The following is a 72,089-nucleotide window of genomic DNA, read 5'->3' as shown; positions in this document are numbered from 1 at the left end:
GCTATTGTGTTCGGAGAAGAAACCAACCATCTTTCTTGTTCATTTATTCAAAATGAAGAGAATGAGAGCAGAAGTAGAATGATTAATGTAACGGGGAGGGAACCTCATAAAAAATAGAAAATATAAGATTTCGTAGGATTAGTTTTCCATTTTGAGCGTGCACATTGCAATATATACATTGCAAATGGAATAAAGTTTCTAATTGTATTAGTTTGGGGATATTTTATGAACAGAAGATTATTGTGACAAAAAACCCATTAATCCTCCCACATTTGCCAACAAATGACATAACAACAAGTAGTGTTAAGGGCACACCTATATTTGACCAATTTAGAATTAATTAAAATGAAAAAATATAATATAAATTTCATTTTTTACATAGTGGAAATTTATATTTAATGTATAAATTTATAGTAATTTGATAATTACAGTATTTAGTGCAGTTATGAGTAATTATGCTAGTGTCAAGTTATTAGGTGATTATGGTAAAAATTAATTTTATAAGGATTTTTGTAGTTCAAAAATGATAAAAAAAAAGTTTTTACACCAACTGCCATTATTTTGACCTTATATATCGCATTAAAAATAATAAAAAAGACAAATAAAATGAGCAAATTTTGTGTAAAGTATTTTTTTATTAATCTCATATCTAGGAAATTTTATTTAGGTTGAAAAATTATCATACCATATATAGAGAAAAGTGTAAAACTTTTACAAAGTTAAAAAAATAAATGATGTAAAATAGATTAATCACTCAGCTGGCCCTCAAACTATTGCCTTTGTATATTATTGGCCCCTCATCTATTTTATATAATAATTAAGCCCTTGAACAAATTGGTGTACATGAATTTAACTGTTCTGTTCAAGAAAACCAATTGACCTGATGGCATGAGGAACAATTTTGTCCCTTCACAAAAAACAAACCAAGGGGTGGACAGTAAACGACCTAATTAACTCTCAAACTATTGATTTTGTATGTTTTTAGCCCCTCATCTATTTTGTATAATATTTAAACCCCTAAACAATTTAGTGCATATGAATTTGGCCCTTTCATCCAAAAAAGCCATTTTAGTAAAACTTGATTCTTTTTCTTTTTTTTTTATTTTCTTTTCTTTTTCTCTCTCTTCTACTTCCTCATTTTCTTCCAGAAGCTAACTGCCAGCTATGGGTTTCTAGCAGCATTGCCGCTACCAGGTTGCGGTCAGTCACAGTGGATGGCTGCTGGTAACCATATATTCCAACCACTATTTACCTCAAAATGCATCCTCCCACTCAGTTTTTCATGTAGTTTCACTTTCACTATTAATTTTGGTAGAAAATGATTGAAAAATGGTGAAAATAGTTATTTATATCTAGGTTCATCTCTCTTAAACTACTTCAAATCATGCTCAACAATCACCAAAAAATGCACCAACATATTCCTTATAAGATGTAGAACTCAAAACAACTAATCGATCCCAAAAAAAAAAGTCATGAAATCATAAGTTCACATCCACATGTAAAAAATTTCTATGAAAATCCAGTTGACCATTAAGGGCCCTCCCATTGCTTCTTCCTCAGCCTTTTCCTTTCTTTTTCTTATGTGCTAAAAGTTGTGTGCTAAAAATAGCTTTTTTGGACGAAGGGACCAATTCATATACACCAACTTGTTCAAGGGTTTAAATATTAAATAAAATAGATGAGGGGACAAAAAACGTACAAAAGTAATAGTTTGAGTGTTGGTTGGGCAATTTACTTGGCATAAAAAACAAAGCAATATCGAGGCATTTGACTAAGAGAAAAAGAGTTAAAAAAATGAGATTTATTGGGTATTTGGGTGGTATCAAAATGGGTCTAACCCATTTTAGCCTGACCCATATTGGTTCCAAGATCAATATGCAATAGTTGGGGTATCGCCCAAATTCTGCTATCCTCCTCTTTTGCCATCTTTACCTACTGAATTCAATTGTATTCCCCAATCCACATTCAAAAACCAAGAGAATTTTGTACAAGCAAGTTTTAGAGTCACTTGGTCCTAATCATCCTAGACTTAAAATTAATGATATAAAACAAAGGAAGTTCTTAATCAATGTTGCAAAGAAATCAGTCCTGATATAAAAAATGTTCAAAAGTTCATTCTAAGAATTCATGTCCTGCCTGGATCGTCATTCCTCACGACATATTGAAGAAAAGCAATCAGATGCTGACTGAAAGGGAAAACCATGCATGGCAACAGATGACGAATCTGCGACTAACACAAAAACTATTGTGCAGAGTTCAACGTGTGCTATGTAGTTAAACTTGTGAAAACATGGCAACAGGTGACCGATGATGACTAACACAAAAACACTGCATATAAAAAAAAAAATTCAAATTTTGATCTGTTTTTATTAGTTCAACTCTTGCAATGTCTTAGATTAAAGTGTCAAAGTGATCACCGAAATGGTCATTCATAACGGAACCTATAAAAATGTTGAAATTATTTTATTTAAAAATTAAAATGGCTAAAATGTCTAAAATATATAAACATAATATACATGAGACACAGTAACCTCGTATGATTTTATGTTTTACTATATAACTCCTTTATGGTTTAATATGTTACCATATAACCCCCTTATAGTTTTCAAAATATACACATAACCCTCCTATAGTTAATAAATAATTTTCAACTTTATATAGGGATATTTTTGACATTTTAGGTGACTTTGTTATGAATTAAAAATTTTATCACTTTGACACTTTACTTTAAATTATGAGGGGTTATGTATAACTTTTGAAACCATATGAGGTTATGTACAAAAAAAACTAAACTGCAGCTCTAAATTATTTGATTTTTCCTTGCTGGTGAGTAAGACACGGTCATCCTTGATGGTGCCATCACAACTATGGCGAATGAAAATATATATTAAGTAAACATAGGCATATATTGGTAGACATGCATATACTTAGCCGTCATTAAAGGGAGAATTCAGATTTCTGCAAGTTGACATCCCAAAAATCGTTATCTCATTCTAACATATCATTTCAAAAGTGATAATAAACAGATTTACAGAATTCATGTTGAGAAAGTCCAAACTGTTCTCTTGTGGACTGTCCTACCAGATCCTTGTATATGGACTGGCGCCCTTTTATCAGCCCCAAAGCTTCCGTTTTGCCAGTTTTGTTTTCCTTGATACTGCATTCTTTCCTTGTGAACTCGTTTCACTCTCAAGTTCCAGCAAGAGATTTCGTTTGTGCTGATTAGCACTGCTTTTCCCTTTTTTGGGGTTGTCATCATCCATAGTCTTTCCATTAACTGCTTTCAACAAAAATGACAGATTCAAGATCATTAATGAAAGTTCCATCATAGAATCAATCAAGTTAAAAGAAAAATTCATGAAGTACCAAGACATGACAAAATGAGAGATCCTGTCAAACGACAGATTCAAGACATAACATCACATGATGCTGTTCAAAGTTTTCTCCATATCAACGTAAGAGACCACAGCAAATTGTAGCAATATAAAACTCAATGCTTATTGCCTTGTTCTAGCTCTCCTAACGTATCATGAGCAAGACTATAATCATTCTCTTACCATCAATAACATGTCCATTTCAGAATTTGTCAAGACAATAACAAGATGCAAGTATTCACAATATTTATTCCATGATTCAGGCATAAAATTTTTTATAATAAGTAGATCCCAGTCCCTAAATATTGATTGTTTATTGTTTTTTTTTTTTTTTGTTTAACAATAACAAGTCTGTTCCTCCTATCTATCAGGACAACATTAGATCAAGTGACAGACACTATTGCCAAAAAAGATGACTAATGCTAAATACTGAGAATTGAGTCCATGGAAAGGGGTAAAGATTTCCTGTTCCTTAGCTAAAAAGTTATGTGGCTATAAAAGAGGAAGTGGATGGATTGAGTGGGTGACAGAGTTCGTGGAAGTACTTCCTTTACTTTCAGAAATATCATATCAGACAAAAAAAATGGTCTGCCAAACTTTTTTTGGCAGAATGCACAAGTATTACTGAATCAGATGCATACTCATAATAAGCCTATCAATTCATGTGTAAAATTCATTCTTCATATAAAGGGAAGAAATTGTAAAAGAAGTATTGAAAGAAAGACAGAAACTAGAGAGATATCCTACCCCTAATTGTAGAATAACCTTGTTGTGCCAAAGGCGTTGCCGCACTGTCATCAATGAAGCTATCATTCAAGTCATAGCTGTTTTCTTCATTGCTGCCATCAGTAAAGCTATCGGTGTCTCCAATATCCTCTTCACTTGCAATCATAAATTTTCCTTTGTACTTGGCATTGTATCTGCTATAAAAGCCACTAACAAAAATAAAATAGTAAAGGAAGTTCAGAAAACTTTATAAGAGACTGAGTTCCTTCTTCCCAATAATGCAGCTGGCAACAAGAAGTCCTACTGTACTTCATTGTTATTGGTCCATCACAATGAAACTCACCTCTCCTTGTCTAGTTAGGCCAAAATCAAGAATGTACTTCATTACCTGACTTACACAATTTCATGGTTGACTACATTAGCTAGATGATAATTAAGACTATAAAAAAAAATCAGAAAATAGTTCAATTAAGCATAAGGATACTTCTTAAAGTCGTCTAGTCCAGTAGAAGCACTTCTCGTGACAACGACTGGACTTGGAGCAAGATAATAACCAGAAAGATGAATTCCTCTTGGACCAGAAACAGAGAAAATAACATCTTCAGATTCCTTAAATTCAAGATCCAATTGACGACAATGCATCTCTTTCATGGACAATGAGCATATCGAAATAGGAGGCTGATTTCTCACAACACACTGAAGAATAGACCTCGGTACTGGATCTTCACATTGATCGCACAATGTGGCCTGTTAGAGTAGATTCCCAAAGTGTATGCAACCATTAGCAAATACAAAAATAATATCACTTCACATTTCATCAAAAGCTTCCATCTACTCACTCGAATGCTTTTGGATTTCTAAAAATCCCTTGCCGTTAAATAGAAGTCCAAACATTTTATTTTTTCCCACTCATTATATGATCCAAGAAAAAGATAAAAAAAGCATTACTATCAATTTCTGAGGAAAGAGGTATTAGCAGTTGTATATTCACACTCAAAAGATGTACACTTGGATGGCGTACATCTTAGTCAACAAACCTCAATGATAAATTGTTTTTCTTTTAAGAAAAAAATAACCTGCCTGAAGTCTAAATAATCCCAACTTGGCTGCCATTTTAGTATTCAGTCTCTCATTTTCCTTTATTCGTTTAAATTTTCTTCTTAACAAGGATCAAGACTTCATCAATGCCACTGGCTTAAAACGCAAAAATAAAACATCTGAGATCAAATAAAATGCCAAATAGAGCATTTTTAATAGCATCAAGTAAAAGATATGCAGAAAAAAGAGAAGAAAATTAAAGTAAAGGACATCAAACCTGTGAAATATGAAGTCGCCCTCCTCCAGGCTTTAATACGTAAGGTTCTTCAGGTCTAACATATATCCCTATCAATGAAAACAAATAAACCGTCAAATGCTATGATGAAAATATAACAAAATTTTAGCAAAGAAATCGAAATGGTGATTGATAAATGGAGTGACAAGTTTAAAGAGATGGAAGGAGGGAAAACGAATCACCCCAGAATGACATTTTTCTTGAGGGTTAGACTTTAAGAAAAAGAAGAATGGAGCTGGCATATATGCACAGAGTGGTTTGCGTGAGTTAAATGGGAGACAAGAAGTCATTTTGCATTTGACCGGGAAATTGGCTTTAAGAAGGCATGGGAATCAAGGGAGCTAAGAATGAAAGTTAATGTGAAACCGTCCACTATTGGGAAATGAAACGGTGGAGGACTTGGAGGTCAAGGTTTCAAAACAACTTTCTTGGTGGCATGGGATAATTACAAAAATAATTGCCGATTAATATACAATTTGTAAATTATTATCAATTGGTAGTTAATTTAAATTGACAAAACAAAATGTTTTTGATGTAGCCAACCATTTAATAAAATATTCATAAAATGTGTAAAAAAAGAAAGGTAATTCAAATATAAAAATAAGATAGAAAGAAGTATCTTGATTTTTCTATATGTGTGTGTATAACAGTAATAATTGTTTTACTAATCATTCATCCAAACTTTTAACAAAAAAGTTAAATGTGAAAAAAGTTTAAAAATCACTTTTTTCTTTTTAATTCATTTCTTCATATTCATATCTATTACCGCATACAATCTACACTAATTGCTATTGTTTCTTTATAAATAACATCCAATATGTCAAAATAGAATTAAGTCAACATAAAAGAGCCATTTTATCATAATGAAATGTCATGTCATTTATTTCATATTATACATTTATATGTAATAAGACCATAGCACGTGTACACACACATTTGCACACATATATTACGTTATAATAGATTATATGTAAGTGGTAGAATACGGGATAGGGAGGGGATGACACACCTGCTCCCATCCATTGCTCTCTTAGCTTGTGGGGCAAGTGAATCTAGGCACATTTCTATTATCATCCCTATTTGAACCATATATAACTAAAATTTTTGAGGGTATAAAATAGGTTTTTCAAATTCCAAGGGGGTGGAAGGGAAGGGGAGAGCTGCTTACCCTAAAACACCTGTAACTTCACCCGTGTTCGAGAGAATATCTTTCTACCATTAATTTGTATTGAGCCGTATTTCTAGAAGAAAAAGAAAAAAATGACAAAGTAAGTTATTCAGCCACAGGTTTCATGTATATATATGTACATACATGTGTGTGTCTCTATGTATACCTGCATGTATAGATTGCATGTTAAAAACACAAAAAGTGATTTAGCTTCGCCCATGGTGCTTCTCCCAAGATTAAAGAAATGACAGAATTTGTTGTTACGAAATTTTTTGAGACAAAGTATCCAGTAAGAGTGATGATCACAAAAGAATTTAGTAAAAATGTATGTATGATAAACATCCTGAATCTACAAAATTAACCATGCTTGCAATCAATAATTTGAAACTAAATCCCTATCTAACTGTCATTGGAAATGTAAATATGCTGATTCCAATCCCAATTTTACATTCCAAGGTAACTGCACTCTCAACTCATTTCTCATGCTCTTCAAAATACAAATGGCCAATAAGTATTAACTCGTCATACAACTATAATTGTTCTATTTTCTTTTTCCTTTGTCTATTTTCTTTTTCCTTTCTTGTGCGTGTTGTTATCATTATCTTTTTATGCTTGTTATTATTTTCATTGGAAATGAAACAAAGAATAGTGCTTCTAGAGCTTGATGATCATTGAAGTTCTCATGTTTTTCTAGGCTAATATTTGTTGGTGGTCTAATAGAATACTTCCTAGGCAGTTGTTTAGAATCTCCCTCGAACATAGTTCCAAGGTTATATACTTTTTGCTTCTATTAGAAGAGTACCTTAAGGAAGTCTATTTTGACGGTCATCATCTTCTCTGCATAAACTACTCCATTCATAAAAATTTACGCTTCAATGTTTTTCTGATGGCAGGTAAGCCTGATGTATCCACTGTACTTTAGTTAGCTCTTGCAATTTGCAAGCATTCACTGGCTCTAGAAAGAATACGAATCATCTGAGGCAGATAGGACATCTGAAAGGCCTTCCGTTGGTCCAGGTCTAGATATCTGGATACCAGCTGAGAATGTTTCAGCAGCGTCCCCCCAGGTGATCCTTTGAGTTCTTTTGTTCCATCTCTTTTGGGTCAATAAGACCGTAGAGTTGTTTTTTAGTTAAGAAATTCTGGTGATTTCTCGAGCAGCATTACTTTTCTTCGCTTGGTTTGATAGCCAACAAATGTGCCTGTATCTGCTGTTTTTGTCTGTTTATTCAACTATACAGTTTGTTTATCCTTTTCTCCCAGTTTACCAGACATTTTGAGTATTTCAAATTGATTGCCTAGAGCATCAAATGCTTAACCGGGTCGCACAAGGTACTCAAGTGTTTCACCAGATTTATGCTTGTGAAACTGAAAGCTGATTTGAGAAATTTAACAAAGGAACAAGCAATTGAATACGATTGGTTCACTTGCAAGAACCTTCCAGTTAGTCTAATTAATCTCTTAATTAAACTGAACTTTCCAATCATTATATAGCATGCGTTCCGATATCCTAAGGACTGAACAGGATTGTTGGTACTGCTCCTTTGCACCACTTCGTTGGCAGCATTCTGACTATAATGACAAGGATTGACAGGGACATTGTAAAAGATGCCCTTAGGTAGATGGTTTCAGTTATACGAAACAGAAAGTTGTAAGTTTCATGTCAACTTGATGGCAGGAGATTGTGTAGACAGAAGAAATCTGAAATATGGTAGTTAGATAGTTGAAAGAGCAAAATTACCTTTAAGAAGGTAGAGAAGCATCAATTACATAATTCCATACAAATCAAGGTGAAGCATATGATTTTACCTTTTTTTTTGAGATCAACTTATAAATCTAGTTCGTCTTGCTTAACCAGGTTTCGTTCTCTTCTTGTCTGATTTCCAGCTGTTAACTTTATATTTGTGGAACTTTTCTGTTTTTCCTCCTCTCATACTCTTCCATTTGTTTATTTTCTATAGTAAAAATCCTGAAAAAATGACAAAGAAGACCACTCTCTGTAGCAAGTTGTACATGCCACTCAAAGACTATCCAACTTTCAACTTAGAAAAAGCTGTTTGCAACCATGGCTTTTTTATGATGGCTCCCAATGTTTGGGATCCATCCACTAAACAATTTACACGTCCATTGAGGCTTGCTGATTCCGTAAATTCTGTCAAAGTTACCATTTCACAACCACACGACTGCAGTTTGCTCCTTATCGAAGTCCATGGCATGGAATGCATCTCCGATCTAGACAAAGAAGCTATTCGCGTAATGTTTTCCTTTTCTATTTCCATTCCACTTGATCATGGCAGTAATATTATTTGCTATTGGATGAAAAATCATGCTGTAACAATGTCCAAATTACAGGCTCAGGTTGCAAGGATGATGAGGCTGTCACCAAAGGATGAAAAGGATCTGCAAGAATTTCAAAATATTCATCCAAAATTCAAGAACATGGGTTTTGGTAGGATTTTTTGTGCCCCGTCATTTTTTGAAGATGTTGTGAAGTCTATGCTTCTTTGCTTTTGCAGGTATGTTCTTAGAAAGCATATCAAATAACTCTGCTATGACAGGAAGAACCCTTTACGCTTGTTGAGTAATGAATCAGCAATCCTCCATTTTTGTATTATCTTCAAGAAAACTTTTAAATATTCTGATGCATATTATAAAATGAAGAAGAAACTATCAAAGCCTATATTTACGGAAGATACATGCGTGAATATCAATTTAGCACTAAGCTGGAATAACTGTTATGTTTACTGGATTACCAGATCCTAAAATAGTTTTTACACTGTGAAGTTACAAAATTTTTGTTGTTCAATGATTTTTCTTAGTTAGTTGAGTTAATAAATTGGTCTTTTGTGACTTATTTCCAGTTTCTGTTTTCTTAATTAGTTGGCAGAATTCACTGACAATGGCTAAAATGCTTTGTGACCTTCAATCTGAGCTGTCTAATGGTCTTGAAGACAACAATTCTTGCACTCAAGGGAAAGGATTGAAGAGGAAGCGCAATGTTCCTGAATATTTTCCTGAATCTACAGCGAAAATACAGTCTGTAAGAAACTTTCCAAGTGCAAAGGAACTAGCCGGTATAGATGTTGAAATTTTAAAAGATCATTGCAAGTTGGGATTAAGAGCCAAGCACATTCATGAATTTGCAAAAGATTATCATAGAGGAAGATACCGGCTGCGCAACTTTGAAAAATGTGCATCACACGAGGAATTGTACCAGAAATTGATGAAAATAAAAGGATGTGGTGCATATGTTTCTAACAATGTTTTGATGTGCTTGGGATTCTACGAAAATGTTCCTATTGATACTGAAACTGTGAGACACCTACAGGAGGTATGCATGCAAGCTTCTCCCTTATATTTTTTCTGCTTTATTGTTTTTTTCGCCAACTCTGAAAAGCAATTTGTTTAGAAATATGGGGATTTTATCTTTTATAGCCACTTAGTGAAAGAAATTATTTGAAATTTCGAAGGCTAATTTTTTAGGTTCATGGAAGGAAAGAATGCACTTTGAGAAACGCCAAAGCAATCACAAAACAGATTTATGGGAGTTTTGCACCCTTCCAGTGCTTGGCTTTCTGGTAAATTTTAGCTCCAAAGTGTTACATTATCTTGCATTTCGAGTATGGAAAATTTCTGAGCTCGCAGCAGTGTTTTCGTTGTCAATTGTGAAGCTGCAACTCTGGCCAAATTTTGACTTGAGCTTTCTGAATAACTTAGTTAACAAGTTAGAGTTAGCACAATATTAGGTGATAGTGCCAGTGCTCAATCTCATGTGATAGTTTTATTGATCAAATTTATGTCCAAAGCACGAAAAAAAAAAGTCAATTAGAGCCCAAATGTTTAGGGGGACAAAATAATACTGGGGCTAAATGCTGCTATAGGTTATAGAATGGAATTTGCTGTCTACTTAACTCCACATATGTTTCTTTCATTTTTTTTTAATTCTTTTGTAATCTTTCCTTTTGAAACCACATAATCTGTATCAATTTCATATCCTTTTTTGCTTCATCTGTTAATTTCGAACTCTGATGCACCTTTGGTAACAGGTTTGAGCTTACCAGATTTTATGAGACCAAATTTGGGAGATTAAGTCTGTTACCAAGTTCGAGATATGGCATTGTAACTGGAAGTCAGTGTGGAAGGAAAAACTCAGAAGAAAATGAATGAAACAGTTTATCAGCAGAAAAGCAATCATGTCTATTGACAGAATTGCAATTTCTACTTTTCTTCCTTTTGTTTCATCGTTCGTGTTCCTGCCCTCTTCTCTGTAAGTTGGTATTTTTATGGTACAACAAAATTTTTGCCTTTCTGAAGAAGAAAAACCAGGATGTAATAGTTCCTAGGATTTGCTTTTGTCATTGCACTACCTTTTTTCTTTGTAGGGCATTCTTCTCTTTTGGCGAGTCCTCCTTATTGACATTGCAAATTTATACTTGTGTCAGACTAGAAATTGTGAAACAAAGTAAGTTTTGTCTTGAATTGCCCTAGTGGTTTGTTTTGAATTCTCCTACACATGTACAACTCAAAAGAAAAAAACACTTCATTTCCTAGATGGAAATAAAAAGAACAAAGAAAAGAACAGGCACCACACATCAATCTTAGTGCTAGTTTAATAAGGAAAAATCATAAATGAAAGACTTCAAAGTCAAAAGTTGGGACTAAAGCTAAGATTGAATGCATAACATATTTTTGTTTTGAATTGCCCTCGGGTTTTATTTTTTTAAGTTGTTTCCAATTAAACTCCTAGGTCTCATTAGGATTGCAAGTTTTTGGAGTTCTACAGAAAAATATACAACAGCGATGTAATATATGTGAAATAAAAAAAAAAATTGGATAGAAAAAGTGTCAATGAAACAATCTAAAAATTTTCCTATAAAAACTTTCAATCCAAATGCCTTCTTATAGTTTTACAAAGCACTAGTATATTATGTTAGTTGTTTCTAGTTAATTTCTTATCTCATATTCTTGTCAACTTTTTTGAGGTTGAAATTCATTTTTTCACTCTTTTTTTTAAAAGTTTGGTGGTTTACGAGCCTATCCCAAGTAGAGCTCATATTCTTTTTACAAGTAACATTGTACAGAAATTTTAGTTTAGATCAGGCCACTTACTAAAGCTAAGCCAGTCGACATACATCCGTACCAAATAGCGGTTGATTTTAGAGTAAAATTTAAGATTTCTAAAGTGTAAATTTTGAAGTTTAGTTTTAGAGCCATGGTGAGAAACTGGTGAATGGTCAATTCGTTCCCCTTGCATGAGGGCCAAGTTGGCTTATCACATATTTTTTGCGTACAATTGAGGATTAAAATGGAAAGACATAATCAAATTTGGCAACTAATTAAGAGTTTATTGGTCCATAGAAACACAAGTGGAGATCTATTTTGTCTTTGTCAATTAAAGTTACAAGATTAATATAGAAAAACGAATGTTAATACCGAGTTTGTTTGGATTGAAGGGTATTTGCAAAAAAAATTAAAAAATTAAAAAAATCCTATAAGACCTTTTGTAATCTGACATATGTGTAACCAAAGTTGTTTGAATATAGAAATAAAATAATTAAAAAATATATTTATGAGACAAGAAAAATGATTTTCCTAAATAACTTCCTATCCAAAGATGCCTAGTTTCGCCAAGAATTTTGAAGGGTGCTCATAGAATGTCAAATCATAATAATAAAAAAAAATCTAAACACGTGAATTTTTGAGTCATATACAATCCTTTTTGTTTGAAGATGTAACCGTTTTTAACCCCAAAAGTGGAGGGGATAAAGTGTTATTAATTGTATAGGAAGAGTTGGTATTTTTATTTATATTTCACCCCATTTGGGGTAAAGTGCCACTAAAAGTACGATAAATTTCATTTCAGTCATGATTAAAATCTTGGCTTGCTTAATGGTTGATTTAGGATCGGTGAGAGAGCTCCATCACTGGTTCTAAATTTTCTGAATGGTGGAACTTAGCTAGCCCTTATAGGGATGATTACGGTTATAGTTTTTGAATCTCGGTTTCGATTCTCATTTTATTCCAATTATGGTTTTGATTTTTTTAGGTTACGGTTGTAGTTCTTTCATTTATGTTTGAAGACTTGTTATTATAAAATTTATTCTAAGAAAACATGACAATGAATATGTAAAAAAAAGAACTTTATTGTTTTATCATGTGTAAGAAAAAAGAAAAATGATAAAAATGTTTTGAAAAAGTATCTCATTGTTGATTAGATTAATTAGACTTTAGATTTAGATTAATTATGGGATACAGACCTACTGATGGAAAGAAAAATTTAGGGCGTCAAATGTAAGCTCCTAGACAACCACTAGGTATGGCAAGTGTCGTGACCTCCATAAAATTTTGGGTTCATAATTACAATTTGCCCCTTTGTACTTTGACCCTTTAGAACCCATTGTCTCCATCTAGGGAGGTAAAATGTGAATGACCCAAAATTAGGGTGTAAACTGTCAGTTCCTAGACAAAATCACATAGCAACTTTCCAATCTTGTTTAGTAAGACAATTTTGTAGAATTTAAGTTTTTGATTCTAGGGATTAATAAATCGTAGAAGGATTTTCATAAGTTATTTCATCTAAATCTTGGAGACAAAACGTTCGTTATAGTGTTCAGATGTGCTGTCATCGATTTTGGAAATCAATGAAAAGACTAGCGGTTTTGGAGTTGGATGATCATTGATGTTTTTCTCAGTTCCAAGACGAATTTATTGGTGGTCAAATAAGTATATGAACAGTCCGATCCCTACATTAATTTTACAGCTCATTTTTGCTATCAATTTTGATAGTTCTCGTTTATTATAGTGTGTTAAACGAGGCTTGGGAATTGTTATAGGTTATAATTGGAAGATACCCATAGCAAAGGTGATAATTGGAAATTGTTATGGGTGATAATTGAAAATTGTTTTTCATTCATGATAGTGTGTTAAATGAGGCTTGGAAGCTGTTGTAGGTGATAACTTGATGTAATTCAGAGCACAACCACAGATATAGAATATTGGATTAGTTCATTGACAGAAAATTCCATTTGTCAAAGAAGTCTTGAATATGGGTGATGCATCAATTAAAATTATTTCATTATGACATTTTGAAGAGCTTGGCTGTGTCAATAATGCTATGGATTGGTTTTCCAATTTATAGCTAGACTGCAATAAAAGTACGATTTCACTTCGATAATACCTTCACCATATATTTTAATAACGATTGTGCTTCTAAATTGAACCCCATTTTTAATATAGGATAATTTCACAAACCTCCATTAAGGTTTCTAAGAGTTTCACTTAGCTTTCTTAAAGTTTTAAAAATATTATTTACGTCCCATATTTTCAGATTTTTGTAACATTCTTAACCCAATTCAAATTATATGATTAAATTATTTATTTTAGGAAAGAGAAATTTTTTTTTTTTTTAAAAATTGTAAGTATGATAAACAAATGTCAAAAATAAGGACAAAAAGTATGAAGATGTACTTTTTTAAAGGGACAAAATATAGTAACTGCAACCATAAGCAATATGCTTTTTAAAGTACAAATAAATAATAAAATTATATTTAACATGTTTTCAAATTACAGAAGAATTTTTTCCTTTAGGTTCTGTCTATTTGGAAAACTTTAAGGTCATATAATTAGAAATGAACCCAATATTATTGTTATTATTTTTTTTTTTATACAAATGTAGATTTCTTCCACAAAAGTGTTGCAAATCAGGGAGCTAGCTATGATTTTAAAACTCCAATATTGGGCCCATCTTCATTTGCCATATCCTTATTGTGCGCCTTTAGATAACCAAATGGAAAAAAATCTTTCTTTTTATATAAAATGTTTTGAGAAAATTTAATAAATTGTTTAGAATCTTTAATTTTTATTTATCTCAATAGATGACTTGAAAATTTAGAAAAGAAAAAAAATTTAAAATATACATTTAAAACTTATTTGAGATGTTTAGAAGGTGAAAATTGTTATTTTCTTCTTCTTTACAATATTTTAAATAGATTTTATATGCATTGTTGATTATGTGTAACTTGTCAATTTTAAATTTTGTCTCCAAATTATAGACAAGATTGTTAAAGGATTTTTCAACACCAAACTTATAATTTTTCATTAAAAAACACATCCATCAAGTTTTTAAGTGTTAAAGGATTTTAAATTGATTTGCCATTATAACTAAGGAGCCTCAACAAATGGACAACATTGAAAGGAAATAATATTCTCTCTCCTAAACATACTATTTTAATCATATAATTAAATTAGTTTGAGAATGTTACAATAATTTGAAAATAGGGAAGGCTAGTAATATTTTTAAAACTTCAAGGGTATCAAGTGAAATTGCTGAAAACCTCAAGGGAGGTTTATGAAATTATCCCTTTTAATATATTTGAGACTAATTACATAGTATGAACATTGAGTTTCTAGTTTACAAATATATATTTCATTGAATTACACTTCTTTTAATTTTCTAGATTAATGAAATATTCAAATCAAAAGAAAATTATTTGACTATCGAAATTTATATGGCACTACTTTAGAAAACTAAATGAAGAATGGGAAAAGAAATCTCTTGTTCATCATGATTAAAGGATTTTCTTTTTTGGTGGATCTTTCAAAAAAGAATCCCATAGTCAAGTATAGGAATCTACTAGTGAAATTTTTGGAAAATATTGAAGAAAGGAAAAAATCTTAATTCCTGGATAAAACCTTATTTTCTTGAGAAACTTAATAATGTGCGCTTATACTATCAAAAGTCAATACTTTTTATTTTCTCTTTATAAATCTTTAAGTGTAGACTGGCAATTATTTTGCAATATTGCATGTAAGCATGTCAGTGATTTGGGCATTACTCAAAACTAACCCATATCCTATCTTGTTTTTCTTGAGTTAGGATTTTGAATTTTCAAAGTAGACCCTAGGGGTGGCAATCAGCACTACAACAAAAATGACCTTTAACGGCATTTAAAGGTGTCAGTATACACAATCTAACCTGACACTTTACCTTTCCTCACACCTCGGACGAGTGTCGTCCCTTCCAATGTAGGGATAGGTATGTAGTATTCAAATGTGACTATGCTGTTATAACATCTCATCTGCCAACGAAAATTTCTTTTCTTGATAATCGAAAGTATCAAGATAGCTATAGTTAGTAATAAGTAGGAGTTTTTTTAACGGAGCTATGCTGACACTTTTAACTGCCAGGAGTTTTTTTTTTTTTTTTTTTGATATAGAAGCAATCTGCGGGTAGTGCTCCCTGCTATACATTCCGTCAATCAAAAAATCCAAAGGACTTGTAAAATTATCCCAAAGAACAGAATGCATATAGTAATCTAAAAGCAAAAGTCAATGCTCAAATATAATTTGTTAAACTAAAAGTCAGTAACAAGTACAAACTTGAAAGATTCCCTAACAAGTATAATTTGTTGAACTAAAAGTCAGGTAACGTAATTGTACAACATTAGCAATGATTCGCGAGAGGTACAGTATATATATATAGTATATTGTTTGGGCGCCTATAAAGCAGGATATTAAAACCGAGCAACCCATACCGTCAGCGAACTAATCAAAGTGAAGTCAGCTCCATGAATTTCTGCCTAATGTGATAATTGTCTGCACCAGTAAAGTACTTTACGGGCATTTTCTTTGAACATTAGAAGCTCCATGCTCCTCAAACCTGTTAATTGAGAGATAAAACAGACTGAAAATGGGGAGAAAAAAAGGAGAAAAGTTGAATATTGAAAGGTAGAGTGGATGTAAAAGCTTACTCAGATTTTGAAAACCACATTTGCTGAAAGGAACCAATTGACGCCAATATACTCCCACCTATCCAAACAGTGAATGCGACAAGTTAGTCAACGCGCAGCATACTGAGATGCATCTAAAGCAATGTAGCTTCTAAATGCAAAGAAATGTCCACTTCAATCATAAAGCAGAAGCAAATTGGTCTAAACATGCAACTTTGGAGGAAGCACCGAGGCATATCTAGACTATATCGTAAGTAAACATATCAAATACTGTAAATTTTTGTATTTGGAGAAATCCAGCAATTTGCTGACTATAACAAAGTTAATTCTCCTAAAACATCATTTAAATGTTACACGCAAAATTATTGCATAAATTTGCCCTGTAAATTGTATTCTTCCCCATTCAAATTCTCTTACCTTTCATTTTTAAACATCCCCAAATAAAAATTCAGAAAAAATCAAAGCATATAGTTTTGAGAGGGCTTTCGACTTTCTGAGAAACTGATGGACCATTTCTGAAGTTGGAGAAGAAAAGCTCATGAAGAATATATATGCAATTAGCACAAAGAAATTAGTCCGAAATGAAGATCATAACTAGGTGAATGTAAAGAGATGTAGAGTGACAACTAGATACCATTTTCAAATAGAAACTCAACTTTTTCAGGAGAACCACGTAATCTCCTTGCAGTAATTTGCAAAAGAGCACCATCTATAAGCATGTGTTGTACCACTCTTGCAATATTTTTGGTATCATCAATTCCAAGATGGTGACTTCCTAGCAGCGGAATTTGGAGTTCCCTCATCATTGAAACCATTCCTGGAGCCTGGCAATCAAAAAGTTTATCACTACAATCTGAGAAGTTTAACACAACTTGGTCTAATCGACAGCAGCTGCAAATGAGCATTGGGCTGAGATGAAACACTCTATAAAATGCATAAACTCACAGACCAATCTCACACTAATGCAACATACTCTGAAAGTAGATTGTACAGTAACATGGCGGTCACACAACTAAATCATGCCAACCTATGGTTCACAGTGTGTAATCAACTCAGCTGAATCCAAAGGGAATCATTTCGGAATCAGAAATGTGTAAGTACAGCAAACACACCCTTCACTTGCCAAAGAGAGATCAAATTAAAGAAAAAGGCTAACATTCAATAGTCAGTCATTAAATACGTATTGTATAAACAATATCTCACCCTTAGTTCCACATGGGAAAGATAAGGCCTCCTCTCTGTGTCATGAGAAAATCGAACTTTTCCCTTTTTCTCTCCTGACTTCATCCATTCCTTATTAACATTGAGATGAATCCACATATCTTCCATGTCTTCTTTCGAAGTTCTGGAGTCCCAAGTTGTATTCAATGGACCTGCTGCCTCATGTATAAACACACAAAATTTATCTTTCAGCACAAAGTATTACCATAGTTACAGAAAATGTACACCAATTAAGTGACAATGAAGTTTTTACATTTCAATACGGTTTCTTAAGCAATGTACTGAGTAACATAATTACTTGGGTATATGATGACAAGCAAGCAGAGCATACTGCCCCTACGTAGATGTTATTTTTTTCTACTGCAAGATTTAGAGGAAATAAAGTCTGCTATTAAACTGAAAGACTACTTGATTGTGTTTGGATAAAAATATTTCGTAGTTAAGTTAGATAGGAGCTTACAACATCACAATAATAATTTCTTTAGCACGAGTAATGAGTTGCTTGCTTAGTAAAAGGGAAAAATACAAGTGATAAATTTCTCAATAGAAAAAATCTGAACAAAAAAAAAAAAAATTCCCTCGAAAAAGTTGAAGGTAGCACGGCATTATCAAATTGTCATCCATGATCCATCCACCATAATAAGCAAAAAGGGTATTTGGAGGCATATGAAAGTGATGGGCTCATTGCTTCTGAACCTTTACGATTGGGTACTATTTACGTATAATTGATGCATACCTTTCCCTCATAATTGGGCATTGGTTCCAGGGAATTTGATTCGTGTCCCTGTTTTCTTCAAGAAGAATTATGCTCTTTTCTTGTCTCTACTTTCTCATCCCTCTATTCGCTTCCTTGCAAATTTTCTTCCTTTTTCATTCAAACCTTCCGACAAATAGGTAGTGAGCATGAAAAGTTTTGAAATTTCTTTTTCATCAATTCATTATACGGCCTGAGCTTGAATTTTAAATCTAAAGCTCTACTCAAACCTATGATCAATTCCAGCCACTTAAAATCGATTAACAAGATGAAAGTTGATAAGAATATATTTTACGTATTTTTTAGTGTGTTTTATTAGTTAATTTTGGTTTGATTATTTAGTTTTATAACTAAAATAACTAAGGTTTTGGTAAAAAACTACATTTTATGTTAAAGTGGCTAAACATTGCATTTTATGGATTTTTATGGTAAAAACTTCATATTTTGTAGGTAATGATTCAATCATCAAATGAAGTGCATTGAGAAGATATTTGGATGATTGAAGATGGATTAAAGTGGTGAAAATAAAATATGAAGTGTAAAAGGAAAAATGCAATTTGAATCAAGAAAAGTCAGGTTTGACAACTCTGACACGTTTTGGTATTTTGACTATATCTGGAGCTACACTGATCGGATTGAGGTGATCTTTACACCAATTTAAAGCTAAGAAAGAGATCTACATTTGGTATGCAGACATCAAAGTCCAATTCAGCCGTTTTCATAGTCCAAAAGTTGAAATACCGAAATTCAACTCAGCTGTCCAAAGTGGAAAACAGAGTTCTGACCAGTCTTTAGTATTTTGGTCATATCTCAGGCTACAAAGCTCCGATCTGGATGATGTTTAGAGCATTGGAAACCTAACTCAAAGGGCTAAAACTTTGGTGTTTTGCACAAAAGCCAGTTCAGCCTTTATGATAGAGAAAATCACAGTTGAAGTAAGGACAAAGTGAATACGCGAGTACACAAAACGTGACTTGTAACCGCGTTTTGTGTAGGCACGTTTTCTGGCCGCAATTCTGCAATTTGCTCAGTCAATTCTCTTATGTTCAAACTACTTTCCAGCTACAATCTGCAAGAGAATTCGGTGCACATGCCTCAGAAGACAAGAGGGCAATAAAGATGGCTTATTTTCAAGTCAAAAACATTTGTTATTGACTATCTTAACAATTTCAGATTTGAGAATCCTTAGAGCAGCAAATTTGGACTAGAGAGGAGCTTTTCATCAGCTTATATGCAGAGACATTTGGGAGATCTGAGGACATTGGGAATCATACGGGAGAAGCTTGAAGAGTGCAGAAATGTAGTTCTTCCATTTCCTTAGTGTAGGATAGTGTAGTAAGTGTAGTTCATCCATTCTTGTATAATGGCTAGATTAGGATGAAAATGGAGATGAAGAAAGAGAAGTTGAAGCTCAAGTGATATGGGTTATCTCTTCTCCAACTCTTTATCTTTTGTATTGGATTCTTAAATATAGCTAATATACAAGTTCTGGATTTTATATTTAATATGTGTTTTTAAAGTTTATACCTTGGGTTTGGTTGAACTTCCTATGATTGTTAGTGTTTATTATTCGGCTATTTGATTGCTAGTATTTGAGCAAGTTATTTAGCACTTTGGCTCTTGAAATCATGATTAATCTGGTACCATTAATTGTGATTATCTAAGGTGTTGTTTCTGCAATGAAAATTGAGATTTAACACTAGTTCAAGAAGTGCTAAACATAGGGAGTACACTCACGAAAGTAGAGGTGCACCTATGTGGTTTTTAGTGATTCATTTCATGTAATTTCACTGAAGAAATGAACTTGTAGCTAATTTCATAACCATGAGAATAGATATGGATTAGTTATAAGTATAATTGTGATAGGTTGCAATTTTATCATTTATTTTATTATTAATTCCCTCTATTACCTGACTTGATGTGGATTAATTATTAGATTCTACTCACTTTTCGTAATTTACATTTATTTCAGGGAGTAGAACAAAAATATCACAATCAAGGCCAATTTGGCAGTTATCAAGAAAGAGTTCAAGTAGCAGGCATCTAGGGACATTTTTGGAATATCAAACCGCACCCCTCCTCGGTAATTGGCCCGAAGACTGCATTAAAAAGGGGGGCCGAAGTCTTCTTTCTCCGAGAGGGGGCTGGGCGGCGGAGGCCGCACAGTAGCAATTAGAATAGGAATTAAGATTGCAGGAGGAGAGCACTATCCTCTGGTCTTCTTTAGTTTTTCGTCTTGTAGCGTAGCATAGAGCTTTTGACTTTTCTTTCTCTTTAGCTTTTAGTAGTTCCTTGTCTTCCTTCGTACGTCAGCCAAGAGTACAAGCAATCAATCAACTCCTGTAGCTTACTTTTCTTATTGATTTGAGCGAATTGAATTTGCCCAATTCATGGATACGAAGGGCGCAACTATTGCCGCAATTTTGCGTGGATTTTGTTCATCAAATATGAACTAATCCTCTCACCCTAGTCAAGGGACAATGGATGCTTTGGGTCGCCTAAAATTGTGAGATCGATTTAATTTTATCTTTTTCTTTTATTTATTGGTATCCGCATATTTCTTGATTGCTATGCTTATGGTTATTTAATTAATTGATTGTCGTGGATCCAGATAATTAGTTGATTGGGTAATCTATTGTCAATTAGGGCATTAAATCCGTAATTGTTTAATTGCTTTAAAATAGTGACAACTGGCATGATTAGGTTTGTGTTAGGGAAATACGCGGGCTAATCTAAAATAACCCTGGTAGTGCGTTATTTGGTTAGAATAGGGCTCCTCTAATACTTAAGGCAATTGGGAAATTAAATCTTACGGGCGTACCTAGGATTATTTCTTAATTAGAGCAGTGATTAACAGGCGTACCTTGATCACCGACACAGTAAGGAGGGGTTGACTGTCATCGCTTGTTTGGCAGTTATAACCTATTTATTGATAAATAATTGGAATTGCCTTTGTTTCAATGATCAATTAGGTGAACCATTGCTGAAGTTATTTCTTGGCTAGATCCTTTGATTTTAGTAAATTGTTATTTAATTTCTAGTTGGCTATTTTATTTTTATTATTTTACTTTTAGTTAGATTGCTTAAATTGTCACCTCTGATATAAAAACACCCCCTTGTCACTGTGAATTTGAAAAGAAACAATTACTCCCAATCCCTGTGGATTCGACCCTGCTTACCACTATCTACAGAAATTTAACTTTAGCTGAGCAGGTTTTTATTATTGCACAGGCTGACAACCTGTCAATTTTTGGCGCCGTTGCCGGGGACTGGTGTCAGATTAATTTGTTTCTTTTTGAGTTCACCTTGTTCTCATTTTTAATTTATTTTCTCTTATTTTTTTTTTTATAGTTTATGGCTGCTAACATTCCGTATTTTGATGATAGGCTGGACTTTGTTCCAGAATGGGGTTATGAGACTCATGTTTTTCCTAATGATCAATGGGCTGTTGCAAATTGTCGGACTTATTTTGACTCAGGTTATTCAACTGACACATGCCCCGTATTTCAAGATAATCTAAGTTCTCCACTTGATACTTTTGGAGATTTTTCACCCCAATATCAAACGCAGTATGACCCTTATTCAAACGGGTATGATCAAGAATGGTGGGATAATTCCAATTTTGATTATGCAACCGGGCCAATGGATTTTCAACAGCAAGAGTCTCAGCAATCATCCTCCGTGTCAGGTATGTCTCTTGAAGAAATGATGGAATTACTAATTGCTAATTCAAATCGATTTCATCAGGAGACACAAGCGAGCCTAGATCGATTTCATCAGAAGACACAAGCAAGCCTTCGTGACCTGGCGGGTCAACTATGTCTATTGACATCCAGAATAAATCGATTGGCTCCTCAAATGGAAGAATTGCCCGCACAAACCAATATCAATCTTGAGGAAGATGAGAGTGCAATTGTCCGGCCAAATGACATGGAACTGCAAGAGTTTCAAGAAAACGGATTTAAAGATGCAGTTGAAAAGGAAGCTGAAGTGCAAGAAATGAGACTCCAAGATCAACTCGTTCAAGTGAATGAATCCAGTGAACAATCTCCAAATGCGGTGACATCTTCTCCACTCCTTAATCAATATTTTCCTGACTCGTATTCTTCAACTCCTGTTACTGAAATTGATTTTATTATACCAGAAAATTTAAAATTTCACGACAGGAATAAGTGAAGAGTGGAGATAGCAAAATATCTTGAACCAATGAATGCGTGTGATGGAGGAGTGAGTGGAGAATGCAGATCATTGTTGACTTGTTTAGCGCCATTTACTAGTCCATGGAAGACCGTAGCTAGTGTGTTCAAAGATTACTCCACCTATGAGGGTTACCAGGATCACATTGAAGATGAAGTATTGAAACGAGCCTCGAGATTCTATCCTCCCTGAGCAAATATAACATGTCTAGCCAAAGACATTAAAGAAAGGCGCTCATTGGGAGGCAACCCAATTATTTCTTTTAATTGTTTGTTTTGATTTCGTGTGATAGTTTAAATATGTTTTCCTTGAATTCGTCTGATTTCGGGTTTCAATTTTCGTTTTTGCTGATTTATAGGTGCCCTTCAGTCATGACGCGCCCGCGTGGTGACGTGCATGAAGCTCACGATCAGAAACTTCTGGGAGCTCTCTTGCCCTCATGACGCGCCCGCGTGGTGATGTGCAGGAAGTTCACGACCAGAAACTTCTGGGAGCTCTCTTGCTCTCTTGACGTGCCCGCGTCACATTCGCGGGAAAGGTAAGTATTCAAAGAAACTCAAGAACGATTATTGATTTCCTGTTAATCACTACTTTTGAATTTCAAAAATAAATTTTGTCAATAAAAAAAAAAAGAGATGATATATGAAAAAATTTTCCACCAAAAAAAAAAAAAAGGGGAGTCTTTCCCTGAAAAAAAAAAATCTAAAATGAAAAAAATGAAAAAGCAAAAAAAAAAAAAAAAAAAACACACAGAAAATCTTTCTTTATCCCCGTAGCTTTAGTTTCCAAAATTCAAAAAAAAAAAAGGGGAAACAAACCAAAAAAAAAGGGGAGATATTTTTCACCGTAGCTTTGGTTCCCAAATTTCAAAAAGGAAAAAAAAAAAGAAAAAAGAAAAAAACAATTCCTTTCTTTCTCTTTCTTCTTTTTTTTCTTTTCTTTCTTTCTTTCTTCTTCTTTCTTTTTCTTTCTTTCTTTCTTCTCCCCTGTTTCTTCTTCTCTTTCGGCCGAGCACACCTCTTGGCCGCCGCCATCTCCTTCGGCCACGGAGACGCCGCTGCCCGACGCCATTGACGTGTGCCTCCTTTCCCCCCTGGCGTCCTCCACAGCTCCTCGGTCCGCCTCCAACCTCGCCGCTCCACCCAGCTCATCCGCCTCCAGCAGCACCAGAGACAGCACCCACCTCACGCCTCCACCAGCGACGACCAACTCGTGCGCCGCAGCTGCTCACCAACCACGCGCAGTCCACCTCGCAGCTCTCCCTACAGCTGCGACCACTTCGCATGCCGCCGCGCCTCTTCCCAGCAGCCGCCGTAGCTTCCCTCATCTCCACCACCGCCGCCGCCTTTCTCATCACAGTCGCGCGCCCCTTCCACCATCTCTCTCTCTCGTTCAGGCGAGCAACCCAAGCACGCGTTTATCGCGAGGCAGCCACGGACGCACGCCACTGCCCTGCCCATTGCCGCACATCCACACTCTCTACTAGCCCGTCACGGTGGAGGTAATCTAGTTTTTGGACTCTAGTGTCGCTATTTGCATCTACATCGTTGCATTTGGGGTTTGCTCCTGCTGTTTCATCACTAAGTAGGCTGCCGTATATTAGTTAATTGACTTGCTCATCGTTGGATGGAATATTTGGTATCACTGGTACTGGTTGGACTATTTTCGTTTGAAATTGCTGCTTCTCTTCGGTTGGATGGGTGGTTGCCTGCTAATGGCTTGGGATTGTTGTCCTTAAATTTCTGAATTACTCGTGGGTTTTGGGGTATTGTTCAACTTTTGGATGGAATTGTTGAAACTTTGGGTGAGCTGAATTGCTGTGATTGTTTGTTAACTTTGGAGGAGACTCTGAACCTCACGTTACTTGTGGAAATTGGTTGACTCGTTGTGAATTGCAGGGCACTATTCTGCTTGAATTGCTGGAGAACTCGCTGAGGTTTCTTTTGGGATTGTGATTGAGTTATTTCTGAAAATTACTTGTTGAATTAGAAAACCTGGCCACTTGAATTACTTGTTGAGATTGTGCTGCCTGGTTTCCCTGTTGAGGTTGGTAGAATTTCGTTTAATTGTTGGGGACATCCTGGTGATTGGTTAATATTGTTATTTTGTGACCATTGTCTGTGACCTCAGTGGCCGGGGTTCCTACCTGGTGGATTAGTACATACTTGGGGCTATTGCTTTACAACTGCTTTGATCTGCTATAGCATTTGTTGAAATTTCTGGGGACATTTGTTGAAATTTTAGTTGGACCGAGTTTACTTTTGACTGTGAGTTGGAGTTCTCATTACTTTGGGTCAGCCGTTGGAATTGTTTCATCAACTCTGTGGGTATTTTGACTCCACTAGATTAATTCTACTCTACTTGAATACTGCTGGGAAGCTGGGGGTTTGAGATTCAGTTGTTAATGTCAGAGTTTTCCACTACTATTGCTTGACTTGTTCACTTCTTGAGGCTCACTGCTGGGGGCATTTGTTGAGTCTTTAGGTGCTATTATTGGAATATTTTATCTGGAACTTGTTAACTCTAGTTTGTTGGGTATTTGATTAACTACCAAGACCGTGTGACTGTGTTGCTATTGCTAATTTTCTACACTTCTATTGCTGAATTTAGCATATAATCGGGGGCAATTGTTATGGTTTGACTGGTGGGGGTATTCGTTAAAATTTTAGAGTGCATTTGTTGAGATTATGAATGGCCAAGTTTGCTTGTTGACTGACTGAATTAGGTAGTCCCTATGCTTATGGACGTGACTTTGCTAGTTTTCAGTTGTTGATAATAGTTTCTGGTTGTTGATTTTGGAGTGCAATTGTTGCTTTGCTGACCATATTTGGGCTGGGGTGGCCCGTGTTTGCTTTTGCATTTGACTATTGAGTTGGAGAACACCAGTGACTATGAATTTGCATTTGTTGGTTGCTATCTTTGTTGGATATTCTGTCTTTTGTTGTTTGGGGTGATAATTGGCGTCAATGGTGAGTGGCGCCACTTACAAGCACAAGTTCACAACGTAGATGAGCGAATGACGAACATCACCCGCCAAGTGGAAAGGATGTCTCAGAACTCGGCTTCCCTCCACTGTTCCCTCCTATCCCTTAGCTGTTCAACAGGGAAGTTTCATTGTTCTCTTCGCTTTCATTACTTTATTACCTCCATTGAGGACAATGTAGGATTTAGGTGTGGGGGGAACAGTTATGGTGCTAGTGTCTTTCGTTCTTTTTCTTTTTCTTCTTTTTAGTGATTGGCTCGTAAGTGCGTGCCAAGGTTTGATGTTGGATTATTGCCTCTATTTCTACTTTTGCCAAGTTTTAATAATAAAAGGGTGTCAAGTTAATGTGGTTGAATCCAAGAACATCTTTTTGGTGAATATCGATGATTGTTTTACTCTTATAATTTTTTGGTTAACTCTCCTAGGCATAGGGAATGACTGTTGGCATTTTCATGTGAATTGGTCCGGTTATTAACCTTAGTTCTCCATATTTAAAAAATGAGACTAGCAGCTGCAAAGTTCCTTTTGATTTTTGTGTTATTTTGAATTTTTGGTATTAATTGGCTGTGAATAAGAGTTGACTGTACTCCGCTAGTATTTACTACCGAGTAACTGGGGATCTTCACCAAAAGTGTCGATTCTCGCGTCAAAAAGTAGTAATTGCTATGAGTACGTGGTCACGTGGCGATAGAAGCTGAGTAACCGGGCTCCTTCATCTGGCCAATGTTAGAGTTCGCGTCAAAAGGCTCAAATGGCTAGCGACTAAGTCTTTTGTTACTATTAAAATAAAAAAAAAGAATCAAAAAAAAAAGAGAGAGAAAAGTAGAACAAAAAAATGTGAAAAAAAAGTGAAGGTTGTGTTAGTGTGTAATAAAAGTCAGCTTGCCGAATTATGGATTTAATGTTGAGATTTTGGTTAATCGTTGGACCATTTGTTGATAAATGTTGTGTGTCATTCCTTTTTCTTAGATTAGTTAACCTGAAATTAGAGGAGTTTGTGGTTTAGAAGCTAACCAAAGTGATATTTCTTGGATCTTAATCACTGATGCTTGATTATTGTTTTTCTTGGTATCTTGGCAATTTGTGAGATAGAGCAATAGTCACTATCAAATATTGGTACTTGTTTGCTGTTCTCATGCTTGAGGACAAGCATGGTTTAGGTGTGGGGGGAATTGATAGGTTGCAATTTTATCATTTATTTTATTATTAATTCCCTCTATTACCTGACTTGATGTGGATTAATTATTAGATTCTACTCACTTTTCGTAATTTACATTTATTTCAGGGAGTAGAACAAAAATATCACAATCAAGGCCAATTTGGCAGTTATCAAGAAAGAGTTCAAGTAGCAGGCATCTAGGGACATTTTTGGAATATCAAACCGCACCCCTCCTCGGTAATTGGCCCGAAGACTGCATTAAAAAGAGGGGCTGAAGTCTTCTTTCTCCGAGAGGGGGCTGGGCGGCGGAGGCCGCACAGTAGCAATTAGAATAGGAATTAAGATTGCAGGAGGAGAGCACTATCCTCTGGTCTTCTTTAGTTTTTCGTCTTGTAGCGTAGTATAGAGCTTTTGACTTTTCTTTCTCTTTAGCTTTTAGTAGTTCCTTGTCTTACTTCGTACGTCAGCCAAGAGTACAAGCAATCAATCAACTCCTGTAGCTTACTTTTCTTATTGATTTGAGCGAATTGAATTTGCCCAATTCATGGATACGAAGGCCGCAACTATTGCCGCAATTTTGCGTGGATTTTGTTCATCAAATATGAACTAATCCTCTCACCCTAGTCAAGGGACAATGGATGCTTTGGGTCGCCTAAAATTGTGAGATCGATTTAATTTTATCTTTTTCTTTTATTTATTGGTATCCGCATATTTCTTGATTCCTATGCTTATGGTTATTTAATTAATTGATTGTCGTGGATCCAGATAATTAGTTGATTGGGTAATCTATTGTCAATTAGGGCATTAAATCCGTAATTGTTTAATTGCTTTAAAATAGTGACAACTGGCATGATTAGGTTTGTGTTAGGGAAATACGCGGGCTAATCTAAAATAACCCTGGTAGTGCGTTATTTGGCTAGAATAGGGCTCCTCTAATACTTAATGCAATTGGGAAATTAAATCTTACGGGCGTACCTAGGATTATTTCTTAATTAGAGCAGTGATTAACGGGCGTACCTTGATCACCGACACAGTAAGGAGGGGTTGACTGTCATCGCTTGTTTGGCAGTTATAACCTATTTATTGATAAATAATTGGAATTGCCTTTGTTTCAATGATCAATTAGGTGAACCATTGCTGAAGTTATTTCTTGGCTAGATCCTTTGATTTTAGTAAATTGTTATTTAATTTCTAGTTGGCTATTTTATTTTTATTATTTTACTTTTAGTTAGATTGCTTAAATTGTCACCTCTGATATAAAAACACCCCCTTGTCACTGTGAATTTGAAAAGAAACAATTACTCCCAGTCCCTGTGGATTCGACCCTGCTTACCACTATCTACAGAAATTTAACTTTAGCTGAGCAGGTTTTTATTATTGCACAGGCTGACAACCTGTCAAATTGATTCACTACGAAAGTAGGATTCAAATGCATAAGGAAATTACACCATAATTAGCCTAGATGTAGTATTCAATGATCCAAATATAACACTTGCATGAGTAGTTAGGGATACCACAACCTAAGGAGCTTTTATTTGTTAATTTCTTGTATAAGTGCAGTAGGTTAAATTTCTTATCATTAATTGATAGTCTAAATAATAAAGAAATTTTAGTAATACCGGTAATTGTTCACTCTTCCCTGTGGGATCGACCCGATATATACCCTAAACTACTAGTTGATCTGTATACTTGCAGTGAACGGGTGTAATTCGGTATTTTTTAGCTTGCACGTATGTAAAATACCCGTCAAAAGTAAAGCATAACCGACATGATTGCAGACAAAGAAGAAAACAATACAATTAAGGGGGAAAAAAGGTACAAGAGTGTGGGAAACTTTACAGTGATGATTTCCGCTGTAGTGGCTGGACTCCAATGAGATGATAGCGGCAACCTTCGCCTACTCTACTCCTCGGCACACTCAACCTGAATATCTAGTCAGTAAGGAGAAGCATGGGGATGGGTTTCAGAGGAAAGAAGAAAAAGGAAAGAGCACGAGTATCTATTTTCTTATTCTTTTTGTCCTAGCAAAGAGAGCGAAGGCTTAATGGTGCAGGTGTCGTGGTTGACCGAACAGGGTAGAGAAGCGGCCGAGTTAGCAACTGAAAATAGGGGAGTAGGGCAGCGGCGAAGGCGGAAGACGGAAGAACCAAAATGGGGGAGTTTTGAGAGAGAGTTTGCCGAGAGAGAGAGTTTGTGAGAAATATGAGAAGAACCAAAATTTCGCTGGCTTGCAAAATAAAAGTTTTGAAATTTCACTAAGTGTTTTGGCGAAGGAATCTTCCGCCAAAATCAAACAACATCATTTTATGTTTTAATTTTTTTGGTGTATCTCACATTTTTTCAAGTGTCATGATAGGGAATCTAAAGACACATTATTATTTTTATATCAGATAAAATAAAACAAAATTAAAGTATATATTATTGAATTGATAATAAGTGTCATGATAGAAGTGCTATAATGACAAAAACCAGCAAGTGTCCTTTTAGGCGTGTCAGGAAAAGCTATTTTTGTTGTAGTGCGGGTCCATTTCGGGTTGGCGGGTCGGGTTGAGACCCGGGTATAACAAAAAATCTGCGGGTTAATCACATTTTATCCCCTTAAAGAATATCTCATTTCTCGGTTTACCCCCTAACCTTTAATTTTGATCACTTAACCCCCTTTAGGACAAAATTGCCCTTGCATTATTTTGACTTTTCATTTACCTTGTTTTCCTTTCTTTTATTTCTTTTTCTCTTTCTTTTTTATTTAATTCTCCCTCTTTCCCACAAAAATCTTCATCTTAATGATTGAAATTAAAAAAGATGAATTGCAGAGATGTATCTTCTCCTTAAATGATTAAAAAAAATATTCAAATCACATTCCTAAAATACAATTTTTTTAGCCTTTCAATTCTTTTAATTTTGGGTTTTCCTCTTTCCTTTCTAGTTTCTCATTTTATTCTCAAGAAAATATCATAAGATGAAATTATTTTCCTTTCTTTTATTTCTTTTTCTCTTTCTTCTCTCTTTCATCCTTCCCAATAGAAATTCTATTTCAACGAAAATTTTTGTTTTGAGTTTGTAATTGCATATTTCTGGGTGAAGGTTTAAAAGGCATCAAAAACTAATTTTGATTTTTTGTATGATGCCACGTGTCACAAATTTTAATTGATGATTATTAATCAGGTCATAATTTCATCTTAAGGTATTTTCTTGGGAATAAAATGAAAAACTAAAAAGGAAAGAGGAAAACCCAAAATTAAAAGAATTGAAATGCTAAAAAAATTGTATTTTAGGAAAGTGATTTGAATATTTTTTTAATCATTTGAGGAGAAGATAGATCTCTGCAATTCCTATTTTTTAATTTCAATCATTAAGGTGAAGATTTTTGTGGGAAAGATGAAGAATTAAATAAAGAAGAAAGAGAAAAAGAAATAAAAGAAAGGAAAACAAGGCAAATGAAAAGTCAAAATAATGCAAGGGCAATTTTGTCCTAAAGGGGGTTAAGTGAGCAAAATTAAAGGTTATGGGGTAAACTGAGAAATGGGGTATTCTTTAAGGGGATAAAATGTGATTAACCCAAAATCTGCTGACCCGAACCTGACCCGCCAACCCGAAACAGGTTAGAATACCTGACACGAACCCGAAAATTTTGGGTTGGCGGGTCGACCCGAAATGACCCGAAACTTAATTTTAATTTATTAATTTACTACTGTAATTTCTAATAAAACCAATTTCGTACAAGACTAGTTACATAATCAAGTAATAAAAATTTAAATAAATAATTCCAAACCAAATCTAAAATAAATTAAAACACCGTAAAAGTGTTTTATCCCAAACCAAATATAAAATAAATTAAAACAGTATAAAAGTAAAAAATAATATGATATATTATTTGTCCAAATATAATAATTTCAACTTCACACAAGTTAAATAAATTCATTTAGGATTAAGTGATTAATGCCTTTGGAAAAAAGAATAACTTAGTTTAGTTAGAAAAAATAATTTTTATGTTTATTAAATTATTTTTAATTCGTAAACGGGTTATCGGGTCATATTAGGTCACCCACGGGTTGACCCGAATTCGACCCGTTTTCTTTTCGGGTCCATTGGGTTCGACCCGATTCTGACCCGAACTCGCGAAATCTCAACCCAAATCCATTAATTTCGTGTTAGGTTCGTGTCGTGTTTTAAGGTCATGTCGAAAATTGCCACCCCTAGTAGACCCTACCTAGATCTACATCTCGTGAAATACTTGTGGTTCTAGATAAAATTTGGTTTCATACAATTCATGTCCATATCCAAATCGAGATGTACTCGGACCCAAAAGTTTATGTGAGAAAAATTGGACGTATAAATATATGCAAGTTTCAATATTGAATAAACATTAATATTTTCGAGTACATAGAATTATTTGATAAGACTTCATACTTTTTCCGTTCATGATTTTTTGAATGCAACACTCTTGAAGGTTGATTCTATTTTTTGTAAATACTAATTGGATTGTAATTCCCCTCTCTTTGAATTTCATATGTTTTGATTTATGAATTTAACTTTTAGTTACATATTTTAAAAAATATCCATGGATACCAATTTAGTTGACCAAATCTATAAGGATCTGAATCTAAATTTTCTTTTCCAAATTCATTAAGATCTGCGTTAGATCTGAGTATCGGTAAATTCATTAAGCTTGAGTCTAAATGAAATGGATTCAACTCAAACTCTACTCATTAACATGCCTAATTATATGCAATATCCAACTTGTTTTAGTATTAAAAAAAGAAAAAGAAGGGCTCGCGTAGGATTGATATCGAGTCGAATCGAGCTCGCCACACTCGAGCTCGAACTCAATGACTAATAGTAGCACTCGAACTCGAGCTCAAGTTTGAGCGAGTTGCTTGAGCAAAGCTCGAGCTCGAGTCGGCATAATATTGGGAAGGCTTGAACTTGATTCGATAGAGCTCAAGAAGTTGGCGAGTTCGATATTGAGCTCAAGTACTCGAACTCGATAAAGGGTTAGGATCATAAATATTGCTAAGATTCAACCTAAAAAGGTTATTTAATTATTTTTAATGTATTAATTAAATATTACACTGAGTACTCAATAGTGTTCGACGAGTTCTTGAGTATATAATATATATACTTGAACTTGACTCGAAATTTCAATCAAATAGCACAAACTTAACTCAAACTCGGCATTGACCAAGCTTGAGTCAAGTAGTTAATCGAGCTACTCGTGAGTTCGAGTTAAGTTGCCTGATTGAATTGCACCCATAGGCTCTCCAATGCAAATTAATTGTGCGGCTAGAAAGTCATGTGCGGCTTAGCTTAACTCAAGTTGAGTATTTAAGTAGCCCTCAAATCAAGCTCCACCAAAAACGTACTTCCTCCGTTCCATAAGATAAGAATCACTTTCTTTTTGTATCTATATCAAATTATAGGTTTATTTTCTTTTTTAAAGAGTAGTTAGTTTGTTATTTTACTAATATGTCCATATTTAAGGCACATAGCAAATGCACTACTCCATTAGTTAATTATTCTATTTGAAATATTAAATACAACACTTATAACTAGATCTACATTAACTACTAAGAGTATTTGAGAAAAGTACCAATAAAAAACAATTGTTGTAATTATATTAATTAAATTTTTTAATCTATGTGAAAAAAGAAATAGGCTTATCTTTATGGGACGAAGGGAGTATTTGACCTGTAGATTCAAGTTTAATAATTTGCATCCTTATTTATTTATGTATTTTTTGTGTTACTTTAAAAAGATTACATTAGTTATAATTTACTTTTGACTTCAACTAAACTTAGCTTCTTATTGAGCTTGAGTTAATGTGGAGCCGAACTCTACTCAAATTTATGTTTTCAATTAAGTTTCATCTAAAGCATCAAGAATGGGGTTAGAGTTTTGTATTTTATCTAAAGACTAACAAATTATTCCAAAAAATGAAAATAATGGCGCTTTGTTGTTTGTAAAAGCACATAAAAATGGTGTCTCGCCATTTGCAGAACATGTAGTTTAATTAAGGTCAACCAAAACAAAATATTCGTAAAGTATTTGAAATTGCCAACGTTATTATAAAAGAATTGAGCCTTATAGATTGCACTCTCTTGTCTTCTCCCTCAAACATAACCAACAACAAACCCTTCTTCTTCTTCCCTCTCTCTCTTTTCAGACCATGGAATCCAAGAAGCCAACAACCCATTATCCTCCTCCATCAACACAATCAGAAGAAGAAGAATCAGAAAAAGGACAAGATGAAGAATCTCGAGAAGGTGAAGAAGGGTCAGAAGAAGAATCAAAATCAGAACATAAGGAAGAATCAGAGGAAGAAGAAAGATCAGAAGGAGAAGAATTTGAAGTTGAAGAAAATATACATGAATCACCAACTCAACTTGACCAAATGTTCAGTGCTCAAAAGGAAATCATCACTCCATATCAATCTTCCTCAGATTCTGGTGAAGAGGAGGATAAGGAAGGAGGAGATGATGAAGAGTTAGAAATTTCCACACATTCTCCTACATCGGATTTTATGATAAAGTTGATTCCTCCAACCAAATTCACATCAAAAGGCTCAAGTTCCACCTCAAAACGCCCTTTGGAAGACCAGGGAGATGATCAAAAGCATTTGAGAAGTGAGAAGAAGGCCAAAGGTAAAGCTGACGAACCGAACAAACAGGAGCCATCTGCCATTTCAGCCGCTATTGGTGAAGGTGCTGGTACGAAGTGGAGCGATGACGACGTGAAGTGTCTTCTCCGATCCATCATCAAGTTTAAGACTGAGAAAGGTCTAAATCCTTCCACTAATATGAATGCTTTCTGTAAGTATGTTAAAGGGAAGTTTGGACGTGAGTTTTCTAGAAGTCAGATTTATGAGAAAATTAGGAGGTTAAAAAGTAAAGGTTTCAATTCTGTGGAGAAATTTGAGAAAGGTGGGGATTGCTTTGTTCATTTCAACGCCAATGAGCTTGAAATATTTAAACTCTCAAAATCGATTTGGGGTGCTGAAACTGGTGATGGCACGGCTATTGACAGAGCTAATGAAACTGTGAAAAGCATGGGTAAAGTTGTTAGTTTTGTGAAACAAGATAAGAAAGAAGAAAAGAAGAAGAAGACGAATGTGGTGAAAACATTTTTTAGAGATGATGCTGAAGATGATTTTCAGTCGAAGTATCCTTATCTAACAAAATCTTTTGATGTTGATTCATGGAGCATTATGATGAATGCAGACAAAATTGCAGGTCAAAGGAGTTTCTTGAAAGAGAACATGAGTTTGATTGGCCATGCGAAAGCAATGGAGCTGGAGGACAAGTGGAAGAAACTGCGCGAGGCAGAAGTAGAGCTTTTGTTGAAGAGGTCAGAATTGATGAAGGAGCATTGTACCTTGGTGTTGGAAGGTATGAAGGACAAGAGTAATTAGAGGCTGATGGGTTATATCTTTTGGAATTCCAGCATGGTCTCTTGAAATTTGAGTCATCTAAACTGTAGATTTTATATTTGGAAACAACTTGGTGCCAATTCCGTCAATTTCGGTTTGTAGTTCTTTTGCATGTAATGTTACTAGTTTCTCCAATATTAGTTACTGCTTTCGTCCTATAACTTTTCTGATATCATTGCTCATTCGTTTTGAAAGATGACTTTTCTGACAAGAAAGATATAGAAAATTTCCAGAATTTGTAGCTATCAACGCTGTACTTTATGTAAGTCCAGTGTTCCCCTGTTACTAGAAAGTTTGAAGTCTTACCTTGTTTCAAAAACTTGGGTGAGCTGATCATGCCTTATTAGCCAGTAGTGATATTCACCTGACATGAATCTGATAGATCATTCCAAGTATCCAATTTTGGCATACTCACCGCCATTCATGAATTTGTAAATTTTGCATTTGGCTTGGTTGTTCCTTAATTTCTCTGTTGACAATTTCCCATTAAATTTAGTCAAACTGCTTGAGAAGCCAGTTGCTTGCTCAAACCAAACAGCAGCATATCATGATTATTGTCAATCATAGGAAACGCTTTGTAAAACTGCAATTGGTTCATTGTATCATTCTGAATATTACTGTTACCAAACATTTGCCTAAACCATGGTTCAAAGTCGTGGTCGCGGTCACGGTCGCGGCCCGGAACGTTCCATATCGGTCTCGGCATATCGGTCGCGGTCTCGGTGAAACGCAAATTTTAAAGTATTTAATATTCTAAAAATGGTTAATAATATAAAAATAGTATGCTAAACAAAAATAATAAAAAATAGCAAAAGAAATGGCCGAGTCAATCCGTCACGGTGTAACTCGACTGATTTCTCGTCTTGGCTCGGGATAACTCGGAGTGACTCGGTGTGACTCGGCCGAGTCAATCCGTCGCGGTGACGTCTCGGCCGATTTCTCGGCGAGTCAAGTATCTCGGTATCGTTTCGTCACGGTATCGTATCGGTGGGGGCCGAGACGGTGACGACTCGGCCGAGTCGTCTCGGTCTCGGCCGAGACTTCGAACCATGGCCTAAACCATATACCTATCTGTCTTTAAGTAACTATTCTTAGAGGTGATGTAGCTTGGACAGAGATGTTTTGTCTAATTTTGTTTTGTAAAAGAAAAGCATAAAAGGGATGGTCCTCTTAATGGAATTCTCAAGTAATGAGTGTTCCTTCTCAGGGATTATGCACTAAGGGAACACTGATGTCCTAGAGTTTGAATGAGACTAGAAATGCCACCATATTTCTTTTCTTTAACAAGTTTCTAGTGACCAAAATCGTTTGTGTGTACCTTGAATTGCTTGAATGCCAAAAGATTTCATCATGGTAACCATCCGATTCACTACTTCTCAAATCAATAGAAACATTATGTACCTTGAATTGCTTGAATAATGCAGCATTAATCCGGGTAGCTGTGTTTTCTCTCCTATATGCAGGATCGATACTCGATCATTGTAACCTGCTGTTTTCCGCCCTTTTGGGGAATAGGACTGCTAGATTTTTAAAAACCTCCAACATATATGGGTTTAAAAGATTAACTGAGAAAAATATTGGGAGGATTTGAGAAAAGGGAAAAGGTTTAAAGGTGATTTCAGTTTCATCATTCACGAAAGCCCAGAGTCAACAACCTTGAAGAAATCAGATTAATTTGACGAAAGCATTGGGAGGATTTTCAATATATTATAGTTTAAATGGAGGATTTACTATCATTGTTAACATTTCAGATTGACAGCTTTTTTAATTTTCCAAAGAAAAAGAAGGTATACTGAAAGATCAACAAAAAGTGTTTTTAATAGTCTTTTGCTGACTGGTTCATTGTGATTGTATTTCTACCGCTTATAGTTTTGTTTCTCCTTCGAATATCAATAAACTTCTTACCTTAAAAAAAATGAACAAAAAGTGTTTTGGTGATACGAGAATTTCATGCTGCGCCAAGAAACATTAACGATGTAAGAAAACAATAATTATGAATTCTAAGGAAGAAATAAGCAACATTAATTTCTTTTCATCAATTCTTTATGTGTTAGCTACAAAACCCATAAGTTTTTTCTTCCTCGCATTACAATATATAAATGTGTGTACAGACACATATACACACATTCATACATATATATGTGTGTACAGACACATATACATACATTCATACATACATATATACCGCAACGGATCTTTTGTCTCACACCCTATATCATTCTCTGTCCCACTTTTTATTATATTACTATTTCTCCTATATAAACATCATATTTTAGTTCTTTTTTATTTTTTTAAGATCCAATAACTATTATTTGAATAAAAAATAAATACAACAGCTTCAAAAAAGCAATATACTCCCTCCGTCCCACTTTGATAGTTCTGTTTTTTTTTTCACACAGTTTAAGAAAAAGTAGTTAACTTTGTTGGAAAAGTAAATTTAGAAAATTCATAAAAAATCTCATTTTTTATGAATTTTGATTTTTTGAGTTTGTTAAATTTTTTGTATTACTCAATTAATAGTTATTGGATCTTAAAGAAATAAAAAAGAACTAAAACATGATATTTATGTAGGGAAATAACAATATAATAAAAAGTGTGACAGAAAATGGCATAGGACGTGGGACAGAAGATCTGTTAGCCATACATACATACATACATAGTAAAAGTGTAAAAAGCAAAATATCAAACTACCCCAAACTGATCTCCTTTATATCAGTATTTTCAATCACAAATATGGGAAGGGGTTTATTCTTGTTTTACAGCACTTATAGACGCTCAACAAAGCGTAATTGTTGAATCATGCACGAAAATTACGACCATAAGTACAAGACACTAACAAATACCCAATTGTTCTGTCCTTTAAATCTATTTTCATGGAGTTTTTGATACTTGCAACAGAAAGCTTTCTAAACCTTCTTCTGCTCATGATGGAGTTCCTGATACTGCTGAATTTGTTGATGGAGAAGACGTTTACGAGAATTCTGCATATAATATCTTGGGAGCAACTTTTGGTTATTTGCAAAGATTGAGAGAGAATTATGGGTGAGTAATTATGGCATAGTCGACAATAAATTAAGGTTCTGAAAGTGGAAATTCAAACGAAATGGAGAACCTCAGGAATTCAAAAGATCTCTTTATTAAAAATCAAGCTTTGGGAAACTTTCAAAATTTAGGAAATACAAATCATTAAATTGGAATTTAAATCTGCACATTAGTAACAACCAAAGTTTGCAAAACACGAAAGGTTAACAAAATCGTTAGACTCCTAAATTCATGAAAATAGAGAAAAGCACATGGAAACATTATAATTAGATCAGAATATATGGAAAATTGGCTTATTTCAATGAATTTCATCGTCTAATCGTGTCTACTTAGCGCCCCCATTTTGTTTCGTTAATTTCTTTTGTTTTCGTTCTAGTGATATCATTTAAAGTCTACTTGCCACAATTTGTCAATTTAGACCACTCCAACTATAAAAGATTTTCATTCCTATGTTGGTTCAGCAATTTTATGGTTATTTTTCAGTTGAAGTACAATTTCTCATAATTAGTGGAAATTTCATGAGTTTGTTTAGGCATATACTATTTAATAGCTATTTAACAAAACCACTGTCACCGTTTTTCACATATTTTTTGTGATGCTAGTTCTCCAATTCCCACAATGTAGAGAACGTAGAGGTGTATGATGATTGGTAGTTCAGCAATTGCCTTATTGTTCTATTTCTTTTAATGCATAAAGGGGCTGTCAAATGTTGTATGGTGTAGTGAATGGGAAAGGACGGGTTGGGAGTAACTTAAAAAACAGATGTAACATTAATAAGGGAAATAAATTGCCTTTGTTTGGATAATAATTGGTTTGTTGGATGATTATTTAAAAAAAAAGGAACAGATTTCTCATATCATAAACACGTTTGTCAATAACATTTTATTTTCTCAATCACCTTTCGATTTACATAGATCACACTACAAAAAGTGTTAGAATGTTATTTTAAAAAAAATTCAAATAATTTCCTATTTAAACACACTATGGCTTTTCACAAAATTTAACTATAGACATCATGATCAAAGAACAAAGAAACTATATTATGATTAGAACATACGGTATTATGATTAGCCATTAGAAAAAAAAAAACTTTATTATGATTAGAACATATGATGTTTCCGACAAATTTTACTATTATGAAAGGTAATAGTGATCTTAATAGAATTTAGGGATAATTTTAGAAACCTCCCCTGAGGTTTCTAACTATTTAACTTAATTTCCTTAAATTTTAAAAATTACACTTATCCTCTTGATTTGACACTTTGGTAACCAAACATTAAAATAAGGTAAAAAATTTAATGAATACCCTAAAATACCCTTATCATATAAAGTTTAATTCATTCCTCTCAACAATTGTGAAGTAATTTGATACAGTTATTAAAAAAAGGAGACTCAAGTTTTTCATTCCAATATATGTTATTTATTAATCTACTATAACAATAAATTTTTTGCTATAATAGGCTATTTTTATGATGCTTTATTGGAAATATAGATTCTTTTTAAGATAGAAAAGAAAGTGTTATCTTGCTTTTTTTTTTTAATTTATGTATTATCTTTTTTAATAAAGTTTATGGACTAGTTTAGTGATGGAACTGCCATAACGTGGTAGTGATTTGGACCATTTGTTTTAAATTATTGTTGATTTATACTTGATTTTATTACAAAAAAGAGCTATAAAAAATTTCGATAATATTCAAATTCATCAAAAAATTACTAGTTTAACATTTGATCTATATAGATATTAGCGACAAACATTGATAGTTCTTCTATATTTTTAATGAAATATAAAAAAAAAATTAATAAGAAGGAAAAAGGGAAAAAAATTATAAAATCCATCCTTTGTATGAACATGACAACAAGAGAGTTTTATTAAAATGTTAAGGTTAATATTGTCATTTTAAATGGGTAAGGAAGGTAAGTGTAATTTTTGAAACCTTAAGGGAGCCAAGCAAAATTATTAAAAACCTCAGGGGAGGTTTCTGAAATTATCCATAGAATTTAAGTACGATAACTCTCATGAATCTGTAAATTAGTAAGCAACTAGAAATTGAAAATGAAATCACTCTAAAAAAATAATTTAGAAATTAGACAAAGAACCGGTTCATTGATGATTTTTAAGGATTGCAGATCCAAAAAAAAAAATGTTCTGAAGATCCTGTCTTGTTTGGATTGTGATAAGAGTTTATTTTACGTATTTTTTAGTGCATTTTATTAGTTAATTTTGAGTTGATTATTTAGTTTTATAATTAAAATAAAGAGGTTTTTGGTAAAATTATATATTTTTGGTAAAAGTGGATAATATTGCATTTCTATTGATTTTAATAGTAAAAACTTCATTTTTATGCAGGAATAATGAATCAATCACCAAAGGAGGTCAATTAAGGTGAAAAATAGAGATTTGGTGATGAATTTAAGTGGCAACAAGAAGAATGAAGTGAAAAACGTTCAAGTGAGGAAATGCAATACAAGTCAGTTTTGACACTTTTCAGTATTTTGACCATATCTGGAGCTACACTTATCGGATTGAGGTGATTTTTATACCATTTTAAAGCTAAGAAAGAGACCTACAATTCGTATGAAGACATCGAAATCCATTTCTGCCATCTTCATGGGAAAAACGTTGGAATACAGAAGCTGCACCCTGTGGTCGGAAGTTAAAACAGAGGTTTGAACAGGTGACAGTATTTCGATCATATCTCAGGCTACAAAGCTCCGATTTGGATGATTCTTGAAGCATTGGAAAGCTAACTCAAAGGGCTACAACTTTTGTGTTTTGCACAAAAGCTAGTTCGGCCTTTATGATAGAGAAAATCGCAGATGAAGTAAGGCCAAAGTGAATACGCGAGTACACAAAACGTGACTTGTAACCGCGTTTTGTGTAGGCGCGTTTTATAGCCGAAATTCTGCAATTTGACTCAGCCAATTCTCTTGTGTTCATACCACTTTCCAGCTATAAGATGCAAGGGAATTCGGTGCACATGCTTCAGAAGACAAAAGGGCAAGAAAAGTGGCTTATTTTCAAGTCAAAAATATTGGTTTTTGACTATGCTAACAAAGTGGAGATTTGGGAATCAAAGGATAGAATTTGACTTGGAAAAATGGAGCATTGGAGTGTATTTTTATGCAGAGATATGGGGAGAGATCTGGAACAATTCGTAGCTTAGCTTCTTACAGAAAAACATATTCTCTCTAGCTAGGTACTTGCAAGGGACAATTGAGGTTTCATCTTGTAATCATCTAAGTTCAAGACAAGGAGATTTTTGGAAGGCTTCACCATATCTTGGCTAAGACTTTCTTTACTCTTTTTGTATTTGTAAATTTATGATGATTTGCATTAATGAAGTTATGAGTGTTTCATCATTCATGAGTAGCTAATTTCCTTTATCTAGGGAGTAGATGAAGCTTATGGCCAAATGATATGAAGTGATTGTGATTTATGCTTGTTATGTCTTGTATTAACTTATCTACTTGTGTATGTTGGATTACTTGTTGTTGCTTGATCACCAATAGCAGGTTTATAGTTGTTTTTACTCATTGAGAAATGGTAAAAATAATGGAATGACATAAGTAGAGCTTGAGTAGTATATTCATGAGAATAGAAATACATTCAAGTGGATGAAATCTGCATTTCATGTGTGAATAAGAACAGATTTAGTATTTACCAAGAGATTAGGAAAAACTAATCTGTTTTAACCCATTATTATCATGAGAATGTGATTTTGGTATTTCTGGAAATGAATCCTTGGTTAAACAAGAGCAGTAACAAGTGTTGAATTAATTCATTTTAGATCTTTTGTGTTATAAGTGGAATCTACATCCCTAGATCTTAATATTTAGTGAATTCTACTCCTATTGTGAAATTGCATTTATCTATTTAAGAATTTTTGTAGTTGAATTAAAATCTGAAGTTTCTGCTCAAATTAATTGTGAGTCTAAATAATAGAGTAAATTAGTATCTAATAATTGTTTTAAATTGCTCCTCGTGGGATCGACCCGATACACATCTCGTACTACAATTGCGACCTGTATACTTGCAGTCCAACGGGTGTAAATTCGGAATTAAACTTGCATTGATAAAAAAAATCCCGTCAAGTTTTTGGCGCCGTTGCCGGGGAGCGGCAATATTAGAGCCTAATCATCTTTATTAATTTAGACAGTATTATTTTTTTTATATTTAATCTTATTTTGTAATCAGTTTTTGACAATTGAAGTTGCATAATATCCCTTATTTCTGTTTGTAGTGTATGCACCGGGAGTCTCGAGAAGTCGTACCTGTCGATCCAGAAATTGAGAGGACACTACGTAGACAAAGGAGGCACACACAACAGCAAGAGGAACAAGAGATTTGGCAACCGATAGAGGAAATTTTGATAGAACTACCATTTGCGGAAGAGATGGCCGAAAATGACCCAAATAGGCGAGTTCTACGAGATTATACTCTACCGGGAACACAAGGATCTCAAACAAGCATAGTAAGGCCTACGGTAAATGCTAACAATTTTGAGATTAAACCATCACTTATCCAAATGGTTCAACAATCTCAATTTGGAGGTAATGCAGTAGAAGATCCTAATACACACTTAGCTACATTCTTGGAAATTTGTGATACAATTAAAATGAATGGAGTTAGTGATGATGCTATAAGGCTAAGATTGTTCCCATTTTCATTGAGAGATAAGGCCAAACTTTGGCTACACTCTCATGCTCCTAATACTTTCACTGGATGGGATGAACTATCAAGAGCATTCTTAAATAAGTATTTTCCACCAGGTAAGACTGCTAAGTTTAGAATGGATATCACTAGTTTTAGCCAATTGGAAGGTGAATCATTATATGAGGCATGGGAAAGATTTAGAGATTTGCTTCGGAAATGTCCACATCATGGACTGCCGGAATGGTTAATCATACAAACCTTCTATAATGGTTTAGTTTTTTCTACTAAAACTATGATCGATGCAGCTGCAGGTGGAGCTTTAATGGGTAAATCACCCCAAGAGGCTCATAATTTGATAGAAGAAATGGCAGCAAATAACTACCAATGGGCCAATGAAAGAGGTAATACGAGACGTCACGCAGGTATGATAGAAATGGACACTCTCAATATGCTGAGTACTCAAATGAATAATGTGATGAAATTGCTAAGTAGACAAGGTGGAGTTGGTCCAAGTTCATCTAATGCACACGTAGCTTGTTGCTCTTTCTGTGGAGGTGAACATGATATTAATGAGTGTGTTGATTCTGAGCAGGTACAATTTGTCAATAATTACAACCGAAATGCTCCAAATAATCCCTACTCGAATACTTACAATCCGGGGTGGAGAAATCATCCAAACTTTGGATGGAAAGATCAAGGCAATCAACAAAGGCCAACCAATCCGCCGGGATTTCAACCAAGGCAACCACAGGCTGAAACTAAACCAAGTTGGGAGATCGCGGTGGAAAAACTTGCTAAGGTGACTTCGGATAGATTCGAGCGAGTTGAGGGGCGGTTGGACCAATTAGCTGGGATGTACAGAAACTTGGAGGTTCAAATTGGTCAAATTGCCAATGTGATCAACAATAGAAACCCTGGTGAATTACCAAGTAAAACCGAAGTGAATCCGAGAGAGCATGTCAATGCAATCATTCTTAGAAGCGGTAAAACGGTTGAGGGATTCGATTTTGAAAATTCAGGTGGTGAAAAAGACAAGATGCATGCAATTGAAGGGGAGCAAGAAAGTCAAAATGATCATGTTATCATTGATATTGATGCACTTCATCCCAAATTAAATTCTCATTTAAATTCTAATGTGATACCTTTTCCTCACAGGTTGAAGAAAGATGGACAGGATCGGGAGTTTGAAAAGTTCTTCAAAATGTTTAAACAATTGCACATTAACATTCCTTTCATTGATGCTATAACACAGATTCCCTCTTATGCACGTTTCTTGAAAGACATCATGTCAAAGAAGAGAAAAATTGTAGATAATGAGATGATAGCATTAACAGAAGAGTGTAGTGCATTGATTAAGAATAAACTCCCTCCTAAATTGAAAGATCCGGGAAGTTTTTCTATTCCTTGCACTATTGGTCAATTGCATTTTTCTAATGCTTTATGTGATTTAGGTGCAAGTGTGTCACTTATGCCGTTATCGGTTGCCCGGAGATTGGGACTTCAAGAGCTAAAAGCTACCAATATTACATTGCAATTGGCGGATCGGTCAATCACACGTCCCATGGGTATTTTGGAAAATGTGCTCATAAAGGTAAGACAATCTATAATACCTGTGGATTTTGTTGTCTTAGATATTGAAGAAGATGTGAGAATGCCAATTATTCTAGGACGACCGTTTTTAGCCACTGCACGAACTATGATTGATGTAGAAAAAGGTAAGCTTATATTACGGGTTAATGGTGAGGAATTGGAATTCAATTTGGAAAATAAAGAAGGGAATATAGAGCCTACTGCTCTTGTTTCTAATATGCCATATGATGAAAAGGTTAACCAAGAAAGGACCGAAGAAGTTAAATTTATAAATGTCCTTGGTACTAACTTTCATGGTGTAGGAACAAAGGAGGAGAAGATAAGGATGGAAGTTGGCTTAATAAATTCTCCATTCCATGAAGAAAATGGTGAAAAGTTGAGCCAATTCAGAAAAGACAAGCAAAATCCACTCCAAGGTGAAGTTGAGCCTCTCTATGACAAGTCTAATATTCCTCCTTGGCATTTGAGGAAATTGGACTATGAAGATCAATGCATGGTTCACCACATGGTGGATTGGCTCGGGAGTTTCGACCCATGGGGAGAAAATCTCTCTCTAATGCTCTAAAGTGATTCAACTTTTTCAGTCGAGCCAACGACTATAAACAAAAGCGCTAATTGGGAGGCAACCCAATATTTAGGTTATATTTGTTAACTTGGTGTGATTTTGTGGTTTGAATCAATGTTTTAGCTAAATTGTTGTTTTTGTAATGTAGGGTTGGCAATTGAAGGCAAGGATGACCAATTGAGTACAAAAAAGGCGAACTTTGATCAAACAACTCAACCCCTCGATTTGCGTTAAAGGTGTTTTTGATTCATTATAAAGGGGTAAAATGCATGTTTTTAATGTTTTACATTTGTTCCAGCCATTAAAATTGGCAAACAAATGATCTATGATGCATTTTGAGTCATTGGGGTACCTTTTGTAATTTTTCAAAAGTTGAAATTCTGCTAAAAATCGAAGCAGAAAACGCGTTTTCCAAGAAAACGCGACTCAAAGTCGCGTTTCTCAGAATCGCGTTTTCAATTCTGCGCCTGCAGAAAAGAAAACGCGCCTTCAAAACGCGACCTAAAGTCGCGTTTTAATGGAAGTCGCGTTTTCAAGCCTGGATCAAGACTCAAAAACGCGACTTCTGAAACGCGACTCTAAGTCGCGTATTCAAACACAGTCGCGTTTTAAGTGCTGCAAGATTTGGGAAGAAAACGCGATTTCAGAAACGCGAGTTGAAGGCGCGTTTTGAGTCGCGTTTTGTGTGTCTGAATATAGCCTTCAGAAACGCGATTTCAGCTTCATTTCTTCCTCTCTTTTTAATTTTTCAGGCGCGTTTTTCTTCTTCTCTTCTACCCACCTCACAAATCTTCATTTTTACTCCATAATCTTGCTAGAAATCATCACCCCAACACCTTTTGAGCTTCATACAACCTTTTTAACCGATTAAAATCCAAGAAAAACACCTAAAATCAGGTTTTTGAGGGATTGAAGGTTAGGGTTCTTAAACTCCAATTTCTTCAATTGGAGGTCAATTGGAGGTTGTTTCATAGGGCTTTTTGCATTTTTAGCATCACCAAACATCCTTCTACGTGATTGAGGTAAGTTTCTTCATCAAATCTTTTGATTTTAGAAGTTCATATTTTTTATCCTGAGCTATCTGACATCTTTTAATTTCGAAAATTTGATGAGGTTCATGGCTATTTTTGATTTTATTCATGATTATTATGATTGTTTAAGCATGTTTAAATGTTTAAATGTAGCAATTTATTGGTTTTCAAGTACTTTAAAATTCACAATTGCTATATTTAGATGAAATTGGAAAAAGGAACTAGGATGTTTTTGAGCCATTGGTGATGTTAAATTATGGTTAAAAAGGGTTAGTTGATGATGTTTAAGCATGTGCATTGTGTATAGTGAGTAATTTGGTTGATTTGGTGAGTTAGTTAGTTTAATTTTTGCCTAAACATGATTATAGCTAAAAGCATATTATTATTGTTAATTCTAAATAGTTATAATCATAATTGCTCCTATTTTCACTAATTGAATTATAATTGATACATATCTTGTGTAATTTGGTGATTTTGGGCAACTTTAGGCAGAAAATATGTCTTGTACGATCATTGAATGATTAGAACTTAAGCAATTGTATTTGAGGTTATTTGGATTAATGCTGAACTTTTGTTGCCAAAAAAATGAGTTGTAGTACATGTGAATAATTGAAATATTTTTTAGGTACTATGCCAAGAGGAAGAAGAGCGGTACTTTCATCCTCTAGTAGTGAGGAGAGGGAGGTTAATGAAGAGATGGAGGTGACTGAAGAGGAGAATTCACCTTCTCCTCCACCAATTAACCGTCGACCTGGTGAGGGCACCTCCCGTGGAGCGGGAAGATCGGTATTTGACAGTGCTAGGTTCAACACTCGCAGGAATCAGGAGTGGCATGAGGCGCGTGCTAATTTGGAGTTTTTGTTTGAGATGCACGTCAGTCCACCAGTTGAGATGATGTACAACATCTCAGAAGCTTTTGCTCAGCTAGGATGGGCTCCGATTCTCACCCTTCCAAACCATTACTACCCAGACCTGGTGCGCGAGTTTTACGCCAACATTGAAAGTAAGGCGCGCCATAGTGGAGAAATAATTGAGTCCTGGGTGCGTGGAAGACGAATCACCTTGTCACGGCAAGATTTGGCTGCTATTTTGGGGTGTATGGATGACGGACGTCCAGTAGACTTGAAGAAGGAGTTTGTTCCCCCGAATAGGAGGTGGGATCCATCATTGGCCATGGCTAGGTTTGGTCTCGAGTACCAACCTTTTCGCTCTACCAGAAAGGAGACTATATTGGCAAATGTATTCGAACCTCGTCATCGGCTTATCATTTACATGATGGCTCACAATGTCATCCCAAAGAAGACGGGGCACACGGAGGTTCGCAAGAGCGATATTTACTTCCTTGATTACATGTTCCACAACCGAACTTCCCCGTATGCTCGAATTTCATTGCCGAACATCATCATCAGCCACATTAGGTCTACGGCGAGGCGTAAGACAACTTCTTTCAAACTTTCATTTCCTCGTCTACTGACTTTATTCTTCCCCCGTTTTGAAGTTCCCTTGGAAGGCATGCGGCGGGAGTATGTTCCACCACGTGCTGAGATGACTATCACTACTCTTCGCCGCCTTGGTATTGGCACGGGAGACATTCCACGCCCTGTTCAGGAGCGGAGACAAAAGGCTAGACATGGTCGCGATGGAGCTGGACCATCTACTGCAGCACCACCTCCTCCTCCGCCACAGACCAACTGGCAGCGGCTTTTCGGTCGCTTGGACGACATCGACCATCATTTAGCCAGAATGGATACTCGCCTGGACCGAATTGAAGATCATTTGGGCGTACATCCACCTCCTGTCAATGATGATGAAGATGACGATGAAGGGGATGATTGAGGCTGCCCCTTTGGCTGGCTTTTCTTTTGTTTGCTTGTTTGCTTGTTATTTTTATCTTTTGTTTGAAAAATGTTAACTTACATTCCTTATTTTGAATATTGGAACTTGTGGCAGTAACTAGTAGATCGTTGACTGTGGATGGTTGAGCGGTCGATGACTCATGATTCAAGGCTTCACTGGACCGCAGTCATCTCACTTGGGGAGTCACTTGTTCCTTTCTTCTGTTTCTTTTCTTTTCTTTCCCTACACATTGAGGACAATGTGTATTCTAAGTGTGGGGGAAGAAATGTGTGGTACTTGTGATTTTAGTTGTGTTTGATATAATTCTTGTGCTTAAATGGTGTTTCTTGTGGTTGCTGGCAGGGAGATTTAGTCCACTTTTAAGGGGAGACTCTGTCAAAATTTTTCCAAAACCTTATACATATATATGTTATTAACTATAATAAATAAATAAAATTTTGTCACTTATCCTTTTGAAATAAATATATGCGGTTTTGATACTTCTTTTCTCATGAAATTTGGAAATGATTTTTATGTGATTATAATTTTTACATCTATAGGAAAGTATATCTAGTAAAGTGGAGAAAATTATGCCTACATTTTGTATATTTGATGAAAATTCTTCTTTTTATCTAATTTTATAAGATAAGAAATTAATATGGTTAATAAGTGTCATACTCTTCTCATGATTACTCTTAGAGGGAATTTTATTATATATTGTTAAAAAAAATAAAAAAAAAAATAAAAAAAAAATGGTTATTCTACTCCAATGATTCTCGTACCGAGTAACCGGGGGTTGGCATCTACAAATGTCGACATTCGCGTAAAAAGGTACTTGAATTAAGAGTATGCAAAGCAACTTGAGTATGTGAAATGTTGAGTAACCGGGGATCTGCATCTAAAAATGTTGATCTTCGCGTCAAAAGGCATTTTTCACAACTTAAGTAATATTTAATCCTTAAAATATATATATATATATATATATATATATATATAAAAAAGTAAATTAAATCCCTCTTTAAGAAAAATAAGAAGTTGATCATGAGATTAGTTAGCATCTTTATTGACTATAGGAGTTGCTTGCTTGCGAAATTGGATAAAAATAAGAAGTTGAGTTGAATTGGTAAAATTATGGTATACTTGGCTCTTCTTTGCTTGATATTATGAGTACTTGAACTTAATGGAAAGATCACATAAGGGTTATTTACCTTGATTCAAGGAAATGGAGTTGAAATACTACATATGTTTATTTTAAATTTTTGGATCATTGATGGTTGGAATTTTATATTGCTTGAGGACAAGCAATGATTCAAGTGTGGGGGTATTTGATAAGAGTTTATTTTACGTATTTTTTAGTGCATTTTATTAGTTAATTTTGAGTTGATTATTTAGTTTTATAATTAAAATAAAGAGGTTTTTGGTAAAATTATATATTTTTGGTAAAAGTGGATAATATTGCATTTCTATTGATTTTAATAGTAAAAACTTCATTTTTATGCAGGAATAATGAATCAATCACCAAAGGAGGTCAATTAAGGTGAAAAATAGAGATTTGGTGATGAATTTAAGTGGCAACAAGAAGAATGAAGTGAAAAACGTTCAAGTGAGGAAATGCAATACAAGTCAGTTTTGACACTTTTCAGTATTTTGACCATATCTGGAGCTACACTTATCGGATTGAGGTGATTTTTATACCATTTTAAAGCTAAGAAAGAGACCTACAATTCGTATGAAGACATCGAAATCCATTTCTGCCATCTTCATGGGCAAAACGTTGGAATACAGAAGCTGCACCCTGTGGTCGGAAGTTAAAACAGAGGTTTGAACAGGTGACAGTATTTCGATCATATCTCAGGCTACAAAGCTCCGATTTGGATGATTCTTGAAGCATTGGAAAGCTAACTCAAAGGGCTACAACTTTTGTGTTTTGCACAAAAGCTAGTTCGGCCTTTATGATAGAGAAAATCGCAGATGAAGTAAGGCCAAAGTGAATACGCGAGTACACAAAACGTGACTTGTAACCGCGTTTTGTGTAGGCGCGTTTTATAGCCGAAATTCTGCAATTTGACTCAGCCAATTCTCTTGTGTTCATACCACTTTCCAGCTATAAGATGCAAGGGAATTCGGTGCACATGCTTCAGAAGACAAAAGGGCAAGAAAAGTGGCTTATTTTCAAGTCAAAAATATTGGTTTTTGACTATGCTAACAAAGTGGAGATTTGGGAATCAAAGGATAGAATTTGACTTGGAAAAATGGAGCATTGGAGTGTATTTTTATGCAGAGATATGGGGAGAGATCTGGAACAATTCGTAGCTTAGCTTCTTACAGAAAAACATATTCTCTCTAGCTAGGTACTTGCAAGGGACAATTGAGGTTTCATCTTGTAATCATCTAAGTTCAAGACAAGGAGATTTTTGGAAGGCTTCACCATATCTTGGCTAAGACTTTCTTTACTCTTTTTGTATTTGTAAATTTATGATGATTTGCATTAATGAAGTTATGAGTGTTTCATCATTCATGAGTAGCTAATTTCCTTTATCTAGGGAGTAGATGAAGCTTATGGCCAAATGATATGAAGTGATTGTGATTTATGCTTGTTATGTCTTGTATTAACTTATCTACTTGTGTATGTTGGATTACTTGTTGTTGCTTGATCACCAATAGCAGGTTTATAGTTGTTTTTACTCATTGAGAAATGGTAAAAATAATGGAATGACATAAGTAGAGCTTGAGTAGTATATTCATGAGAATAGAAATACATTCAAGTGGATGAAATCTGCATTTCATGTGTGAATAAGAACAGATTTAGTATTTACCAAGAGATTAGGAAAAACTAATCTGTTTTAACCCATTATTATCATGAGAATGTGATTTTGGTATTTCTGGAAATGAATCCTTGGTTAAACAAGAGCAGTAACAAGTGTTGAATTAATTCATTTTAGATCTTTTGTGTTATAAGTGGAATCTACATCCCTAGATCTTAATATTTAGTGAATTCTACTCCTATTGTGAAATTGCATTTATCTATTTAAGAATTTTTGTAGTTGAATTAAAATCTGAAGTTTCTGCTCAAATTAATTGTGAGTCTAAATAATAGAGTAAATTAGTATCTAATAATTGTTTTAAATTGCTCCTCGTGGGATCGACCCGATACACATCTCGTACTACAATTGCGACCTGTATACTTGCAGTCCAACGGGTGTAAATTCGGAATTAAACTTGCATTGATAAAAAAAATCCCGTCAGATTGCAAATTTGCGAAGAAAAATCTCTTTGACACATTTTTCAATTATTTTTTTATTTCACATATATTACATTGCTACAATATATTTTATACAAAAACTCCAAAAACTTGCATTCCAAATGAGCCATTAATTAGGTCATCCTTGATTTTTTATTTATGATTTTTATTTTTTTCTTGGCATGTTTGTGTTCAATTTTTTGTTATTTGTGTGAAATACTATACTGTGTAAACTATCACTCATTATTTATTTTTTTCTTTATATGTTAAAAACTGCAAAGTATCTAATTTACTCCCCCCCTTTTTGTTTAAAACTCACGTTATTGGACCCCTTTTGGAAATGACTCTCTCAACACTGTTTTCTTCATCGGTAAAACTCGAATCCGAAATCTTGCTTAAGGGGTATCAAGTTCCTTAACACATGATCAGGGATGGCAATGGGGCAGGAGTGGGGCGGGGGACACCTCCCCCAACCCCCGCCCCCGCCCTGCCTCGCTTCTCCCGCGGGGGCACCCGTGGGGTTAAAAAAATTTTATTATATAATTTCATTATAATTAAATTTAAACAAATAATCATGTACTAAAATATCAACATATCACCAAATTATTATTCATTGTAATTTCACAATTGAAACTCATAAAAATAGTTAAACAAAGGTTATTTGAATACAATCTAATATGATAAAACAAATATAACTAAAATAATGAAGTTTTCACTTTTGATACAAATACAATCACTAAATTATTATTGTATTTTTTTGTAGAAAAAAGTGTTAATGTATTAAGTGTAGTTAGGAATTTAACATAAATGTATTAATAAATTTAGTATAAATAATTAATAATTTTTATTAATAGACATGTATAATTAGTAGTATAATTGATAATATCATTATATATATATAATTATGTACATATATATATATATTTTTTCAAACGGGTGACGGGGCGGGGGATGGGGAGGGGAATACTCCCTCGCCCCCCGCCCCCCGCCCCCCGCCCCGTTTCTAAATGGGGGAAAAAAATTCCCCCCGGCCCCCGCCCCAATGATCCCCCCGCGGGCACCCGTCCCCGTTGCCATCCCTACACGTGATCCAATAATAATTATATTTACTTCCCTCTTCTCAAGATTACTATTTTTCCTACTCAACTGAAGGAGTACAATGTTGTCGAAGTAGCTACATCTGTCACCCTACGTTTCAACAAACTACGATTAGACCTCTCTACTCACAATTATTTTAAATAAAATAAAATAAAATTTGCCCCTTTTACCAAGCCGATTCCAAAATTGGGATTGCAAAGTGGAGTTATTAGTCCTATTGTTTTATATAACTTATACTACGTGAGGATGCTCAGACATTTGTGGTTGTTCAAAGAATTTCAAACCCCAAATAATAATTCAAAATAAATTAAAATTTTAAAACTAATATTCTATGATTGAAAAGAGTTTAAGGAATACATTTTGAGCTACCATTTTTAGTCTGCAAATATCGTATCATTTGCAAATGTAATTTGTTATTTCATTTTTCATACTTTCCAAAGAAAGGCTTTGTCTCTATTTGATAAAATATAAGGTGGTCATACACGATTATCTTTTGGTAAAGTATGAAAACTTACCAGCAAAGTTTAAAAAAAAAAAAAAAAAAACTAAGACGATCATGCATTCTTGTCTTCTCGATTTGTGAACTTGAAATTGTTGTACCAGTAGAGGTTATTATTTTAGCACAAGGCAGCTGAAAATGTTTTAGATAGGTAACTTTTTTTTTTTTTTTTGAGGAAGTATATAGGTAACTTAAGTCTTGGGTATGGTTATGGTGGAACCAAAGTTTAGCTTAATTTTGAGCTAATAATCTTCTGAAATTCCTCTGGGGAAATGTTTCAACATTTTCATGCAGTAAATAACAGAGACTAAAACAGTTGGAAAACATTTGCCAAAGGTAATAAATTTGAAAAAATTTTAACCCAATGAAGCAGATTTTTTTTTCTAATTTTTTACTAGAAAGTTACAATTTTTTTCCCTTTAAACCGCTAGACTTCCATTTTGATTAAATTCATAGTCTAAAAGCCAGAAACAAATTAACAAAATACAAAATTGAAGCAACATGAACTACTTGTAAGGCATTTGGTGAATCAAAAGTGCAGAAGCACCAAAACCAACTTCAAGGCTCGAAGACAAAAAAAAATAAACAAAAAAAAAAAGGAGGAACTTCAATAGAACTCAACAACGAGCAGGCTAGCCAAGATAAACCCAAGAGCAAGAGTTTGCGCAACGAATAACAAAAGCAGCATCGACTGTCTAATCCATCTTTTTAGGGCCCTGCGCTGGAAAAAAATGTGCAATTAGTAATGCTAAAATTTGCCAAAACTATTCTTTTCTGGCGATTAGGTGGACATAGCTAAACAATAAAAACAAAATAGTAAAATGCCTGAAATTCTTCGGACAAAAGCATCAACATATGATCAAGATAACAAAAATTGTCAGGTAAGATTGAATAGGAAACATGAACATAACTGGCATTGTTACAACACTTACCACTATATATATATATACACCTGATTAGCCATAACTATGTGTCGTTTGCTACAGGACAGAAGAACATTTCATAAGATATTGTTGCTCTAAGATAGTCTCCATGTTTACATTAAGTAACTCCATAATGACAGCTTCGTCATTTTTTCACTGCTATTGGATCTTCTACTGTTTGATGGTTATTGAATGATCTCAATTAAAACAATTTTTACCCATCAGATTTTCATATTATTGCACTTGAACACATCAGAAATCCATAAAAACCATGATCTCAGCAAGGTAGAATGACTATTACCTCATAGAAACTTTTAGTTGATCTGCAATAACCTAATCCAAATGCTCCATTATCCTATCCGACTTGTTCATGTAAAGCTGAATTGCTTGTCACTGCAAAAGTGTCCTTTTCATCCTCCAGTATCTCCTTTGCCTTGGAATGGCAATTACCTTTAATTGTTCCACTGGATTGGAGAAAATCTGACTGTTCAACACCCCATACTTGACTTGATAATTCGAATAGTCTTACTTCATGATAAGACTTCATAAACTTTTGAGGTTCTTTCGCATTCTTCTTGTATTTTTCTCTCAAATGCCTAATCTTCTCCTTCAGTTGAATCCTAGTAGGTTGAAAACTAAGTGGATGTTCACGAATATGAGAAAAAATGTCTTCATAACTACGAGGTTGAGCTGCATTTTGCTCCATGCGATCGATCATAATATGAAGTAAATCGATCTCATCATCCCGCATCCAGATTCGCTGAAATGGCTTTTCCTGCACTTTACCTCTTGAATCCACATTGTTTGAGGAGTCCAATTTGCTGAAGCATTCGGCATCTTTCACATCTTCTTCAGTTACAGGGACATTCATAGAAGAGTTGGACAATTTTCTGTCCAATGGCTTGCCGCAGTTTGTATCATCTTCGTGAGACGATTCTTGCAATTTGGCTTCATGAATGATCCCCATGATCTGCAAAATATCAAAAACAAATAGAACTTAATCTGCAATGAATGGAGGTCTCTAAACATTTTCTTTAAGTAATGAAATGGAGGCCCACGTGATTCGTATAGACGTCTATGCACATATGAATTCATATTTTTTCTTACAATCAATGATACCAACCGTAGAATTATCTTTTAAGTAAATATCTTCCAATGGACTGTGATTTTGCAACGTACAAGTTGACTTCAGATTGCAATTTTATACTGATAAAAAGTATGCAACAGGACAAAAAAAAAATTAATCCTCCAAGTTTTCATATTAAAGTTACAAATCAGAATTACCAGTAGAGTAGGCCCTTTCCATTTCATCCTCTTCTTCAAAAAAACAGTACCAGTTCTTTTATCTATATAGTCGGAAGGTAAAACTAACAATAGAAGTACTAATAAACCGAAAGGGAAAAACAATGAACAGAAAGAAATTTGCATACCTTTGCTGAATTAGTATCGGACTATTGCTGGAAAAGGACTGTATTTAGGGAATAGAAAAATGTGCTGTGAATCTCTTTTATAATCGTCAATAAGAAGAAGAAGATGAAGAGATGGAAATTTGAAATCTATGTTAGTACCGATGCCTGAACTAGTCTATGCATCTCATTCATTTTGTGCATTGGGAAGACGTTAATGATCAAATCCCAATATGTGCACATATTTGACTAAGCTTTTGAATTTGTAGAAGTAGTGAAATTCATTTCTCAGTTTGTTAAACCCAACATTAAAGGTTGTTGGGCGTCTATTTACTCTAATTTGGTCTCCTGTGTCTATTTATTCTAGTTGTAGATATATATATATCTATATATTTTTTTTTTCTTGTCAAAGTCATGACACTAATTTGGTCTCTTGTGTCTATTTACTTTTGTTGTAGATATATACTTTCTTGTAAAAGTCATTATACGAGTAATGAACCAAGCATTCTCTATACAAAAAGTACCTTTCTAAGACTTCTTTCTTCTTTTTTTTTTTTTTGCGTAAATTACATGTAACTCTCCTATAGTTTAATTTATTGTCACGTGACTCTCCTAACATTTCAAAATATCCACTTCACCCCTTATAATTTTATGTAAAATGGAAACTTGACGGAAAATAACTATGTAACAGTTAATGTTAATTGAAATACTAATAATGTCCTTACTTAAATGCTAAATTAATAGATAGCTTGACCACCTTATATAAAAATATAGGGAGATTAAGTGGATAAATGCAAAAATTATAGGAGAATAAAGTGGATATTTATACAAATTATAATGGGGTTAAATGAATATTAATATTTTACCACATCCGCTTTTAAAATGCATTTGATATAAATATCATAATTGATTGTGCACTTCATCCATTTTCCACTTTACATAAATCACAGGGGATTATGTGGCTATTTTAAAAATTTAGGGGTCATCCAACATTCTATGAATCCACAGGAAGTAATAAATAATTTACCTTTTTGTTGTCAGAATTATATTCATATACCGATTCCCCCAAGCTCATGGCTGGTGTGTGATGACTCAATTTTACAATAAGCGTTTTATATCAATAGAAGTGTCCTTTATCAATAAAATATTTATTTTAAACTATCTTTATATTAACATATTAGCAGAAAGACTATATATCATACGTTGCATTTAAACTTCAAACACTTTTGCTCTAACCATGTTAATGATCCTACATTATTGGTTGGTAAAGAATCAAAAGGGTTTTACCATCGAATTACAAAATGCTATGATTTTTGCATAGAATTTCCTAATTTATTGTAGGAGAGTTAATTGAAGATTCATTTGGTATCATATATAGAAGAGCCAAAAGAATAGTTCATTGTGTGATTTGGTAAAGATTTATTTAAATTTTGTTAATTTGCTGAGTGTTCTTTTAGAAGACTCATTGCAAAGTTGTCATAACTAGCTACTAAAATAGAATAATTATCTATTTGCAAGTCAAATGAGTAGTATGCTCTATTTTTTATTCTTGTTAATCAATTTATTAGAACTAGGTAAATCTGACATTTGTCAAATGGAAAAATCATAGGGGCCGAGTTTTTGCCAAGTGATATATAAGTTTCAATTCAAATTCGAGATTAACAAGTTGAAGGAATGAATAGTGATCTTTTAAGTTGCTATTTATTTGATTGTCATTGTGATTCCAAACTACTAAAATATAGTGAGAATTTGTTTTTAGTATTTGCAAAATTTTATCCGATAATTCAAATTTGTTAGTGGTCCTTAGAAACATTCAACATGTAAAATCAAACCTAATTGTTGATTTTCATCTATAATTTGGTCAGATTACTTGTGTATTATTATTTAAAAAAAATTACTTGTGTATTGTGTTTTATAAAGAACTTTGAATCATTTATTGATTTGGGAAGTGAGTGGCTATCCTTAAGTTTCACACCGAAAAAAATGTCACCACTAGTTGAACTAATCCATTAATTAACTCATTATTCAGCTTAACATGGATTCTCGTACAAGATTATGTTATCTAACGAAATAACTTTGCAATTTAACAAAAACAGCATAGCACAAATAAATAAAACAACATGAGAAACGTGAAGGGCATGTTCTCAACTGATCTTTTAAATCTGATTTAAATTTTGGATTTGTGACAACTCATTTTGAAACCTGATTTTAGATATTTTAAGCCCCAAAAGTTAAAAAACATATCTTAATTCTTAATTGCTTCAAGATTCAGATTATGGCCTATTTTTGTTATATGCAAAAAAATCCTTTAAACTTTAACATAATTACTAAACTACTTAAAGATTAAGTAAATATTTTCGCCTCACATCTCTCTCCGTTTCTTGTTACTCGCTATTCCACTTCTAGATTCATCCTTTTTCCCCTTCTTATGCTTCTTATTCAACATTAATTAATCTTCATAAGAAAAATAATTAATTACATTAAAACACCACATCAATAGTACAAAAACTATTTATGTATCACATAATGGCAATTTGGTTATCTTTTTGTCCAGCTTAGCTTTTCAACATTTTCAAAAACACTTAAGAATTTATCAAAGTAGCTTTATTAATTATGAAACTAGAACACAGGAGTTACTCTACAAAATCTGTTAAAAATCAATTTCACAAAATCAGCTTTTACAAAATTAGAATCACTTGATAACAATCTTGTAAGTCCTAAGCTATGTTTTAAATTAATTAAATCAAATTTGCGTAGAATTACTTTTGTTTTGACATCTAAAAATTGATCATGCTAAACAATAAAAATGGATACATTTTATTCTTATTTGCATACCACAAAGTGGAACGATTAAAAATTTTTTGACATCATTCTTTGGGTAATGAGACTTTTCATTCTGGCCATTCAGGTGCACCACCAAATCAAATAAAATTACTTACATTGCATAAAAAGTCAAAGAAAAGCCATCAGAATAAAATCTAAAGTGTAAAAGGGAGAGGCAGTAAATCAAAATTAGAAATATGAAAAGAAGAAAATACTAACAAAATCATTAGATGTAACGTGCATGATAAAAATTCAAAGGAAACAAATGAAACAGGTTAATTTACTGTGACAAATTTAACAACCCCAATAATTTAGACTCTAAATTTCCCAATTATCTACATTGGAGGATTATATATATATATATATATATATATATATATATATATATATATATTAATTTTGGAGAATTTTGGTTAAGATGTTTAAAATTTATTTCAGAACTTCATTAATTGGGTTCTTTAAACATAATGTGGGATTAAGTGCCTTGGTCAAAGTGGAAGCTTGAGCTGTTGTTGCAACTCTTTCCACACCGAATTACCAAGTTGGAGTTGGCAATTGAACATAATTCATCCGTAAAGACATTTAACATTTTATAGGTCCAGCTGCTGGAATTAGTTGTGTTTTCTACTCACCTCCTCTCCCCAGCCACAACCTAAGGTTAACAAATAAATGGAATAAAACAGAAAAAGGGGCATATATCTAGATGGGCAATAAACTATTAATAACATCTTTTTTCACTACACTATTTTCATTTTTAGATCTCCCACTTAGGTTTTATGCTAGTATGTGTTGGCAAAATATTGAATTATAGAGTCAGTTCTAACAGTTATATTACATCTTATGCCTAAGATTATAATCTACTCCAAATTGACAACAAACTAACATCTCCTTCAACGCTTCTTTCCAGGTTTGATTTCTTGCCAACTCTAAAGGTTTGTTGGGTTCAGTACATTAGAACTAGACTAAAATGTTTATCTAGATTTAAGGCTCTATGACTACAGTTTTGTGCATAAGAAATGGCACATGATTCTGAGTTTTCTAGGACTAGTTATAAAATTTCCATTTCAGATATGATATGGAACGATTCAATCAATTGTGGAATTGGTGATGTTGGAACGTCATTAAATGGTCCAAAGCTCTTGTGAAGGAAATGTTTTCAGATTGCTATCCTAAAGGATATAAAATGTACTAAAATATTATGGTGTTAAAAAAAAAATTATGGTGTTACACAAAACTCCATTGTTAAATTCTAGGTTAGGCAATCCTAAGTCCTAACTAACATTGCCATATCTTGAGATATAAAACTTCTATGATCTTGATTCTCAGAGATTCAGAAACTAGACTTAGGCACCGTTTGGATTGAAGTAAAAGAAGGGAAAAGAAAGGAAATGATACCAATGGAAATGAAAAGAAAGGCGAATAGAAGAAAGTGATTTTCATCGATTTTGTTTGGATTAGCACAATTGGTTACAATAGATTAGCGGTGGCAAAATGGGTGATTTGTGCGGGTTTGGGTTGGATAAAATGGGTAATGGGTATAAGTGAGTCAACCCATTTATATCCATTTAATTAGATGGGTATAAATGGATAAGTCAAAAAATGAGTTGGGTAACCCAATTATCCATTTATAACCCATTTATTCTAATTTTTTACAAGCTCATATAAATTCATTTTGTAAACTAAATTATCAATTTATACCATTTTACACCCATCATTAATTTTAAATATTTACTTATTATGCCAAATAAGTCTAATTATCAATTTTTTTTCCATCCGCATGCCATGTCGCAAAATTACATATTATTTAATAATTGAACAATGAGAATCTAAAAATTTGGACTAAATAATATGAAAGTTAACAAAAAAATTTAATCCAAAACTTTGAACCCCTAGTATTTTTTCGTTTATAAATTTAAAATTTCATTTGAAAAAGTAAGAAAGGAAGCTAAAATTTGTCATAAATTGATGATGCTAAAAAATGATCAAATTAATAAATTACAAGGAAATAAAGCGATAAGATAAAACCAACAAATAAATATAATAAATAAAACAAAAATACTTAACATAAAAAATAGTTAAAAATCCTGATGAAGACTAGCAATCACTTCATTTAGCATACAAATAGAGACAAATTTTCAATAAATACGAATAACAAGCATTCAGCTTCTCAAGCTTCGTACAACTGCATAGCATAAATGATAAAACTCCTCTAGCTCATTGGTGAATGAAGAAAAAGAACGTGAATGAAGAAAAAGGTACCCTTACATTACAAAAATTTCAGTGTCAATTTTGCATAATAATTGCAGGTTGCTCTGCTAGCACAAATTACCACCAAGCAGGTTGAACAAACTTAACACAGCAGAGAGACACATATTGTAGCAAGAAACAAATATTATTCCCTGATTTGAATCCTCTGATAAACATCAAGGAGAAGAATAAACCAAGTTTAGTTGACAACATCGAGGACCAGCTTACGTGACTTCAAAACCGACCATTTCAAATGCCTATAGTAAGCAGCTTGAAGGAGTGCCAGTGACAGTACAAAATCCACTTGACAGTACAAAGATAGCAACCTAAAAGTTTGCTGTTGGCTCAACACAAAACAGAGAAGATTCCTGGCAACCAAAACCAAAACCAAATTCAAAGTTCTATTTTTTGATACTTAAATTTCATCTAGACAGAAAGATAAAATTCTTTTCACCACATTTCTAACAATCTCCATGATCATAAGAATACAGCTTACCTAAACATGAAGGTTAGTAAGTTTAGCAACTAAAGGTGCAAAGTCAATACTCAGTCTTTCTTTATCTTCTTCATCTTCAGAAGCTGAAATCAAAAGTAAAGTTCAATAAGTGACCAAAAAAGTAAAATACAAGATCATATGCACTGAAAGGTTAAGTATAACATACCTGTTACTCCATATAACCAGTCCCTAGCACATAACAAGACCTCCACATTTTCTGGTAGGAGCGAAGTACGATATTTACCCACAATTCTACCACCAATACTGAAAGCTGATTCCAAGGCCACTGTAGTGATAGAAATACTTAAAATATCCCGTGCCATCAAAGAAAATTCGACTTTAAATTGAATTTAATTCTGTCTTTACTCTCTCTTTTTCTTTTTTGTACATCTTTTCAATATCAGCCTTTATCGTGTTTCTCGAAATGGGTAAAGCATCTGAATTTAAGTATACACACAAGTCTCGAATTCCTTCTTGCTCCACCAGTCTATAAGGATGGTTATGCTTCACAATAGCAATTCCCATCTTTTTCCGATAAATTCCTTGATCAATTGGAGACCGTTCTTCAAAATCAGATTGTCCACGCTTAGTACAATTTGAAAGATGACGCCATAAGTTGCTTGTTCCGGTTGTTCCACCGCATGCATAATCATGCTTGCACCATTTACATTGTGCTCTTTGTGAACCATCTGGTTCAACACACAATATTTCAAATTCCTTCCAAATCAATGACGTGAGCTGTCTCGAACGCTTAGAAGAACCTTGGATCAACTCATCTGTATTGGTAGGCTCATGGCTTGTATAAGAACATTGTTCCTGAATGTGCTCTGACAACTCATCTGTTGGATCATGATGGGATAGCATTTCTGTTATCTATACTACCAACTTTGTACATCTCATCTGATATTTTCCTGTCTAAGACTCTCAGCCTTCCAATTTTGTACACCTGATCTGATATTTTTGCAACATTGATCCCAAGAACTACATGTTTTCACTAGTCTTCAACTGAGATGAGAGAAAAAAAAATTTGAAGGTAAGCAATTACAGGAATATGCTTATAATAGAATTGGAAGTATTAAGTATAGCTGTGGAAAAACTTTTTATCATATGGCCCCGCCAACATGATGAGCAAAAATAACAGAGCTAGGACTTATGTATTATATCACGTATGCATTGCAGACATAGATGAAAATTACATGGGAAACATTTGAAGACTCTATAACCATCCAGACATTTGCCGCAGGATCATGAGGGTGAATTTCAACTTGAAGGGAATCCCCAAATTTGACATTTGGATATTGGTCAAGCAGGCAAATGCACCTAGGATGAAAATATTGATCACAATCACGATAGTGGTAGAACCAATACAGTGATTGTTTTTGCCAGACAAGCACACTTAACAATTATTGCCTTCTTTTTTTTTACCAAGTATGTCAATTTGGTCCTGTTGAATTGTCAAGCATTGCGGCTTGACTTGTGTGGCAAACATTTCCATCCCACATCGATGGCAGCCAAGGAAAGCCTTCCGTTGTTTTCCTATAAATAGGGAAGCGTATGAAGGTTTAAGGTGCACCACTTAAGAGAGTTATATGGGCTATTAGCTTCTTGAGTCATTTAGCCCATTTAGTCAAATATTTTAGGCTCTCTTATTTTGAGTTTAGGAATATTTTCTAAACTCTTTTGTAAGTGCCTATTGGCCTAGGAACCACTTTCCTACGGTCTTTTGTATTTCTTCTTCATAGTAGAAATATTGCTCCTCCCTCGCCCGTGGACGTAGGTCAATTTGACCGAACCACGTAAATCTTCTGTGTCTTTTATTTGCTTTGTTATCCGTCTTTATATGGTCGGTTTTACCGCCTAATTATTATATGGCTGGTATCTACCGCCTATCTATTATATGGTCGGTTATACCGCCTACTTTGTGCTAACTTGAGTTTGTCTATTTCCTGACCCGGTCCTAACAAACTGGTATCAGAGCTGGTTGTTATATTTTGCAAGACAGGTTCATCTGGTGGGGTCCGTCCATCATGTGGGGCCCACTCATCCTGTGGGGTCCGTTTATCTGTGGGGCCCGCTCACCTTGTGGGGTCCGTTCATCCCCGTGGGGCCCGCTTATCTCGTGGGGTCCGCTCACCCTGTGGGGCCCGCTCAAGAGACTTGCATATTTGTTTGGCCAGTTTTTTGAGACAAATTTTAAGTTACTGATTTTGTGGCAACAATGACGAAAACAAAGACGGTTGTCGAGAAATTCGACAGGAATGTCAACTTCGGAATGTGGCAGCTCAAGATGGAGGCCATTCTTGTTCAAGACGGAGTTGATCTAGCGATTCACGGAATCAAGAACAAACCAGAAGATGTAAAGGATGCGGATTTCGCCGATATGGATAAAAAGGCCAGATCCAGTATAATCTTAAATCTCTCCGATGAGGTATTGCGTGAGGTAGCAACGGAGACTTCGGCCAAGGCTATGTGGGATAAATTGAAAGCCTTGTATATGAAGAAGACAGTCGAGAATCGCCTATATTTGAAGCAGAGTTTGTACATGCTTCGGATGTCTGAAGGTACATCTATACTCTCCCATCTTGATAAATTTGATTCCATTATTATGGATTTGGGGAATATAGATTCGAAAATTGATGATGAAGATCAAGCCCTATTACTTTTGTGTTCCCTTCCCCAGTCTTTTAAGCATTTCCGCGATACTATGATTTATGGAAAGGAAACAATTTCGTATCGGGAAATTAAATCTGCATTAAAATCTAAAGAGCAGATAGATAGGGATATTACTGGGAAAACTAGTGGGAGTCAAGCCGATGGCTTGTTTGTTCGGGGTAGATCTGAAAAGAGAAACACAGAAAATAGAAGTAGATCCAAGTCCAGATATAAAAATGTGGTGTGCAATTATTGTAAAAAGAAGGGCCATGTTATCTCTGATTGCTTTAAATTGAAAAATAAAGAAAAGCAAAAAGGGAAATTTGTTGAGAAAAATACTGAATCCGCTGAGGCTAGTATAGCAGCTGATGAGAATGATGGAACCATTTTCTGTGCAACGGAAAATATTTTTAGATCTAACAATGAGTGGATTTTAGATTCGGGTTGTTCATATCATATGTGTCCCAATAGGGACTGGTTTTCAACATATGAATCAACTGAAGGTGGAGTTGTCTTAATGGGCAACAACGCTGTTTGTAAAGTTGTTGGCAAAGGCACAATCCGGATTAAAATGTACGATGGTATTGTGAGGACGCTCACAGATGTTAGACATGTTCCAGATTTGAAGAAAAATCTCATCTCTTTAGGCACTCTTGAGTCTATTGGGTGCAGGTATTCAGGTGGAGATGGAGTTCTCAAAATCAGTCGAGGAGCCCTTGTTGTTATGAAGGCACACAGATCTGGTACTTTATATATTTTGCAGGGATCTACTGTTACAGGTGCTGCTGCTGTTTCTATATCAACTTTGTCTGATTCTGATTTTACCAAATTATGGCACATGAGATTGGGGCACATGAGCGAGAAGGGCTTATCTATTTTATGCAAACGAGGTCTTCTTGGTAGTCAAAGTATTGGAAAGATAGGACTCTGTGAACATTGCATTTTTGGAAAGCAGAAGAGAGTTAGCTTCCAGTTGCCGGCAGTTCACAGGACAAAAGGAACTTTAGACTACATTCATTCAGACCTCTGGGGGCCTTCTCGTGCTTCTTCTAAAGGAGGTGCCAGGTACATGTTGACTTTCATTGATGATTATTCAAGGAAAGTTTGGTTATATTTTCTTAAGCATAAAAATGATGTTTTCCTAACTTTCAAGCAATGGAAAGTTTTGATTGAGAAGCAAACAGGAAAACACATTAAGTGGTTGAGAACAGATAATGGCATGGAATTTTGTGAAGGTGAATTCAATGAATTCTGCAAGAATGAAGGAATTGTTCGGCATCACACCGTCAGGATGACGCCTCAACAAAATGGTGTGGCTGAACGTATGAACAGAACTCTTTTGGAGAGAGCAAGATGTATGATCTCCAATGCAGGGTTGACAAACGACTTTTGGGCAGAGGCGATCAATATGGCCTGTTATATTGACAACCGTTCTCCTTCTGCATCTCTTGATTTCAAAACTCCTGAGAAAGTTTGGTCAGGTACTCCTGCTGATTACTCCAATTTAAAATTTTTTGGATGTCCAGCATACATGCACGTGAATGATGGAAAATTGGAGCCTAGGGCTAAAAAGTGCATTTTTCTTGGGTATGCTTCTGGGGTGAAAGGATACAGATTATGGTGTCCTGATCCCAAATCTCCAAAATTTGTGATCAGTAGAGATGTTACTTTTGATGAATTGTCTATGTTATCTTCCAAGAAGGAGTCTTCTAGTCCTTGTACTACTGATAGTACACAGAAGCAGGTGGAGCTTGATATTGGCAGTTCTGGTCCTTCTCAGACCAAATCTTCTATTCAACAAATGCCAGTAGATACACTTGAATCTACTGTTGAAGATAGTTCAGAAGAAGAAGAGTATTCCATAGCCAGAGATAGAGCAAGGAGAGACATTCGACCACCACAAAGATATGCAAATTTAGTTGCATATGCTTTGTCTGTTGCAGAAGAAACTGATGCAGTTGGTGAGCCTTCCACCTATTCAGAAGCAGTTTCTTGTGATAACTCTGCAAAGTGGTTGATTGCGATGAATGAAGAAATTGAATCTCTTCATCGTAATGAAACTTGGGTTCTTGTAAAGCCGCCGTCAGCTAAGAAAATTGTCGGTTGCAAGTGGGTCTTCAAGAAGAAGGAAGGTATTCCAGGGGTTGAAGATGCAAGGTATAAAGCACGATTAGTTGCAAAGGGCTATAGTCAGGTACAAGGTGTTGATTTTAATGATGTGTTTTCACCTGTTGTTAAACATAGCTCTATTCGTGTTTAGCTTGCTTTAGTTGCCATGTATGATTTGGAGTTAGAGCAGCTTGATGTTAAGACAGCTTTCTTACATGGCGAACTTGAAGAACAAATTTATATGAAACAACCCCAGGGTTTTGAGATTGAAGGTAAGGAAGACCATGTTTACTTATTGAAGAAATCCTTATACGGATTGAAGCAGTCTCCAAGACAATGGTATAAGAGGTTTGATTCCTTTATGTTGGGTCATGGCTATTCAAGGAGCATGTATGATAGTTGTGTTTATTTCCGGAAGTTAAATGATGGTTCTTTCATTTATTTGCTGCTTTATGTTGATGACATGCTCATTGCTGCCAAGAATTTGTCAGAAATTCACACTTTGAAATTGCAGTTAAATAGTGAATTTGAAATGAAAGATTTGGGAGCAGCTAAGAAAATTCTTGGCATGGAGATCAAGCGAGATCGAGGAGTAGGGAAGTTGTTCTTGACCCAGAAAAATTACCTTGAGAAAGTTTTGGAGCGTTTTGGCATGAAAGATGCTAAACCAGTATCTACTCCTCTTGCTAGCCATTTTCGGCTATCTGCTGCTCAATCACCACAATCAGATGAAGAGAAAGATTATATGGCACGGGTTCCTTATTCCAGTGCAGTCGGCAGTATTATGTATGCAATGGTTTGTACTCGTCCAGATATCTCACATGCAGTCAGTGTTGTTAGCAGATATATGTCTTGCCCTGGTAAAGCACATTGGCAGGCTGTGAAGTGGATTCTCAGATACTTGCGAGGAACTTCAAATGCATGTTTGGAGTTTGGAAGAAATAATAACACTTTGGTTGGTTTTGTAGACTCAGACTACGCTGGGGATCTTGACAGGAGAAGATCACTTTCAGGCTATGTATTTTGCATTGGCGGTTGTGCTGTTAGTTGGAAAGCTACTCTACAACCTGTCGTAGCTTTGTCTACTACTGAAGCAGAATATATGGCTGTGACCGAGGCAATCAAAGAAGCCTTGTGGTTGAAGAGTTTATTTAGCGAGCTAAGTCTATATCAAGGTGTTACTGATATTCACTGTGATAGTCAAAGTGCCATACACTTGACTAAAGATCAGATGTATCATGAGAGGACGAAACATATTGATGTGAAGTATCACTTCATTCGGGATATCGTTGCTGAGGGAAAAGTCCTTATTCAGAAAATCAATACTAAGGACAATCCAGCCGATATGTTTACGAAGCCTCTTCCAGTTTACAAGTTCAAGCAGTGCTTGGATTTGATTGGTGTTCATTGTTGGTGATTTAAGCCCATTAGGGCTTATGTGGAGAAGGTGGAGCAGTTTTACTATTGTCGATGGTGGGATTCCAAATTTTGCCAAGGTGGAGATTTGTTGAATTGTCAAGCATTGCGGCTTGACTTGTGTGGCAAACATTTCCATCCCACATCGATGGCAGCCAAGGAAAGCCTTCCGTTGTTTTCCTATAAATAGGGAAGCGTATGAAGGTTTAAGGTGCACCACTTAAGAGAGTTATATGGGTTATTAGCTTCTTGAGTCATTTAGCCCATTTAGTCAAATATTTTAGGCTCTCTTATTTTGAGTTTAGGAATATTTTCTAAACTCTTTTGTAAGTGCCTATTGGCCTAGGAACCACTTTCCTACGGTCTTTTGTATTTCTTCTTCATAGTAGAAATATTGCTCCTCCCTCGCCCGTGGACGTAGGTCAATTTGACCGAACCACGTAAATCTTCTGTGTCTTTTATTTGCTTTGTTATCCGTCTTTATATGGTCGGGTTTACCGCCTAATTATTATATGGCTGGTATCTACCGCCTATCTATTATATGGTCGGTTATACCGCCTACTTTGTGCTAACTTGAGTTTGTCTATTTCCTGGCCCGGTCCTAACAGGTCCAGCCATAAATCTACAGAGCTTTCTACTAAATAAGATCTCATGCAATTTGCAAACAAAGGTAAGCGAAACAATCATTTAACCAGTCCAAGATGTCCAAAAACTTAAGAATGGTAACATACTACGGTGCAATATTTAATGAGATTCAACAATCTGCAAAACTGAACTTAATTAGATAATCCTGAAATTAATTATACCATTATTAGCCTTCCAAAGTTAAGCTTAACTACATCAAATTCTTGACTGTCAAAACCACATACCAGATTACCGGGTGAACCTAGCCCAATTCAGAGAGAAGGCACAACAACTAGTAACGCATAGATTACCTTAACTGGTTACCAAACAAAGTAATATAGCTCTGAAAAATCAAGCTTAACTAAATAAAAATTTGCATACGCTATTACAAACAGTTATATAAGGCCTATATAAGAAACAAAAGAATGGTACAGCATACCAAAAATGTCAATACCAAAAGAGCCTTGGATCAACTCAGCTCAGGCTTTTTCATTAGAGCGAAAACGCAGTCCAAGTGGGCATCAGACTCTTAACATTCTCCGGGAAAATCTTCAAGACACCGCGGGTTTATTCAGAGATTAGCTCAGGAATCGGACATGGAAGGGGCAAAAACCTTCTATTAAGCAAAGACGGGGAGATGAGATGGGGAAAACAAACACTGGAGGAAGAAGGGGGGGGAGGGAAGCAGTGGGCTTGCTGGTGGGGCGGAGAAGAAGATGACGGTGAAAACGGGAAATACAAAAGGTTTGGGAATGTAAGTTAAATGGGTTAAATGGGTTATAAATGGATATAATTGGGTAACCCATTTATATCCATATATAAAAATTTAATGTACTCATATTCATTTATTAATAGACGGATATGGGTAAAATTAGTTAAATAATTTTATTTGACACCTCTACAATAGATAATCATGTTTGTATACACCTACCACAAGAAATGTCTGCATTCACTAACGATGTATATGAACAAAAACAAAAGACAGATATAATTGTATACTGTTTCTTGTATGCACATTTTTAGCCCCAACTTATTGGACCGACCATAGGGTCTTGCTCCCAACTCATGTAATCATGACACGGATAAGATACTACTTTAGTCTGACTCACATATCCTAAATTCACTATTCAAGAACAACATTTACTTAATCTAATTCGGTCTTCAGACTTCCATGTAATTATGTTAACATTTGAAAATTTCGAACCTATAGTATTAACTAATTATCTCGATTGATGGGAGCTCAAATCCCTTGTTAATCAAGGGTTACCATGAAGAAAGGTGATTAATTAGAACTAATGAAGAACAAAAGATGCAATTCACTGCATGGTTGTACATTTATTTTTCTCTATTCAATGTACTAAATGGAGTTAATTTAATATGGAAGTAATAATGATGACACTCATGAATCGTGACTAATATGATAACTATAAAAAGAGTGTCTGGTAGTCTAAAAGTCTACAGAATTTAATGTATTTACAAAATACAAACAAAAGGCAAACAAAAAGCCGTGTAATTTGAACAGGCACCAATCTTAAAGTCTATATTTACTTCTTTTTCCTTCTTTCCTCAACCATAAAGGGCTCATCGTTCTTCTTTTCCTCTGCAAGCTAAGTTCCAAAATGGAACAAAATTACAACTTCAATCCGTCCTTTATAAAGCTGTTGATGGAAGATGATTTCACGCGAGAAATTGTAAGTCCCATATCAATTGCTACTGTATGCATTTTCCATTAATCTTCTTCAGTTATTGTTATTAAGTTTTATATTTGTTGTTTTTTTCTTGACACTTTTGTAGCGGATTCCCTATGGTTTTGTGAGGAATTTCAAGGAAAAGCTTTCCTCAAGATGCACAATCAAATCCGAGGCAAAGAACTCAGTTCGAAATTCATGGCCAGTAAGAATTCGAAAGAAAGGTCGCTACTATTATATTTGCAGACTTTCGTGGCCAAAATTTGTTAAAGATCATCATTTGAAGCTTGGAGATTACCTGTTATTTCATCTGATAGATAAAACAACATTTAGAGTAAAGCCATACGGTGCGGATTGTTGCCCAAAAAAGTTTAATGTATACAAATCATCCAGTATCTCCAGTGATGATGAATCTGGTGATGGCTCTGATGAACGCTTTGATGACAGTGATGAAACTGAATTTTACGGAATTGGGCCATCAAAAGTTCATCCTGCTAGAAAAAAGGTTTACACTAAATATCAGATTGATCGTGATAATTTTCGTTCTAATAAATTTAGGAAGTTGAGTGAGGATGCTCACCTCGGCAACCCCCGCTTGTCCGAGGTGAACTCACCTCGTCCCTCATGTGAGCTCATCCGTGCCCTTGGGCATACCCCATAAGCTTGGTCACATCCCCAGTCTACCGTACAGGTGACCTCGGCAACTCCACCTCAGCTGCACGCTGATGATGCCAAGACACCTGACATCATCCGGGATCAGTGCTTTATCTGAAAAGCACTGTCGCACTTAATGACTACTGCGAAGGACTCCGCGTCACCCTGTCCAGGCGGCTACAGTGTTAGAGTCTGGCCTCCTGGCAGAGAACAGAGCCGTAATGGCAGGGCATGGGTCCCACCGACATAAGACCTCCGTCCTGCCCTCCATCCTCACTCTATAAATACCCCACACACTCCCAACAAGTAAAAAAAAGCTGTTCATTCTCATATACTATTATCTTTCTCGTTCTCATACTAACTTAATCGTCGGAGTGATACCAGGGGAGAAGCCCCGCCATCCACTTCGGACACGAGGATACCCCTCACTTCATCTCAGAGAGGTCTGATTTAGGTCGGTCCATCTATCCACCAAAAATCACCTCTTCAATTGGCGCCGTCTGTGGGAACGAGACTGCTATTATCAAAATGAGATCCACGCGCTCTAGAAGCGGAAGAGTTCCCTCAATTGGGGCTGGGCAGATCTCGGGAGCCCAGCAAGAGCACATCTCTGAAGAGCCAGGGTCCCAAAGGACCCAACCCCATAATGAAGACGCCATCGCCAAGATGGCCGAGTTCGTATCAGACAACCCTAACATTTTTGAGGAGCTAGGAAGGTACCTCAAAAGACAGGGGAAAGAAAAGGCCGAGTCTTCCAAGAGAAGGCCGACGAAGTCTCCTGAAGTGCCCTCATGAGAAGACTCCGACGAGGGGCGCCTCTCTCGGAGTACCTCCAGGCGCGCCTCCTCCAAGGCGACCTCTAAGATTGCCTCCATCTCCCGGGCATTTTCCCGAGGACTGCTAGGGAAACGCGCCGAGGATCCACCTCGGCGCCCCGGGGGCCTAGCTACTGACTACATGAGGGCTCCGCCCTTCGCTGATGACATCAATGGGGAGATGGTGCCCCCAAACTTTAAGCTTCCAAATTTGCACACCTATGACGGCCGAGGTGACCCCGAGGATCACCTCCGCGCCTTCATCTCCGCATTCCGACTCTACTGCGTCCCCGACGCCGTGATCTGTCGGGCTTTCCCCATCTTCCTACACGGGACCGCCCGGAAGTGGTTCTGGAGTTTAGAACCAGGGAGCATTTCCTCCCTGGATGAGCTGATAGACCGGTTCATCCACCGCTTCGTGTCGTCTCGACCAATAACAAAGACTTCAGCTTACCTCTTGAACCTGCAACAGGGTCAGGGCGAGTCACTTCGCTCATACGCCCAAAGGTTCAATGAGGAGAATGTACAGATACCTGACCAGAACGAGCAGGTAACTATCGCTGCCTTCACCAACGGGTTAGTGGCAGGGATCTTCAACACAGAAATCCATCGGCAGTACCCCCGTACACTACGGGAGCTCTGGGAAAGAGTGGACCAGGGAATCCGAAGTGAAGATGTAAATCGCATGAAGCGAGAAGACCAAGCATCTCGTACGGGGCAAGATCCCCGGAGGAGGAAAGACACTGGCCGAGGTGAACCAGACCCAAGTGGCACTTCAAACCAACCCCGAGACCGCCGAAGTGTCTTCGACCGGATCGTGAAAGGCAGATCGTCCACCTCGGACGCCGAGCTAACGCCCCTCAATTCGAGCCGGACCCACGTCCTGGCTGTGATGAGGCAGAATCACCTCGGCCGCAACCCTCCCGAAATTCCGGGGAGGAGAGATAAGAGGAACTCGAACCTCTACTGTGCCTACCACCGTGATGTAGGGCACGAGACTGAAGACTGCAATGACCTGAAGCGGGAAATCGAAAATTTGATCCGGCAAGGATACCTGAAGCAATTCGTCCGCAAGGATGGAGGCTTCAACCGAAGCGTCTCCCACCGGGAGAACCGGGGCCCTCGCCGCGACGACCGACGGGACACGAACATGCATTGCCGTGGTCCCGAAGACCGTAGGGAGGACAAGCAGCCCCCACGCGATGGCTCACCGGGCTACGGCCCCAACATCGCCGGGGTGATCAACACCATCGCGGGAGGACCAACGGGAGCAGACAGCCAGAACTCCCGGAAGCGGACCTACCGCCAGGCCGAGATGGAGGTGGCCGAGCCGAGCTCTCGGCTGTCCGAGGTCATCACCTACGGTCCCGCTGACCCCGTTCCTGCGGCCTCCAGCAATCACGAGGCTCTTGTGATTGAAGTCCTCACCAACAACTACGTAGTCAAAAAGGTCTATTTTGACCCCGGAAGCTCGGTAGACGTCTTGTACTACCGAACTTTCGAAAGTTTGAAGGTGACCAGGGAGCAACTCACTCCTGTCAGAACTCCCCTCGTGGGATTCGGGGGACACGTCGTCCACCCGGAGGGCATGTTGACCCTGATGGTAACAATTGGGCGTCATCCACGCTGCCGAACTGTGCCTGTCAGTTTTGCGGTGGTCAAAGCAGACTCCCCCTACAATATGCTGATAGGCCGACCCACGCTCAATGCCTTGAGAGCCGTATACTCCACCTACCACCTGAGGTTTAAATTCCTAACACCTACGGGGGTGGCCGAGGTAAGCAGTGATGTGGGCGCCGCCCGGGAGTGCTACCTCGCCACCATTCAAGCAGCAGTCACACCTCGACCCTTACTGAGGTCGGAAGAAAAGAGGCCAGCGGTCCTCTCCATAGACTGCATCGACCCTCAGAAGGCAGGAGAGCCCAACAGGCTGGAGCCCGGGGATGAGGTGGAATTGGTGGTCTTGGATGAAGCGAAACTTGACCAGGTGGTTCAAGTAGGGGCTGGACTCCCCTCACCCCTGAAAGAAGAAATGATCTCCCTGATCAAAGACCACCGAGACATCTTCGCGTGGTCCGCGGATGAAGTGGTCGGAGTGCCACCCGAGCTCATGACTCACCAACTCAACGTTGACCCACAGGCCCGACCTGTGCAACAGAAGCGAAGGCACTTCGGCCCCGAACGTAGCAAGGCCATATCGGATGAGGTCGACAAGCTCTTGCCGGCCAAAATGATCCACGAGGTCCAATATCCCACCTGGTTGTCCAATCCAGTCATGGTCAAAAAAGACACCGGTGGATGGAGAATGTGTGTGGACTTCACCGACCTCAACAAGGCCTGCCCCAAAGATTGCTATCTTCTGCCGAGGATAGACGCCCTCGTCGACACGGCGATGGGGTATGAAGTCCTCTGCTTCCTAGATGCCTTCAAAGGGTATCATCAAATAGGAATGAGTGAGGAGTACCAAGAGAAAACGGCGTTCTACACCGACCGAGGTACCTACTGTTACACTACCATGCCCTTCGGGTTAAAGAACGCCGGGGCGACCTACCAAAGACTGATTAACCGACTCTTCAAGAATCAGATCGGCCGCAATGTGGAGGCCTATGTG

The 72,089-nt window shown here is 35.6% G+C and overlaps 4 protein-coding genes, 1 long non-coding RNA gene and 1 other non-coding gene across 6 annotated transcripts; 3 read left to right on the top strand and 3 right to left on the bottom strand.

Annotated features, from left to right (window-relative positions):
* Nucleotides 1-8,578: 8,578 nt before the first annotated feature.
* Nucleotides 8,579-10,768, top strand: LOC113700928 (uncharacterized). Its single transcript, XM_027221356.1, has 5 exons — nt 8,579-8,854; nt 8,954-9,117; nt 9,482-9,932; nt 10,085-10,179; nt 10,648-10,768. The coding sequence occupies exons 1-5, from the start codon at nt 8,579-8,581 to the stop codon at nt 10,766-10,768; spliced, it is 1,107 nt and encodes a 368-aa protein (XP_027077157.1).
* A 31,124-nt stretch (nt 10,769-41,892) lies between these two features.
* LOC113702573 (small nucleolar RNA R71) lies at nt 41,893-41,999 on the bottom strand. Its single transcript, XR_003451210.1, has one exon. It is a non-coding gene; the product is annotated as a small nucleolar RNA R71 (small nucleolar RNA).
* Nucleotides 42,000-42,157: 158 nt separating this feature from the next.
* On the top strand, nt 42,158-43,920 carry LOC113700930 (uncharacterized). The gene is made up of 3 exons (XM_027221359.2): nt 42,158-42,187; nt 42,358-43,636; nt 43,718-43,920. The coding sequence occupies exons 1-3, from the start codon at nt 42,158-42,160 to the stop codon at nt 43,918-43,920; spliced, it is 1,512 nt and encodes a 503-aa protein (XP_027077160.2).
* Nucleotides 43,921-44,111: 191 nt separating this feature from the next.
* Nucleotides 44,112-46,787, top strand: LOC140011406 (uncharacterized). Its single transcript, XM_072060204.1, has 2 exons — nt 44,112-44,180; nt 45,577-46,787. The coding sequence occupies exon 2, from the start codon at nt 45,582-45,584 to the stop codon at nt 46,785-46,787; it is 1,206 nt and encodes a 401-aa protein (XP_071916305.1). The 5' UTR covers nt 44,112-44,180; nt 45,577-45,581.
* Nucleotides 46,788-52,903: 6,116 nt separating this feature from the next.
* On the bottom strand, nt 52,904-53,859 carry LOC113700931 (probable transcription factor At4g00390). Its single transcript, XM_072060203.1, has 2 exons — nt 53,833-53,859; nt 52,904-53,518 (listed from the first exon to the last, which is right to left on the bottom strand). Exons 1-2 carry the CDS (start codon nt 53,857-53,859, stop codon nt 52,904-52,906), a joined length of 642 nt encoding a protein of 213 aa, XP_071916304.1.
* A 5,434-nt stretch (nt 53,860-59,293) lies between these two features.
* LOC113701508 (uncharacterized) lies at nt 59,294-59,816 on the bottom strand. Its single transcript, XR_003450928.2, has 3 exons — nt 59,687-59,816; nt 59,521-59,603; nt 59,294-59,392 (listed from the first exon to the last, which is right to left on the bottom strand). It is a non-coding gene; the product is annotated as an uncharacterized lncRNA (long non-coding RNA).
* Between the last annotated feature and the right edge of the window lie 12,273 nt (nt 59,817-72,089).

Source organism: Coffea arabica, chromosome 7e, assembly GCF_036785885.1.
Source record: "Coffea arabica cultivar ET-39 chromosome 7e, Coffea Arabica ET-39 HiFi, whole genome shotgun sequence".
NCBI classification, from domain to species: domain Eukaryota; kingdom Viridiplantae; phylum Streptophyta; class Magnoliopsida; order Gentianales; family Rubiaceae; genus Coffea; species Coffea arabica.
Note: the sequence above shows the minus strand (reverse complement) of the source record. Positions and strands in the feature narration are given on the sequence as shown.

What these genes read in the sequence shown, in the direction of transcription:
- LOC113700928 (XM_027221356.1), top strand. Translation starts at nt 8,579, where the DNA reads ATGACAAAGAAGACCACTCTCTGTAGCAAGTTGTACATGCCACTCAAA. An exon ending in TAGACAAAGAAGCTATTCGC is followed by an intron (nt 8,855 to 8,953) that starts GTAATGTTTTCC and finishes TCCAAATTACAG; the next exon opens with GCTCAGGTTGCAAGGATGAT. An exon ending in CTGTGAGACACCTACAGGAG is followed by an intron (nt 9,933 to 10,084) that starts GTATGCATGCAA and finishes CTAATTTTTTAG; the next exon opens with GTTCATGGAAGGAAAGAATG.
- LOC113700930 (XM_027221359.2), top strand. Translation starts at nt 42,158, where the DNA reads ATGAAAGAGGTAATACGAGACGTCACGCAG. An exon ending in TAATACGAGACGTCACGCAG is followed by an intron (nt 42,188 to 42,357) that starts GTATGATAGAAA and finishes GATTCTGAGCAG; the next exon opens with GTACAATTTGTCAATAATTA. An exon ending in TAAATTTATAAATGTCCTTG is followed by an intron (nt 43,637 to 43,717) that starts GTACTAACTTTC and finishes CATTCCATGAAG; the next exon opens with AAAATGGTGAAAAGTTGAGC.
- LOC140011406 (XM_072060204.1), top strand. Translation starts at nt 45,582, where the DNA reads ATGCCAAGAGGAAGAAGAGCGGTACTTTCATCCTCTAGTAGTGAGGAG.
- LOC113700931 (XM_072060203.1), bottom strand. Translation starts at nt 53,859, where the DNA reads ATGAAATGGAAAGGGCCTACTCTACTG. An exon ending in GGAAAGGGCCTACTCTACTG is followed by an intron (nt 53,519 to 53,832) that starts GTAATTCTGATT and finishes GATATTTTGCAG; the next exon opens with ATCATGGGGATCATTCATGA.